At 38.6% G+C, this 72,089-nt stretch overlaps 1 protein-coding gene across 2 annotated transcripts; it reads left to right on the top strand.

Annotated features, from left to right (window-relative positions):
- The first annotated feature begins 26,851 nt into the window (after positions 1 to 26,851).
- On the top strand, positions 26,852 to 63,286 carry LNPK (lunapark, ER junction formation factor). 2 transcript variants are annotated; one of them, XM_072341616.1, is made up of 13 exons: positions 26,852 to 26,959; positions 30,312 to 30,393; positions 31,562 to 31,603; positions 32,258 to 32,445; positions 35,941 to 35,999; positions 37,602 to 37,642; positions 43,764 to 43,844; positions 43,931 to 43,982; positions 48,014 to 48,238; positions 53,935 to 54,040; positions 54,655 to 54,725; positions 55,994 to 56,164; positions 61,518 to 63,286. In XM_072341616.1, the coding sequence occupies exons 2-13, from the start codon at positions 30,367 to 30,369 to the stop codon at positions 61,703 to 61,705; spliced, it is 1,251 nt and encodes a 416-aa protein (XP_072197717.1). In that variant the 5' UTR covers positions 26,852 to 26,959; positions 30,312 to 30,366; the 3' UTR covers positions 61,706 to 63,286. The 2 variants fall into 2 exon arrangements, with proteins under 2 accessions (XP_072197717.1, XP_072197716.1); XM_072341615.1 differs by having other exon boundaries at positions 31,559 to 31,603.
- The last annotated feature ends 8,803 nt before the right edge of the window (positions 63,287 to 72,089 follow it).

Raw genomic sequence — 72,089 nt, 5'->3', positions numbered from 1 at the left:
GGCTCGGATTATTAACACATTATTAAAAACTCCGTTCGGAGCACCTTAATGAGACCTGCACTTACTAGCGATGGGAACGAATTTCACAGCGGTGAAGTGATCAGTTAAGCCGCTTCTATAGTTTCCAGACTAAGCAAAAGGCTTTTGCCTAATTGAATTCAACTTCTCTCGGCATGCAGAGGCCGAACTCTGTCCTCCAGTGTGAGGTGCCGATCAGAGTCGGTTCTGTCCGGGAAAACGGGCCATCAAGGGAATTTCATCCCGAGGTGGGAGTGCTGTTTGAGGGGTGCTGCGGTGCTCCGAGCGGGGCAGAGCCCCAGCCCCGTGCAGTCCGCGCCAGGTGCTGGGAGCCCTTTGTCGAACTCCTCTTTCGCAGCCCACCGAGCGTGTAGGAAAACGAAGCCTGTGCTTCCCCCAGTCTCCTCTTTTTACCGCCCCTGACAAAATTGCCGCGCACAGCCTGTGTTCGGAAGCCCCCGCGCAGCAGTGATCAGGCAGAGGACACAACGCATCCTCCAGACAGCTGAGGAAGGGACTGAAAAACTTCAGAGCAGAGAAACAGAAACAAATACATCATCCAGCGCAGATTTATTATGGCTCCGGTCTGTTTTGCTGAGTATGACTCAGCCAGAAGAGAGTATCGGCTCGGTTTGACGGCGAGCAAGTCTTAAAAATCACGGATCGAATCCAAGTTCCAGCAGCAGTTTCAGAAGGGTTCGGAGAGGGGGAGCGGAGCCGCACAGGGGCCGGAGCCGAGTCGTGGCCCAGGGAACAGCCCGGGCCCGGGGGCACCCTCCGGCCAAACCACTGCGGGATCCCCCGCCCCGCTGCTCAGAACTCGTTCTCCCAGGCCGGGTGTGCTCGGGGCCCAGAGCGGCCCTCCCTCGTCGTATTTCATTTTAGACACCGGGAAGACGCGTTTGGTTGTCCAACTAAATAGGACGTATCACCTCCAGTTAAATGCGTTAATTATATTACGCTGCCGATTCAGCTTTGTTTTTCATCATTTTAAAAAATCCGAACAAATCAATTACATTAGCCATATGGCTTGATCATATCAGCTAATTTCGCCCTCCCCCCCAACCCCCCTTTTTCCCCCTTAAATTATTTTTGGAAAGTAATTGTTGTTTAAACACTGACAACTTATTAGTTGAGGTGTTTAAGAAAGATCTCTCTGCTCCTGTCTTAGTTAAAAGATGATTGAAATGACAATGAATACTCACAGCAAAGCCATTAAATCATCCCTTCCTGTGATTTTCACTTTCTATGTGCTAAAAGAGTTCACAACAACAGTGGCTGTGTGCAGCCTGATTTATACTTCTGGAATGGAGGCCGAGAGACCATCAGGCTTCAATTCAATCCATTCCAGTTTGTAATGATTTGCCTAAAATGAGCCAGGTTTTGGTATGCAGCAGGTAAGTAGTCATTTTTCTTAGTTATTTTAAAGGTGTGTAGCGTTGAGAATGTACAAGTGGTTCCACTCCAGCATTTACACACTGCAAATATAAAACTTCACCCCTCAGTGATCTTAATACTTCGTCCATTAAATGTACTTACTCATTTAAATGGCAGTGTATTTAACTGCTAAACAGATGGTCTACAGTGCGCACAATTATAAAGCAAGGGTTTGTGTATGTTGCCGTATTTTAGACTCCAGATTTCCTGCTTCCCTATACATTTTTCAAAGCAGTTTGTTTTTCCATGCAAAATGCTACCACAGGTGGAGAAGCAGTCTGGAACTCATTTCTTGTGCTCCCGGACACCAGAGCACGTTCCTTCAGGCACCCTTCTTCATTTTGTGAGGAGGATTTTAACTAGTTCTGCACTTCAGGTATTTCAAGCCTTTCAAAAGCTGGTCTGAAATGCTCAGGATTATGCCCATTTAAAAAATATTTTATAGACATTTCTGGTTGTGTTTACTTTGTCAAGTAAATAATGACAAAATGTCTTGGCCCCATATCGATGTTTCCTGCCAGTGCAGAGCTCGGCCCACTTTCCTTACTGCACTTTCTGTCTTTCCCCTCATTCCCATTGCAGTGCACCCCACAGACATAAACAAAAACATCCAGTATGACTCTGTAAGGTGAGGATTTAACTCCATCTTCTTACTGGGACGCACAGTTTGGAGACAAATGAAAACTGCACAATGTACATCCCACAGGTGACACTGGGTTAATACTTATAATGTATCTAGCAATTTTATTTTCTTGTTGCTTTGCAAAACAAAATGTTGAATGTGATTTCGAGCCATTAAGATGGAAATTACTGTTTGTAGCCAACTATGACAATCTAGAATTAAATGGTGTGCCTGCCATTTTACAGAAGTTCAGTAGCAAGGCAAAAGTTGAATTACACTATTTGAGGCACCATTCATCTATCCTGTGAAACCATTCCTTCTCTTGCACAGTGGAACTGCCACAGCCTGAACCAACAGTTGAGCACCAGGTGAGAAGGCACAGCTAACCCAGGGAGCTCAGGTGCAAGCAATGTACATGATTGACCACATGGAGTGGAATCAGGATCCACCCCTCTTCATTCTCATTTAAGGGCTAGCAGGGAAAGGAGAAGCTTTTTTCTGGATTCAGATTGTGCTTCTTTTCAGCCTTTGCTGGTCATTGGAAGGGGTGAGTTTTTTTTTTTTTTCGGTTTTACTTGCTATTTCTCTGTAGGGTTTATGTCCTAACTGTCATGTCTCCTTTGTCATACCCCCTGTTTCATAAGGCATTTCCAGTATTCTTTAACTTGTTCAGAATATGGCTGGGTTTTACTGGTATCAAGCTTGCACCATGCAGTCAAGAGGCACTTGCAGAAGACCTCATATCAGCTATTTGCTTAGCAACAAAGATCAGGATTTTATCCAGTGCAGCCCTACCTAGCAGTAGGATAAGGCCCCATAAATCACCTTAAGAGTGGCAGTTCCTGAGGCCTGACTGCTTGACTCCTCAGGCAGCTTTTGAAATAGCTGTTTGCATGTAGGCTTCAAGATTAACAAATCAGCAAGTGATCCCTCCTTATATAAACAAGCAAAACATGTACTATTGCTTCAGTTTCCAAAGGCTTTCTCATTCATATTGAATATGAGGGAAAGTATCTTTTTAGGAAGAGTAGGGAGGTATTGGAATAGGCAGGAGGCAGGTGGTGTAGTTACCTCCCCTGGAGGTGTTTAAGGGAAGGCTACATGTAGCACTTAAGGACGTGATTTCGTGAGCAACACTAGTGGTGGAAGGATGATTTGCTTTCCAAACAGACATCATCAAGTTGATAGAGCTGGAGGTTGATGTGTGGAGCTCTGAAAAAGGTGTTCAAGGAAGATATGGGCTGCCACAACTCATGTAGTGTCAAAGGGTGTGCAGAGGCAGTAAACTCTTTCATGACATCAAGCAACGCCGTTTCTCATGGCTTTCTCCTTGCCTATTGTCTCTTGCACTGTTGGGGTACAGTGAATACATAGCAGATGGATGTATCTGGACTTTGGTTGAAGAGGTTGTTTTTTATATTCCACAGGTTTAGTTTCACTGCCTAAATCAGGGAAATGTGAATGCCAGGAGAAAGTGTGATAATCACTTGGAGACATTTGTAGAAAAAATCATAAAGCTTCTTTTTCCTCTAAATAAGAGGAGGAAATGTGGTCAAAGGGAGTAACTGAAATCTACGGTGTGTTCTTCACCAAGTTCAACAGGCTCACTGCATTTGTTCCAGTGCCTCCCAGGTTTACTTCTGGCTGCACTACAGCATTGATTAGTCCTCAGTCACAGCTATTCCAAATATGACCCAGAAATCATTTTATCCATTCAGATTTAAGAATTGAACAGCAGAAATTGCAGTGTATCAGAGGTGTCATTCCAGCTCTTGGGGGTCATCAAGCTCTTGGGTTTTGGGCAATTGCCTTTGGGAAGACTGTAACACTTTCAGTACTCTCATAAATTTGCCAGCTAAAATCATTTTATCAAAACAGGTAAATTCATGTTTCTGCCCATTTGTCACTTCCTGTGCATGTACAGACAGAGCCTGAGAGAGGTATTACCACTCAGTAGTTTTTTGGCTTCAGAAAAAGCACAGAGGGCAAGAGAACAGGGTTATGCTTTTTAATATACGATCTCATTATACTTCCATTTCATTATATTATCTTTACAGAGCTGCCTATCACATATTTAAAGGAGTATGAAATCAAGTATTTTGGGAATCTGTATGAGGTGAGAAAAAGCAGAGAGAGTGTAGGACAGGTGTTTGGTTTGAAGAGGTTTGATATTTATGAAGGGAAACAACATAATGTTCTATAAGGAGAGAGTGTCTTATTATTCATTATCCCTCCTGCCTTTGTTGATCTTTATGTTCTGTTTCTCACGGTAGGCTCTTAAGCCACTTAAAGGGGACTTATTCTTTCAGAGATATTGATGAGAAGGAAAAAGTAGGAACTTCATAGAACAGAAAAATTTAGGTGAGCTAGAACTGAATAAAAAAGAAGTTGTTTTTCAGACAAGCACTGAATCATGTCTAGAGCCTTATAAAGCATTATTTGGTTGACAGTGTCTCTTAAGATATCTGTTTATGAAATGCTGTTTCACTTCCAGAAATCTACTGTTTTACTCCATGAAAAATAACCCTTTTGTTCTATGATAAGTAAAAAAGCAGACTTAACAGCAGGATCTTTAATATCAAGAAATGGGCAAGATGTCAGTTTTATGCTACATCAGAAAGACAGATATATTATATATATTTCACCATTTCTCCTACCCTATTTATGATTGCTGCAATCACAAATAATGTAGCTGAGATCTCATACCTACTTGACCTGTATGCATTGCTGCTAGGGTAGCAGCACTTTGTCATATCTATTTTCTTCCTTGGTTTTTATCTAGTAGTTAACTCTGTTTTTCAGCATGACTCTGCAGTAGGCAGTGCTTTGCTTTTAATAGGTTCAGTGCTGTGCAAAGGCCGTAACTTATTTATTAACATATGACATGCTACTCATTAAAAAGCTGGAGATCACACCTTTCTGTTTGTGCATGTTACTGTTTGGGTGGCACCATTCAGATGGTAAAGTTCAGAGTGTGATGCTCTTTATTTGGGGAGAAGCACGTCATGTGCTGTAATGTGTTGCAGTGTTTTCTAATACACCATGTAAGTACTTTCTCTACCATGTCTTGAAGCTAGCCATTTGTTCAGCCAGAAATGATCCTTGTTTAACTTAAAGTTGTATTTAGCTTTCATTAAGTTAATCTCAGTTCACATATTAATTTAAAAATCATTACTTACATTTTGTGATAGGTCTGTGTAATCTGCCAGTTAGAAATTCCATGCAAGTTTTCATAGATGGTTGTAGAATCCTTGAATGCTGGATTTTCTGCTTCAACAGCTGAGTATGCCTGCAGTTCCACAACTTGTTTTGGGACAGGTCATGACTTTTTGGGAGCCAAACCTGGGGAGAAGCTGAGCTCCACCTCTTTCTCTTTCCATATTTCTATATTCCTGAGAGGTAGTCCAGTCAAAAACCTTTCCTAACATGTGGGAAATAAAGCACACAAATATTCTTTTACTCAGACTGTTGTCAGCCTATTGAAGAATAAAACGTTCTTTTTCTCTTGTAAAGCAGCATGCAAACATCAGGAAGCTTTTTCAAATTGTTGTGTTTTACTTGAATGTGTGAAAATCATTACGGATGATTCATTCTGGGTAATGTTTAATGTTTTCCCCCATCTTTGAGAAATATCAATACATTTGCTTAGTTTCTATGCTCTCACATGAGTTACTGCACATATCTTGAGGATATGGAATGTATCTTGTAGATTTGGAACATCACTACTTTTGTTCTAGAAGATACCTTGTAGCTTCTTGTTGGATGTTGTAAGGCAACAGCTGGACACAACTTGAGGGGGAGCTTTTGTAAGGTATCTATTTCATGGCTGTATCCATCGGGAAAAGTACCTTTGACCACAAGTTGAAAATGTCTCAGAGGGAAACAAGATAAATTGTTACTTCAGTTTGGTTTGATAGATTTGTGAACAGCTGCTTTCACAACCAGCCAAAGATATTCTAGAAGAACAAATATAGCAACTGTGGCAAGGTGTTGGGGAAGTAATACAGGTGAAGTTTGCTGTGGGTTTCTCATGCAATGCTAAATGGGGTGGATTTGTGCTTGTTACTCTACTAGATGTCCACTGTTTCACCTTGGATCAGGGATCAAAGCCAAGCATGTTGCCAGCAAGGGGGTGGTAGTTTGAGCTGCTGGAGGGAAACCTCATGAGTTATGTGACCCGCTGCCTGGCTGGGATGTGGGTGATGGCTGCAGAAATACTGAAGGAAAATGTAGGAAACAAACTACAAGAAGCACTATGCAGTTTAGTTATGTTTGGTTCATGTGCTGTGTTTGGGAAAGAGGTCCATTCCTTGCACACATCATAGCATGTTAATGTTCCAACTAAATAAAATGTTACTTTCTTCTAAATCAGCTGCCCTTCCTGTGTAAAGAAAACAAGGATTCACTGGAAAAACAGGTGACTGCAGTCAACTCAGGCAATGCCCAGCTCCAAACTATTCATTATAGAAAAAGTGTTTAGATCTGTACTTGGCTTGCCAACAGCATCAGCACTTGACCTACAGAAAGATCTGTCAGGGAAAACATCACCCAGGTCCATTAGCAACCCTGCGATTATAGCCTTTTAAAGGCTCATTATAACTGGTCCTGTAATGAGCTGAGACAACATGTTGCAATGTGTCTCTCACTCTGGACAATCAGAGTGACTCATTAGAGCTACATGGCATGAATGCAAACACAAACAGCATCCTCCCACTCTCAGCCTCCTTTGAGCTAGGGCCTGGAGTGCTGCCTTTTTTGCATCTTGCAAAGTCACACTCTGGTGACCTTTAAATAAACCAGGGGTGTTGCTGGTACAGCAGCACTGGGTGTGGAGCTGGAGCTATCAAAAAAAAAACTTTGGCACATATGCCACCTATTGATGGAGTGGTTATACCATGACGAGTACCCTGCTGTCCTGGGTGGGCTGCCAACTACCTGCAAGTCCAAGGAGCTCAAAACTAGCTCAAGAGTGCCTCCATTTGATTGCATTTTAGACATGTATTTGAAATTGTCTGTGATTTTTGTATTGCTGTGTTTTTCTGCTGGATGAAGTATTCTGCAGTGATCCTTCTTGTCTCCTGTGGAGTGGCATGACATAATTGAGTTGCCATCTTGTCTGACAATCTAGACAGATCAAGCCATTTAAGTCCATATCCTTTTCCAAAGATATGGAATTTCTATTAGTTCTTGATTAATTTTTGGTCATTCTTGGTGTGTGCTTCCTATGCGAATTTCAGTCTGGCTATAGAGCAGAACTGCTTGGACTGGGATGTTCGAGTGCTGATCTCATTGATGCTGTGACTGGAAATGAAATCAAGTCACTCCTTTGCCTCATTATCCCTCAGACAGAGTTGGTAGACATATATCAGTACGGAAAGAAATGCTTCAGCATTACTTAAGTGTTAGATGGAATTCATGAGCTGAGACTTGGGGGGGATAAACAAGGATTTGGGACACAACCTGGCACCAGTGCTCCTTTGAATGGTAGGCTGGTGCCTGGCCATGGTGTTGAAGAAGCTCAGTGGGATACAGCCTGGCAGTCATTTGGAGCCCAGTTTCTACATGAGGTATGGAGACGTGTTGAGATTCATTTGGTTTGTTTCCCACTTTGTGCTGTGCTTCCCATTGCTGGTCAATCCCAGAGCACACCTAGATTCATTCAGGATGAATGAACCTGGCTGACAACTTCCTGCACACCAGCTGTAAAAAGCTTTCAGCCTATGGGCCTGATCAAGAGCTGTCAGAAGTAGGAAACCCCTGTAATATATAGGATGTATCTGTCAAGTCCCAGCACTGCCAGCTTTTGTTACTTGCACATGGTGGCAGAACCCATGGCTTGTGCTAGTGGGCAGATGGGAGGAGAGGCCTCTATACTTCATTCAGAGCTTCTGTGGCTCTCCTGTCCAGCTCTCTTATTGAAAGCATTTTCTTTGCTTATTGAAGTGAGCTATTTCCTTAGCGAAACAAAGGGGTTACATTAGATCACCAGTACAGCATGCTGCTCCCTGCATGAGCCTTTATCTCCTTGGAAAAGAAACTTTGACGTCATGCCCATCCAGCCATGCAACTCAAAGTAAGCCAGAGATGGCCCAAAATCAATGCAGCTAAACCAACATGTAAATTTGTGGAGAAATGAGTATGTTGTCAGTGGTGCACGTTGTGGGGTTCTCTGATGCATGTGTTTTTAATTCCAGCTGATATTTTTCAGCTGTCCCCTGATGGTTGCTGTCTTGCTGCAAAGTTATCTGTGATACTTGCAGGTGAGAGGACAAGGCAGGAGCGTGAAAACATTTGTCATCTTTCAAATAGTTTTAACAATCAGAACTTTTATTATTTAAATGGAGGTTTAATATAAACGTCATAGTGAACTTTGCTTAAATAATGAAGCTTTTTCTTCTGACTGTTAAACCAATACTAAAGCAGGTTGAAAACTATTTTACAGTTTCTTTCACAAGGTTCACATGCTTCTAGCATACATGTTTGACTGCTTCCCTGCCCATTTCTTTTGTGTGTTATAAATTTCTCTCATTTACTGTTGGGTGATGCTGAGCACCCCAGCTGAGAATTCATGGGATTACCTGTACAGTGAATGGGAGAAATTTATGATACCCTGGAGAGATGTGTAGGGAAACCATTATAACTGTGTCTTAAAACTCCATGCATTTCTTGCTGGTGCTGTATAGCTTGGTTAGTCCTGCAAACACTGCATTCCCTGGGTTTTCTGTTGGTGTAGAGGAAGCTGAGCTCCCAGTCCTGGGCTGAGCAGGAGAGTTTATTCAGAGTTGGTTTGGAAAGGAGAGCTCTTGAAGCAGTACAAAGAAAGCCTCCAGGGCTTGGCGTGGTAAAGCTTTAATAAATAGATGCTACTGCACTGGGGGTGTTTATAGGTGTTATGAGATGGTACAGACACTTCACTTCTCTGCAGAACGTTTTTTGTAGCCTTAGATGTGGACAGACCTCAGGTATAGCTGAAAATGAATGGTAATGACAAGTATTTTGTGGATTGAAATAGCACCCTGTCCTCACTGAGGAATGTCAAACACACATTTGGTTCCAGGTTAGTGGATGGTGCAAAGCAGCCTGGTTTAGAGTTGCTGCAAGAATGTTCATCTGCAGAATTTTTTTTTTTTTTTTTCTCTTGTGGAGAGATGTCTTAGTAATATTTTGTTTCATAGTAGTGTGGGTCCTTTTATGAGAATGGAACTACTTTGAATTTATTCCAGGCTTGGTATTGCCTGATCTGTCTTAAATTTTATTGCTTAAGTTTGTTGTTCTCTTATTATGTAGAGCTTACACTGACCCTATTTCAGTATCAAACTGATCTTATCATGAGGACACAATTGTTTTTTTTCGGTTACAATGGGATAGGGCATCCTCAGTTGCTCCTTTGTTGTCTGTTTCTGATTTGCTGTAATTTCATTATTTTTATGTCTATGAAATCTGGCTGTTAGATCAAGTCCAAGTGATAATCTAGCATTCTGGCTAGAATTTGCATTTCCTGAAATTTATATTAAATGCAATTTGTCTTTAAAGAGGTGTCCAATTTATCTGTTGTCAGCTGCTCTGGGGGATGGAAACATAGCAACACTGCACTGCAGTGGACCACGTCACCCTTTTTGCTGCTGCTCCTTGCCCTAGAGACTAACTGAACTCCTCATTAGCCAGTATCTCTGAAGGATGGATAGGACTACCTTCCTGGATCAGTCAAGGCCACTGGTCACCATGCTTCACCTTGGTGTAGTCTCAGAAATGTCAAGGATACAGCCTGCTACTTAGAATTCTACTCGTAAGAATGATTTTCTCCCTTGGTGTTGAACAAGTAATTTTCCAGATTTCTGCACCAAACCTCCCTTTCCCTTTAGTAGCCTCTGAAGATGTTTTCCCACTTAAAGGTGCTAGAGATGCCCTGATGTGAGCTCATGGCTCCCAGGCTGAGGACTAGAGCATTAGATATTTGCTGCTGACCTGGCTGGGCTGCCTGTTGGGCCCAGAGAAGCTCCAGATTTGGGGATTGCCTTTCTGGCCGGAGGGATGGGGCTGTTCACTGGGGAGACACTGTTCTGAAGACACTGTGCATTGTGTAAGGCTCCTATAGCATACAATGTAACCACACAGAATAGAAGAAGTCAAAACCAAGCAGGGATGTTAAAGGATAAGAAACATCACTAGGAAATTCAGAACTTGGTATCCCATCAGGTTGCTGGGTAAATAATTTTTCCTTATGCTTTTCAGAAAGCCAGTGGCACTTTATCACACATGTGGATCTGTCTCCATGTCTCTGATGAGCTTCAGGTGTATTTATTTCTTTTATTACACTTACTATTAAATGTGTAGAACAGTGTCTCTTTCCTTCAGTGATTTTGCTGGAATTAGTAGAAAGGAGAATTCTTAAACAGTATCACTTTGTGTGATTGATCAGACAAATGTATGTGAGTTGGTAGAAAGGCATCACTTCCTAGTAAGATGTTTGCAGACTTAGATGTAGAGAAACCTCAGGTGTAGCTGAAGAACAGACTCTAGAAGGTTAGAAATTCTCGGAGCAGTGCTGTAAGCCTGATAAGGTTGTAACATCTATCCGAAAAATGGAAAACTAGAGAGAGACACTGAGTAAACAGCAGAAGACAACCAAACAACATCCAACCCCTAATCACTTAAACCCAAAGAGGGCTATGCCTCCCCCTGTTAACCATCCTAAACTTTTTTCAAATAATCCTAATGTTTGGTAGTAAGGAATGAGGTGTGTACATTGATCAGATGTATTCTGTGAAACATCTCACTGAAGATTTCATTTGTAGATCCTACTATTTTACTACTTCCTGCAAGTTCAAGGACAGAAAAATAGCTTAGTGTTTCTTAAAGACTCACATTGATACATTGGTGGCAAATATGATGAAATTGGGGTTGACATTTTTTTCTAGAAAATTGGAAAAAATATTTTGCTCTTCCCAAGGCGCTGTACTGAAAGCAGTGCTCACTGGCCTTTAGTCCTGTAACAGCTGACATTTGAAGTAGAGATACTGTCTGTCTAATTGCAACTTACATCACATGTGGTCATCTGATATCTCTTAGTAGATGCCACATGTAGTTTTCTTTGGGATAATCACATTTACCTGAACTGGACTCTAACTCAGACTTCAGGGAAAAAGTAAAGAAAGGCTACAAAGATTGATCATGTGATTTGTATGTGATAATTCTCTAAATAGAAAATTAAAGAAAGCACAGTGTTCTATGCAGACATGGGCATATCTGTCCCTAAATACACACAAGTCCATTGACTCAGAGCCAGTGTCAGCAGCATCCAGACAAGTGGTAATTTTCCTTCAGAGCAGCCCGATGATATTTTCCTGGGGGATAAGTATTCTGCTCCATCAGGACACGCCTGTGTGTGGGAAAGCTGGTAGTGAAAGAAGAGAACTTACGTGCCATATTTGCAGGAGAAGTTAAGAGACATGGACTGAAATAGCAAATGAAAACCAAGAATCTGTTTTTCACCCAGTTTTGCAGTAGAAGATTTTTTTTTTTTTTATAGTGAAATAAACCAAGATGTAAATCAGAATTAAGGATCAAGCTCTGAATGTGTTCTGTATTTAAAGAATCAAACGCAGCTCATTGATACTCAATCTTTTAGAACTGACTTTACTAGACATCTCTTTCACGGCAGACAAATGCTAGGTTTCATCTGCGGGGGCACCACTTGCTGCCCGTGCCTGTAGAATGGATACGTATGTTTGGAAAAGTATTTTACAGAACAGCAGTAGTGAGTGATTGCCTTTGCTTTCTGAACGTGTTGTCGGTTTGCTTCCTGGCTGTGTGTTTGGTGACTTTTTTGACTACCCATTGAACTTTCTGCAAACTCTGACTTCTTTTGTCTTTCAGCTGCTTATTTCTCCCTCTGAGTGCGATTTAGACACTGTTATCTCCCTATCAGTAATTCTATTTTATGGGGCTTTTTTCACTAACTGAAATTCAGTGATGTACAGCTTTGTGTGCTTTGGTACGTAGCCATTAAAGGATGGGAGATTATGCCAGGTTAAGAATTGTCTCAGAATCCATATTTCCTATCAGTTCCTTTTTCACTATAACTGTGACTGTAACTCATTCTGTGAGGGTTCTGGTGTATTTTTTAATGCCCTAATTTAGAATTAAAAAGTGAGTTTTCTATTATCTTTTTATTGCATTGCTACAATAGTGATAAAAATTAATATTCAGAGTGGTGTTGGTGTTCTGATTCCCAGCACCTCATCTTCAACCCAGCTTTGTTTTGCTGGCCTTTTCCTTTTTCCCAGTAGTGTGGCTCCTAAGTCTTCCAGCAGAAACTCCTGACCCTCCAGGTACTTTAACTTTCTTTTTCTCATAAAAACAGGACCAAAATCTCTTAAGAGATGCTCTAGCTCCATGTGTTGTTTGAGACCTCATCTCTGACAATACTTGAAACGGAAGCAGGAATGCAAGTATGGAGACTCTTCCTGAAGTACTTCCCTGAGATAATAGTTCCCTCAGAGAACATTTTGTTTAATAATGGCATTTGTAAATGGTTTGCTATACTTTTTCAGGAAATGCAGAAGGCCTAGTTTGGCTTTATTGCATAGGAGCTCAGTCTGTTGACCATAATAGGAATTCCAATTTATGGGCAAAAATACTCTTAATGACACATAGGATTTCAACATGCACATTTGCTTTTGATTAAATTCTGTAACACATTGGTACACCCATGTAGAACTGACATTTGTCTTTATGAATCTCATGTAAAATGACACTTTGAGTCACGCTTAAGGAATTTACAAGAAGAACATGACAAAACAATGTCCTTTTTGTGAATAGAGCCCATATTGTAAGCTTTTATTGCTTTACCAGTAATACATAATTAAATATGTCTACAAAGTCTGGCTTTGATCCTGGGGCTTTCTTCCCCAGGTTTAAGCTAGATACAATTCCTGTATCCATGGTACAACTACATAGTAGGTAAGGTTTATATCCAGGCTGCACTTTTAAAACCAAGTCTCTTGTGAATTCATTGTACTCCAAAAATAATCTCAAAGAACAGTTTAAAGCTACAATTACACTAAGATTTCAAGTCAAAAGGTCTAAGAAGAGATTAAGGGTAGAGCATGGCTGCAGACGGGCAGCAGCAGATGGGACACACCACAAAGAGCGCTCACTGTTGCTGTGAGGCAGCAGGTCTCATGCAGTGTGATCCCTGCAGAAAGCTGAGCTCAGCACCAGCAGAGATCTCTGCTCTACAGGCATTGGGGATGGGGCTCACCCCAGCCACTGTGCAGCAGGTTATGGAAAGGCTGGGAAGGGGGAAAAGATATGTTGGAATTCTGCAGAAATATGATGGAGGACTAATTAAAAAATCATTTGCTCATGATATCTTCTTCCTTTCCACATCAGTGCTTTGCTGAATTCTTAACAGCTGACAGTTATTTTGCTCTTAGGTTGTCCTGAGCTTTCTCTTGTCTGAGAAATAATACGGGGCAAATGAAAGCAATTTGATTGAAGGCAACTAACTTGATATTTTTCCAGTGAAATGTGGTTTAGTTTTAAGATGTGTTCAGCATCTGAGGTTCCTCCATAGAACTTCTGAAATAATGGCTGTCTGTTTGCTTTCATAACAAATGTTTTTCTCTGGTTCTTCCATGATATTATTCTCGGAGATATTTGCTTTCCAGGGCTGTTTGGTTGTTGTTCCTTGATTGAGGATTGTGTGATTAATGTGACTTAGAATGTTTTTGGTTATCTTCTTAGGAAACCTGATACACACAGTGACCGGATACGTTTTGCACTGTATACTTCTAATTCCATATTTTGCAAAGAGAAGAGAAAATAAAGGAGGGTGTAAATGCTGTCAGGGAGGATTTGCACAAGGACTGACACATGCAGAACTCCCCTCCTGGCCCATTCAGGGCTTCAGTGTCTCACAGCTGACTTGAAAGATGAACAGGCTGTGTAGGCAGGGTGGTAAATAGAAGAGGCAATGACTGTGTAAGAGAAACATTTGCATCATGTATTTGGGAACTGAGATGTTTCTGTATCATCCTAGAGCATGTTTTTAATGGATGGATGCTAGGTGGAATGAGGCAGAGGACAAGTAATTTAATAGTAGCTACTGGACACGTTGAGTGCTCACAGTGCTGAGGAGGATCTCAGGCTCATCAGAACAGCAGCCTTCTTAAAAGGAGTTGGTATCTGCCCTGCCTCTATGAAGCAAGAAACACAGGAGAGTTTGATGGGGTTAGTAACACCTCCATCTGTTGTTATAGTCAGGGCTCAGTGTTCAGTTATTTTTCATGTTCAGCACTGTTTTTTCATCTGTTTTGGAGAGACAACCTGCATCATCAGCGTCATTGGTCTGTGGCATAAATTGGAGCCTAAAATGGAGCCAAATACTAACCTTGGTGGGAATCTGATGGCAGAATAGGAAATAAGAATGAACAACTGCAAATTAATTCATGACTACAGGAAAGCACCTGAATTTCCATGCTTACAAACTTCAAATCACCTGCACATGGGTTCTAATCTTCATTTTCAGTATGTGAATAGCAGTCCTTATAGCTATGGTTTCTAACACCTCTTAGAAGACCTCATTGTCCATTGTCCCTGGTATCCAGGCTTATGCTGTTCATATGGAATTCTGTGTGTCTGCCTTTGATGAATGGCTGAAAGTGTCAACACCAAGAGTTAAGCCATCATAGTCATAAAATAGTTATTTTTCCCCCTATAGCTTTTTTTTTTTTTTTTTTTCCTATAGCTTCTAGTTGCTATAGAAGAGCAACTTACAACTAGCAGAAGTGTTGTCCTTGAATTAGGTATGTTTTTGTTTTGTTTTGCTTTTTCTTTATTCCAACTTTCCCAGTAGGTAAGCCTTGTCTTTCCTGAGTGGGAATTTTCAAGGACAGAGTAGCTAAATTCTCATGAATGTACCCCCTGCTTTGCCCCCTCAGGGCACATGTGCTTGCTGCACTGCATCTACACACCCTTAAGGAAGATATGAATGGACTTACCTTCTTCTGCCTGTGCCTGTCACTGTGGCTCCAGGCTGTGCAACTGGGATCCAGCTTCTCTCAATGTCACAAGTCCCTGTGCTGTCACCTTCTGCCCATAAAGGGAGGGAAGGGTGATCAGTTTTGCAAATCCCCCCCATTAGACTACAGTGAAACTGATGCTCAGAGTCTAAAGGCATCAATTTTAATGAGAATCTCTGTGCTATGTTTGTCTTAAAATTGTTGGCACTCATACAATTGTATCTATCTAAGCTGTGCAGATGAACTATACAACTTTATAAGAAGTTGATATAAGCCTTGTGTTACTTAGCAGCTTCATGAGGGGAAAAAGGAAGAAGGGTGGGGAGGGGGATAGGGATGGACAGAGGAAGAAACCGTTATTCTGTGTTCCAGTGTTGGTCCAGCCATGGGGGTCCCCTCTGTGAGAGTGTTCATCCTGAAGTCCTGAAGTTCTGAAGTCTCCCTGAGCTTCTCTCAGACATCTTTTTATGCCTGCTAGATTTGTGGCATTCACAATCAGCATGTTCACTGTCAACAGCTCCACAGTCAAAACTCCTCAATCGACAACCCTGAGCAGGGAATTTTGGCCAAAGCAAGGCCGCCCTGTCTCCTGAGGGGTTCCCTCCTCCAACCATATCTTCAGCCGTTAGCCTGTTGTCATGGCAATGGTTTTATCTTGCAACTGTTTGAGACAATGCCAGGCATACCACAGATAAAGTGTTTTTCGTTGGTCTGCTTCTCTCTGTTTCACAAGTTGCCAGTTACTGTGTGAACAGTGTGGGACAGAAAGGATGAGGATGTGAAAATGACTGGGGAAGAATGTGTGTAAGGAGAGAAGTTTGACCCACATTTGTTCATGATGTCATGATTAAGTATTCCAAAAAACACTGAGATGTTCACCTTCTCTCTAACGGCTTTTGTGATGATAATGTTATTTTTAATGGTTTTCCTTCCCATCTACATCAGATCTGGATACAACGTACTCTTGTACATTGTGCTCCCTCCTCACTGCATTTCTGCTTATTGCATAGTTATGTTCTTGTTTGTGCTTTACTTATTGTATTCACAGTGATGTTAAATTTATTGCATCCTCAAACCAGAGATTTCTTATTTATCACTCCTATCTATTCAACAAAGTCTCTTATATTATGGGCAAACAACTTAAATGGTTTTGACACTGCAAGGGAAGCAGAACAAGACACGTGATCATTCTATTTTTAATACAGCCTCCTTACACGGATGCTTATTTCTATATGAAGTTAATCTTGGGGTTATTTCTGTGAATCTCCTAAGCAATCTGAATTGTGTATTGCAATGCCATTCTTTATTTCGGCATGTAGTGGTTTTTTGTTTTTTTTTAAGCTTTGGTTCAGTTTTAATTATCCTGGATGCAAAAAGTCTGTTTCTTTCCTTTAATTCTTCCCATCACTATTACACTGACAAAGTTACATATCAATTTACATGACGAGTGGCAGATTTCAGATATGGTACATCTTCTGTTAGATGAACACTTTCCAGTGCCCAAAGGATGCTGTGCTGTTCTTGTGCTTTTCTTCCCCCTTAGCTCATGTGGAGAAATGCCTGTCCCCATGCTCACATTTCTCTGCAGTTTCAGTGCCATTGAGAGATGTATGTTTTCTTTATATTCTTTTGCACCAGAGCTGTGACAGGACTTTGCTCACTTAATGGGCACGAGTTTCTCACAGCTCTTGTTTCTCAGTTTTGTGTGACGGAGGTTGGATATTGGAAATTATCAGGGAATTTAGAGCTGACTTCCCATGTGTGTGCTTGTGTACATTTATTCCTATGGCTTTTAACTAAAGCTATGATTTGTCTTAGTATCTTACCATCTTATATCTTAGTGTTTTACAGCAACCATGAATATAAAATGCAGTAGACTAAAGCAATAGACTATTCCACTGAGAGATGGGCTGTGCAGATACAAGTACGGGGCTTAATAGTTGCAATATAGAAGAAGCTGCACATCAAGTCTCGTTCTTCAAAGTAAGATGAGACTACAAGCATCCAGAGTGAAATCCTAACATCAGCAGTTGAACTGTGTGCACAAAGCATGAGGTCACAGTATGCTTTCAAAAGAACATAGATTTCCATCAGACAGAGGACATTTTGACTGCATTAATAGCTGGTGCTCAAAATTAAAGAAAATTTTTGAAATACGGAGCCCAACCTTTTTTTATGTATTTCTGTAGGAGTATTGATTTTTATAAAGCTATCCCAGATAACTCGCTCTGGAATTTGTAGTTAAGCTTTGATCTGGTACTTTCTGATTGGAAAGAGAACTTCACGGTTTCATTCAAGCATGGATATTTCAAAGCCGATATTTGCAAACTCAGAAAAAAAGGCCTTTTCATTAATCCATCATTCTGGAAACAGTCACACTAACCCACAACCACATACAAATAGAAAAATCCTAATGGGACTATTTTCTTGCTAAGCTTGTAATAGTTTACATTCACCTAATGGCCCGGGGTTATAAGCAAACTGCTCAATTAGAGAATTTAGGCTGGTTGCCCACATATTTTAGAGCAAATTATCCCTTCACAGATGCAGAACCCCCTATATAAAATGCCTAAACAGTATTTCCTGTCTAAAAAAAAAAAAAAAAAAAGGCAAAAAACACTATTCCCTAAATTCCCACCTTAACCTACTAAATAGGTGCATAGCCATTTTTATGGAGAAATACTTGATTTATCTTGCATAACTCTACCTAGATCCTTTTGCTGGTGTGTTTTTAACCTTCCAAGCAGCTAAAAAAATGCTAATGCAACTTTATTTTTGGGGGGCAAGTTTTTGGGAAGTAACTTCTCACTTTCCTTATTATCGACAGTGAAACACCGAGGTCTTCTGCAGGTATTCTGGCCTTCTGAAGCTTCAGGGATAATAGACCTTCCCCTTCAACGGGCACTCTGAATTCGGAGTTATCTTTTAGCTCTTGTATTAGTACTACTTTTTGTACTGCTTCTTTTATTTAAAAGAGAGGCTGATGATTTCAACCTATAAACACCTATTAAAAGTTCCTCACCCTATTATGCTGAGCTGCTGCTCTTAATTGTATGCAGCTGAGTGGATCACTGAACTCTTCTTTCAAATGCAAAGACTTTAAAACTACAGTGATCTCAGTTATCTGCTCTTCACATCACACCCTCTTCTGGAATTAAGTGTGACTCTGTAGAGAGCCAGTATCTCCCACAAAAGGCTCTGGAAGCAGACCAGACAGTCTCCTTCACAAATGGAAATATTTTATGTCTATGCTGCAAGTGACTTGAATGTTGTGAGCATCAGTGTGGTGCCTTTTCTCCTGTCTGAAATCCAAGCTAAAGAATTAGGTTGCTTTTATCTTTTGCCTTACTGGACAGTTTTGAAGCATATGAAGACTTCTTCCCATGATTTCTGTCAAGACAGGAGCTTGAGGTAGATGTCCTCACAGAAAATTCTGCTTAAGTCAAAGATAGAATTGAGCTAAAATATGAACCTGCATGTATTATCTTTTAACTTAATAACCCAAAAGACTTTTTGTAAAGCAATAAGGCAATGAGGAAACATTTGAACACTGAAGGCCATCTTAGAGCAGCTGTGCCCACTGTAGTTGACGTGCTTAACCATTTTTGGTTCTGACTTGCCTGCTGAGATTTGCTCAGTCTGATCTTCCATAAAAGTCAGAATCTGTGGGGTTTATCCAGAGTGACACCCAACACAAGCTGTCAATTTTGAAGGTATGGGTGTTATAAAAGCAGGAGAACAGAACGTTATCCTGGTTGTGCACACAGCTCAGATACCACAGAAACAATGATAAATTAAAAAACAAAGCCCATACATTTCCTCATGACTTTGCTTGTCTGCAAAAATTGTGAAGGGAATTAGTAGGAAAAAATAGTCTACTATTGCCAAGTAATCTATGAGGTATGTGTCACAGATGCATAGGAGAAGGTAGGTGTAGAAAGAAGGTTTTTTTTTCTTTCTGTTTCTTCTCAGAATACCCACAATGTTCAGAACTCCAGTAGTGTTTTGGGAAGGCAACCAGCTAACGTATTCCATTTAGACAATGATGAAGGATTAGGATCTAAATTTGCTCAAAAAATAGAGAAGCTGCAAATTCAAGAATAAGAGTACTGAAAGATGAAAAGTGATGTCACTGCAATACAAATAGTTGAGCTCGACATGAAGAAGCAAGGAATTATTTCAGATGTAAAACAATGAATTTATAGCTAGGTGTCAGGTGTCAATGCGCATACTTTTGTAAGGAATGCTAAAGAAGGAAGTATTCAAGAAACGTTGGAAATGTCAGGAGAAATTTAAAATCAGAGGCCTGCAGGTGGATATTCCCCTAATAGGACAGTTGTGTTCTCAGGGGAGTTAGTGTCAGTTCCGTCAGTAGGGAAAGGACTCTTCCCTTTTGTTTTTCTGGTGAAGTTAAACAGACGTTGATTTTTTCAGATGTGCTGGTTAAGGAGGGTTTCTTCTATTTATATGAAATTTCCTTGTTAAAAAACAGAGTAGATTCCTTCCAAGTCTAAGAAACATATCAAAGGAATATGCTAGCATAATAGGACTTGGGATCAAACCAGAAATACTCTGTAGCAACCTGAGTAAAACCAAAATGTCCAATCTCTCTGTGTGATAGAATTTGATTAAAGTTTATTGGCTTTTTACTACAATTTCCAATTTGACAGGCCCTACTAAAGCTAAAATTGAATTTCATATACAAAGCTTATGTGGTTATGTTTGTTATTAGCATTGTCTTCCCAGGAGATATTTGGATTTTGTTTAACTAAAAAATAAACAAGTTAAATAAATGAATTGCCTGACTAAGACAGTTATATGATGTGGTCTTTTCCTTTCATTCTGGAGATTGAGAATTTTGGGATACATGTTTAGGAGTTTGTGGTTGCTTTACTTTAAATCTAATACTATGGTCTTACAATGTTTTTGTTCAACGTTCTGCTCTTTTCATATAAAGTTCTGTGTCCTGGCCAATTTATGACCAGACTTTTCCAATAAACAAGTTTGTAGGAATTCATTTATAGATTGTTAGAAATATGTGTGGTGCCTGCTCTTTTCCCAGCATTAATGTAATGATTTATTTTTACTGTTAATTTTAAATTATATTACAACAACAATAACAAAAAGGGGGGGGGGGGGAATAATTTGCATACGTCAGAAGTTACTTTCCTAAACATTCTGAAAAAAATCAGAAGATGCATATTGGTGAAGGCTAAAATAATGCCCACTGAATATGGATGAGCTCCTCCACTCTTAGATGCCTCTAAAACATTTAAAAGAGACTTGATTTCCAAAGTTTAGACACTCAGTACTTTCTAAAAATGAGATCCCTTGTAGCATTTCAGCCGAACCACTGAACCTCTCTGAAAGTTTTCTTTGGATGGTAAACTGGAAAGTAAGCAAGCAAGCCAAATGGGGAAGATTATGATCTGTAAAGATGTTTATTAGATCAGTATAATTCAGTATGTGACTGAGTAGGAGGCATATATTTGTCCTGTGGAGGTTTCCAGGACCCAATTTGCTAGCAATGAGATATTCAAGTGCAGAACAGAGACAGCACCAAACTGTTTACTACTTACATACAGGAAACAAACAAGAGACAGATGGGCCATGAATAGGACAGTATTGCTTTATTTTCCCCCAAATAATTTTTTTCCCCCGTGATCTTCTCCATGTGCAATGGTGTTAGATTTTTCATGAAAATGAAGAGGTTGTGGTGGTTTGAAGAGCAGACTCCTAAAAAAGAGAACTAGCATAGTAAGAATAAGTACGTTTTGATTGTACGTTAGATTAAGATGTTCAAGTTCAGCATCTATCTGTCTTAAAGATGATTAAATGGGTGTGTAAAATAAGACTGTTCATTGTAAAGAAGCGACTAGCAAATATAAAAAGCAATATAACAGACTTCTGTGCTATTCTACCATGAAAGAACTGACCTACTACTTAAAAAAGAAAAGACATAATAAAATAACTCAGACCCAGCAAAAATATATATTTTGCCCTAAAGCAAACCTCCTAGACTTCCCTATGTTCTATTTTCCTTATGTCCTAGTCAACTCTTTGCTTCTGAAGAGGGCTCAACTTGTTGTGCTGCCTATGTTGAAAAATGAATCAGAGTTAATTTTCTAGTATATTTTATTCTGGTTTGTTACTTAAAGAATGTAAACCTTATTTCACATTTTTTTCCCCCAGAATCCTGTCTGTACTCTACCTTTGACTTTTTACATCTTGCCCTTACTTTTCGCAGTCCTGTCCACCAGCAGATTGTGTCAGTATTTGAGCAGAACACAAAGAGCACCCAAACAACTTTAGTAGAAACAAAATTAAATACTCCAGAGTGCAAGTTTCTAATTGTGTTTTGAAAACTCAGGACGTGTTAATATAATCTAAACACTTCTGTGTCATCAAAGCAGCCTTGGAATGACCTTGAATCCTATCATTTGGAGTCACTGGAGTTATTTGGTGTTACAGGGAATATTCCTTTTTCTTTTTTCATCTTCTACATCTATCTAAAGAAATTGCTTTATATTAAGAAAACAAACATATTTGGACATTTTAATATAATTAACTCAAGCTTCATTTTGGACATTTACTGGTGTGTTATAATAAAAGAAAGTCATGTTGACTTCACTGGGAGTTTTGCCTGTGAAGTCACTGTAAAATCAGATCATATCTAGAGCTTTACACTGTGATATCTTTGGCAAAGAAGAGTAGCTGGGATACGTTCTGAAATTCGGAATGTTTTCAAATGTGCTTTTTTGAAAGTTATTTGAAAATAATGTGTGTGAAAAGACTGACAGAGGTTATATAATTAAATATGAACACAAAGCAACTGTTCTTTGTCCTTCTGCTTGCATGATACTCCTTTGTTTTCAAAGGGAACTCTAGTCATCTTTAGCTGAATTAAATCACAGATAGTTTTGCATGTGGATTTTATTATGTGAATTGTTTTATAAGCCTGCTATTTAACATGATTTAACATGAATTACGAACTGTGATTTTATTTCTTTCATAATCTTTGTAGAACTTGCCATTACTTTTACATGTCTATGTCTGGTAATACACACCTTTGAAACCATGCCAAAAATATTTATTGTCTTATTTCTGGCATTCTGGGATTGCATGGTTCTGTTTGGTTTCCAACCAGAACAAAGGCTGTTAGCAGATCCAGTACCTGGTACTTTGCTGAAAGCAATTTTATATGCAAATTTAATACTTCATTACAGTAAGCTTTTGTAACAATCGCTAGTACGTATGAAATGCCTTTAATGTAGGTAATGTTCTATCTACTACTTTCAACAGATATCAAAAGCAAAATATATGTACTAATTAGAACTTTCCTTCTCATTGCCTGTCTCCTCCAGCTTGACTAATTGGCAAGCACTAAAAGGCAGTCAGGTTGAATGGAAATGGCACGCTGTTCCTGCACTTGTTTGTGCTCCTTGCACACACACACAGCGCCCTGGAAGAGAGGCTCACTGCTGAAAGAGCAGAACATTCCCATTCACCCCTTGAGTCATATTCACTTGGTTCCAAATTCCATTATTCTTAATCAAGTAAAAATCCTCTTAAGATTAGAGGAGTTTTACTCAAATTGTTTTGTAATTCGGCCCTTATTTTGTTGGGTTAGTTCTCGCTTTGCCCAGTAGGCACAGCCATATTTGAAAGGCTATTGGATAGCATTCTTTATTTTATTTATTTTCAAGGAAATACGTGCTAATAAAATTTAAGGATGTACTTATGTGTTTATTGAAGAGGAGGAATCCCGTTGAATCAGAACCCTAATTTGTTTAAAGGAAGCAAAAATAATATAGCTGACTTAAGTGTTAGTACAGCTCAAATACTTGCAGTGAGAATAATCAGGCTTTCACTGGGAGACTGGGGAAAATTGATTTAGTATGTTTTTTTTTCCTTTTTTTTTTTTTTTTTTTTTTTTTTTTTTTAATAGAACATTGAGTTATGGTTTACACAGTCATTTTTCTACCCATAAACATATATTACTCATTATGATCTTTAAAGAGTCAGATGCTTGAAGCTATGCCCATCAGGGAAGGGTATGCACTTCTATGTGCATCATAACTGCTTTGTAAGCTCCATACGTGATTTGAGGCATGACTCAACTCAAATGCAGGCAAAACCATCTTTCTGCTTCTCATGTGTTGATTTCATACTAGGCTCCTTCTGTTTCTTTTGTGAGATTCTAGTGACAGAATAAACACACGTTTCAATGTTTTATGAGAAAGTGCTTTCCTGATTCATTGTGCCACAAAAATAATTCAGAGTTTTACTGTGTTTCCAAACACGCTGTCAGAAACGTATAGTACTCAAATTAAGATGATGGTGCTGTTCGTTGTTTTTAAACTTGATGGGAAAAATCATAATCTAGGGTGCCAACCAAGAGCTATGAAGGTGTTCTTTTTTTATATATTGTATAGAATTCTTTCAGGTGATTACTTCTTTACTTCAGAACAATGTCAAGCAAAATAATAATAGTTTCCTGAGTTAGTAAAAGTTAAAATGTTCCCATGTAGCTATGTCAAATAATTTATTTTTTTTCTGAAGTGGAATTAGATAAGACATTCACAGATTCCCATTAATTGCTATGTGTTTGTTGTTTATGAAATGCCATATGCACTCATTCTGTTCAGGATGCCCAGGAAGCAGAGTCTGAGCCCCAAACAATTTGACCCACTGCTGGCTTGATTCAGTTTGACTTCTGCCATCACAGCTGGCTTGGCATGCTCTGCTGGGGATGGCATATGAGGAACCTGCAGCAAACCAGCTCTAACAGCTTCACTCAGCCAGCCTTGTAGGGTACCTGTGCAGGTGGAAGGTGGAACTGAGTGGCCAGTGGCCAGCGTTCCTGGAAGCTCAGGCTTGCTTTAATTACTGAAGTGCCTACAGCATGTCAGGAAGCGACCTGAAGAGAAGCTGCACTGTGGAGGAAGTCCCTGTGGCGTATGGCAATGAACACAGAACTGGCTAAGAGAAACAGAGGAGCTGTGTCACAGCACTCTGCCAGCTTTGCTCAGAGCAATGAGACGTACAGTGACATGTAATTCTTAAACTCTTTCACTGACAATACAGTGAAAGTACTGGTGAGATGGCAACAGATACAGACAGTAGTCAATAGTGCTACGGATTAGTAGGATCAGCGATCTTAAAGCTAGCTGCGCACTCTTTTGCTGCAGTGACATTTCAAATTGCAAAGTAGACAATGTTTCAGTATCTAAATGAGTTAAACTAAACGGCCTCAGTCTGCTCACTCTCATTTAGGGTCTGCTTTAAGAGGATGCTGTATGTACTTTGGGAGCCTAATTAAAAACCTCAAGTAAACACAAATTGGCAAAGTTGAACTTCTAACCAATTAACATTTTCCTAAGGATGTACAGGAGCATATACTTATTTAGAAAATAAATCAGATTACTAGAGTCCATTTAATGCTGGCCTATGTGTGCTACAAGTGTTATCACTTCCCAAGGGCAAAAAACAGGGTGTGAGATGAAAACATTTAAAAGAAGCTTATTACTGATGGTTTAGTATTCTGGGAGGGGAGGGGCTAAGAGTGCTGAATACTCTCCATGATGCTGGGGAAAATTCTGGAGGTGTTCTCTGCTGCTAGAGTGGTTATACAGAATCACATCAAACACCAATCCCACTGGTAATGAAGGATTTTAAAAGGAATAGATTTAGAGTTCTAATACTCTGTGGGGGGCAGTTTTGAACCAGATTAATTAAAGTTTTAGTCTAACTGATTTGAAGTTATGGTTCTATACTCAGATTTGTTATGCTCACCAGCTACATGGGCACACTTTCTTCTTTTAGGTAGATCTGGGCTAGTTTTATCTGAAGGAAACAGGTCTCTGCATACTATCATGTAGTGTCACATAGCTGAGACACTTCTCTTGAGTGAAAGGTTCAATAATGGTGGCTATCGACACCTTTTTAAACCTACCAGTTAAATAGGTTAATGATTGCATAGCAGCAATTAGAACTTAATGGAGGAGGCCTGCTTCAAGATAGCTTTTATGATGGGGTTCAAGGACAAAGTACAGTCTGGGATGTCCCTCACAATACCAGTTCAGCCCTGAGTCAGGGCTGGTAGTTCTGATGACTTCAAAAAGTTTATGGCAATAAAAAAGGTGGTCAGGCATCTTGGAGACGTTACTGTTGGCTGTAGCATTATAAAAACAAATAAATGCAGCACAACAAAAGAAACACCACAAAACATGGTACCATCATTACCTAGGTTTATTTACATGGATACTTTGCTACACCTTGGAAAAAGACATCAATATGCTTGAAGATTTTAGCTTAAGATTTAAATCGGCTTCTCTCCAGCAACATGCCAGAGTGAGGTATGAAAACCAGTAGACTACAGCTGTGATCATCAGAAAGCAAAGAAAAAATCCCCAACAAAGATGTTCTATCAGCAGGATAGTAATAGCTACAAGGATTTAAGCAGATGTGGCTCTGGAGGACGATCTGAAGGTACCCAACCTTTTTCCTCTTGGAAAGAAGGGGTCTCATAGTGAGGAAAGCAAAGCTGGAAACAAAATGTCAAAGAGGTCGTTTACAGCTGTGACCTCTGCAGCCAGTAGAAAAGCAGTTTCTGCGCATCCATTTGCTCTGCACTGACTGCTATGGCTTTGCTTTGAAACCCATTCATTGTGAAAGCTGTTAGCTGGCTGATATTGTAACTAGCAATGTTGAGTGGTAGGATTCACTGTGAATACTGGCAGAAGCAAAAAGAACTAATTTTCTAATGTCAGAACTGAGAATGGATGCCTGGCAGATGACCAGACTCAGCAGCTCCACTACTTAAAGCACAAAGCTGATCAGTTATCTGAAAAGTAACTGGGATATCTCATTTGTCTTTCTCCTTGTTTATTTCCCATGACATCTAAGATCTGTGTACCGCAGTTGCTGGGATGGAGTCAGCTTTTGTCCCAGCAGCCTCCACGTTGCCACGTTTGGGATTTTTTGGCTACAAAAGCATCGATAACACACCAGTGTTTTGGCTATTGCTGAACAGCACTTGCACAGCTTTCTTTTTCTCTCATTCTGCCCCCTCAGTGAGAAGGCTTGGTGGGCAAGAAGGTAGGAGAGCGTACACGGGGCGGCTGACCCAAACTGGCCAAAGGGATGCTCCATACTAGAGAGAGCCACACTCAGCAATAGGGCTGGGCTAACAGGAGGTGACAGACTTTGCCTTCCATGTAGCCGTGGTGGCTGGCATCGCTCTGCTTGCGGTGAGTGACCTCCTCTGCACCGCTTCTCTCCTTCCTTCACTTCTGAGCTGTCTGTTACCCCGACCCACCAGCTTTCCTGCTCTCCGGCACCCCACTCTCTCCCTGACCCCTCTGCAGCAGTGTGCACGAGGGCTGTGCTTCCGAGCTCAGCTGATCCAAACAAGAAGAAAACACAACACAAACCCACGGGCCAACTTATGCTACGTGGTTCGATGCAGCGAGCTCAGCAGTACGGCAGTCAGCTGCACGTTTGCGGCTTAGGCACAACTTCCAGCCTCAAGTTCCCCCTTCCTTTCGCAGCTCTGCAGTCAGAGCCGTAGAGCTGCTGTGCGGCGGAGCTGAGCAGTCCGGACGTACACACAGCGACTCGATTTCCTCCGCGCCGCCCCGCCAGCCCGCAAAGCAGCCCGACCGCACGGACACACCGACCGCACGGACACACCGCCGCACGCCGGCCGCCCCCCTCCCCCGCCGCTACGCGCCCCGCGGCGGAGCGGCGCTGATTGGCTGGCCGGGTCGCGCGGGGACTGATGGGATCGCCGCCGGGGCGGCCCGGCCCCTCCTTCGGCGGGCAGCGGCGGGATGCGCGGCCCGGCACGCGGAAGGTAGGTGAGGCGGGGAGGAGCGCGGCCCGGCCCGGCTCCGCGGCGGGGACTCGCTCGCGTGAGGGGCGGGCGGGGCGGCCGGCGCTTCCCGCGGGCTGGGACTGGTAGTCGCCGGCGCGACCCCCGCCCTCCCTTCGCCCGTTGACGGTCGGCGGCCCCCGGGGCGCGCGGCGGCGCAGGCTCGGAAGAGGAACCGCTAGCGGGAGGAGCACGCGGGGCTTCCCCGTGGCAGCGGAAGCGGGGCCGGGAAGGAACCGCCGCCCAGCCAGCGCTGTCCGGCCCCGGGCTCGCTATGGTGCGCCGGGGGCTCCTGGGCCGCCGCCCCGTGCTCCGTGTCGTGGCGAGGCGTGCTGCTTTTCCGCTCGGGAGAAGCGCGGCGCCTCGGGATGCTTCCAAGCAGAAGGCAGTGCAGCCTGTCACTAACAGAAGTCAGTGTGTACTCTAACAGAGGTAGCAGGGCAGGCAGCAGCGCTTGGCAGGTGATGCTCTCGGTTTACGTTCACCTGTCTGAGGCGTTTGGAGCCGCTTCTGCTCGTTGTGGGTGTCTGAGGCCAGCGAGCTGCGTGGCAGCTTGGGCTCTGGGTGGGAGCAGAGCAAGCAGACCCGGACGCGAAGTTTGGAGGTGGCACTTCCATCCCTGGGTGTCATGGTGAGCACCTGGTGATGAGGTCTGCGCAGGAACAAATTAGTAGGCTTGCAGAATACCTGATTTAAATGGCATTCCCCTTCGGGCTGCAACGTCTATGTGTCTGTATGCAGAATCCTGACTGCAGCTTTCCGAGCCTTCCTTCCTTTCAGTATGACTTGGTTTGATGTTATTTAGTCATGAGTTTCAGCGCATTAGTTCTTAACTTTAGGGATTTTAACTTCTGGAGAGCTTTTTAATCATAAGACTTCTTTGAACTTAGCTTGAAGAAATTTGAAAGTGGTCACAATGTTCTGCATGCTTTTGGGCCCTTTCTAAGGGGAGCCCTGAGGGTACCTGGTATTGATTGGACCCTGTGTTAGCTCTGAAATGCAGTGCTGCCTGTGCTGCTAGCTGTGGGAGGCAGCCTGCCTGGCTGTGTAACTTGGTGAGGTGTTGTGAGATCATCAAACCATTTTCTCCCTCTGGATGAGTAGATTGGTGGGTGACTTCTGTAATTGTATGTGATCCATTTTCTTTCAAAAGAAAAGCCTTTTCTGCTCTGACTGTCCTTCTGTGGCATATCTGCTTTTGCCTAGTTAAGTTGGCTGTTTTTTGGGTAGAGGGGATGCTACCAGGAAACATGATTTATTTTATTTTATTTTGAGACTTTGGCAACAGAAAGCAGTAATTGTGTTTTCATGACCTTCTATGGAGTGAGGAAAAGAGCTCTTTGCTGAAGAAGTGCCTTCTGAAGGAGAAGGGGGAAGGAAAGTGTCTGAAGTGACCACACAGAAAATTCTCCATCTGGTACTAAGGATTAAGTGACTAAAATGTAAATGTGAGTTCAGTGGCCCTAATCCTCTTTGGAAAAGGGTTTTGGTAATGCTGACTCACAGGCAGCATCCATAAAGCCTGTCGCTCTCGTGGTTTGTGTAAAATTATGTGTGTGATGACACTTGTCAAACCTGTTTCCTTTCCAGTTATTTGCCAGATAGCTTGAAAGACATATGGATAGATACCACTATGAACGTGTCATTGACAGACCTCTGTGACACCAATGGCTCATGAATAATCTTTGCTCACAGGGCCCTTGAAGTTTTCTGTGTCAGAGGTTCTGCGGTTGTGACATGAATGAAAATGGCTCCAGAAGGCCTCGTGAACTTAAAACAGCTACCTGTGCTCCTAGCACCAGTGGCAGTGTAATTAAAACAAACTGGATTTGGGAACCACGTGCTAGGTTTGCAAGCTTCTTAATTGGCCAGCCAACAACATTGGCTCTGTTTTGCAATAATGACGCTATCTCAGTGTAGAAGTACTTGTGTAGAAAGTGTCTTCCCAGATCATGGGACGTTGGAAAGCTGCTGTTGTTTTACTGAGGCGAGTTACTGTATTACTGATTGTTTGGATGATTTATGCAGAAGACTGAGAAGTAACAGTGCTTTTTCTGTAGCTTACCCGCTCCGTGCCCATCTGTTCTAGCTTCAGCTTGGCTGTGCTTCAAACACAGATTTGCTTATCTTCAAGGATGGATTTTTAAAAGCATAGGGCCTGCAGTTCTGGGTTTTGAAGTCCTTGGCTCTCTTACAAGGTGAAGAGGAGGCTGCAACACAGTAGCGTTAGTGAGTAGTGTGTATCCTATGTTGTATTAATTCACTCTCACAGCGTCAGACAGCTTGGGAACAACTTTAAATTAAGGTTTCTTTATCTTTCAATGCTTGGCCAAAAGTAACTTAATAAACTAATAATCACTTACTTCTGCCTAGCTGGGCAGTGCTTTTTGTTTTGTTCTATTGTTTCAGTCCAGACAGGAGAGCAATTATGTATTCTAAGGTTCCAAGTCCATTTATTCCACCTACTTACTGATGGAAGTCTGCAACACTTCTATTTCAGGAATCTGGGCCCAGCTTCTTACATTAGCACTGTTCATGGGTTCCGGATTTGTGTAGACTGAATTACTTTTGCGTGCCTAGAATAGCTTTGAGGGCCATTTAATGTGCTGGTGACTGTCCTGAGCTGTGTTCATGGAACACGTGCTAGTGCAGTGCTTCCAAGAGCATGTGAAATCTTTGTAGCCTGCTTTGAACCTAAAACTGATCGTATAAAAGATGCATAATAATAATGCATCACACAGTGCTATATGAGAAGTTCTTGTTGATGAGTGTGAAAAGGAAGGAAATCTATGGAAGAAAGCCTCTTGCTCAGATATAGTAGGATGTTAATTGTGAATGTTGGGGGTATCAACTAATTACAAAGGATCATGAAGAGTTGAGCTTATATGAGCAGGTGAGGATTAATTGGAATTCAGTTTTATAAATTATCTTGCTTAACAATAAGTTATATGACTTTTTTTGTGAGTGTGCTGGAGGATTTTGGCTTGTTGGTGGTTATTTTATGTCTATTTTTGAGAGTCCCTCTCTGTTTAAATACTATTATGTATGTATGTAATGTATGTATGTACTGTATGTAAAAGTATGTATGTAAAGTATGTATGTAGTACATACTTTGTATGTATTAATACAAAGTATTAATAAAGCTGTCCACATTCAGGGTGATAAAGAGACCTACAAGAAGGGCCTACAGAGACTTGGTGTTATGGTAACATACAGGTAGATAACTATACAGTGATCTTATACGCTACATTGACATATTTCTATGTTAGAATATGTTATCACTCTTGTAGAATGCTGTTAGATTGGTCTTATGTGCTTAATGCTTTACTTCTAGCTGTGAAATCTTGTAGAAGATTAAGAGCTCTACCAACTTTTGTCCACTGTAGAAGATGGGTGGATTAATTTCAAGATGGAGGGTAAGTAAAATATTTTAACAATGTAATAATCTTTTGTTAGCTTGGAAGATTGGAGTTTGCGGGACATGATTCTTAATGCCTACTTGTTGACTTAAATGCTTGCTGAGAGTTCTGAAGCTTTATTTCCTTTGCAGTAGCAGACCTGGAAGGATTTGATTGAGTTACAAAATTACTGTTTTGCCTCCAAAGGGATTTGTGGTATTCTTATCATGATAGGTACTGCTGTATCTGTAACTTGAAAGATTAGTAGCTATTCTCAATCAAAGTGGGTACATTCAGACTATCATTCTCTATCTGTTTTAAAAAAAAATAATTTGATAGCTACTTCTGCAGATCTTTCTTCCTCTTTTTGTTGGCTTATGTAGAATTGAATAATATTCTGAGTTTCCAAAAGTCAAAAGCTTCACGACTACTCTTTGGGCTACTCTTTGTATTAGCAAATGTGAGTTGCTGAGTCTGGGATTACATCTTGTTTTTAGAGTAAAAAAAATAAAAATAATAATTTGAAGGTGAGAGTGTGGTTAAAATTGTCAGCCCTACTTGATGGGGGCAGAGAGGGGGGGAAGGCTTCCCAGTTCTACAGTGATTTTTTTTATATCAGCCTTAGTCTTCACATTTGTGGTCCGATGGGTTTGGGAGGGTAATCAGTACTTTCCTACTTTTCAGAAATTAGGGAAGATTCTTAGAAAGCGGATTCCAGGTTGTTCCTGATGGGGAATTTTACTGGAGATGAGAATGCTTACTTGCAGTTGCTTATGATTTATTTAGAGTATCTCTTTGTGCAGAATGCGTATTGGTAAGAAGGACTGAAGTTCTTCAGTTGAGGCTTCTTGTCTATATTTTCTTCATTTTACCTCTTCTTTCCACTCACCGCTTCACTTCTTGTTTTACTTCCTACCCACACATTTATTATTACAGTACCCATGTAGGTTGTCATCTTCTGTGGTGTAGGAGTGGAGCCTTCAATCCATAGTCTTGACAACTGTAAGACAGCGATGTGTTAGTGTCTTCTATTTGTCACTGTTAAAGTAGGAAAGATTATTAACTTAATATAAAACAGATGATATATTTATTAGTTGTCTTTTTGTCAGGGAATTGTTAATCTACACTAATCCTCAGTGCATTGCTTTAGTCAGATTAATGTCTTTGTTCTTTCCCTTGTAAGCAGGCAAAGCCTTCTACTGTAGAAGTATTAGAAAAAATTGATAAGGTATGTATTTGCCTCTTGGTGACTTGTTTTTGTTTGGAAATGTGTGTCCTGTTTGGTCTTGCTTTTATTTTAAGTAAAATCATGCTATGGAATTTTAAATCCTCAAAGCTTGATTGCTTGCTAATATGCCAAAAGCATCATTAGGTTTTCAAGATTTTAGTTCTAAGGTGATAAAATATTGAGATGAGAACATGTGAAGTGACCGGGAAGTTTCAGCAGCTTCCCATGTTAGTAGGAAAGCATTAAAGACATCGGAAATTCCGCATGTCTGGTGAAAGTTTTAGAATGCAAAATATACTTGGTTGAGTCTTCTGTGGTCCTAGAGACAGCCATTCATAAGATGGGGAGCATTTCCAGTTTGTCCCAAATGTACTAATGTGTTATATAGGGAAATGTAATATTTTTCAGTAGCTCTGCTCAGTAATATGTCACTGCCAATACAATGCAAGTGGCCCTTATCATAAGCATATTCCTGAGGTGTGTTTATGGTATGAAAGTTATTTCTGGGTAAATAAGCATATTTTTGATAAATGACGTTAACTTTTTCTATGCAGGTATCACGCTGATATGACTAGTTTTAGTAAGCCCTTAAAAGTGGCTTAATAAAAGACACAGATACATTTAATTAATAAAGTTGAACCTATTTATTTACAGGAAATAAAGACATTAGAAGAATTTAGAGAAAAAAATCAGAGACTACAGAAACTGTGGGTTGGAAGGCTACTCTTCTACTCTTCACTTCTTTATCTTGCCACCTGCTTAATTGTATATTTATGGTGTCTTCCTGATGAATGGACAGCGAGGCTTTTAATGACACTTCCATTCTTTGCATTTCCACTGATGTAAGTAAATGTTATTTATTTATTATTATTATTTTTTATTTTTTAACAGTTGTTCCTTGATATAAGGAGATGGAGAATACTTTGTGGCAGGGATTTGGGTTTGCTTTTGATGATCTTTGAGTTCTCCTAACTTGCTGAACTTTTCATTTTAAAATAAATCCAAGCAGTAAGAAAGACACTTTCTTTAAGGGATATGCTTATCAAGGGTCTGGATTTAGTATTGAATTAAGTCTTATCATCAGAAGATGTTAGCATCTAAAATTGCTTGACTTATCAAAACTATATATATATATATATATACATATATATACACCAGAGCTAGAGAGAGAGCTGTACGTGGGCAGCTGTGTATGGGAAATTGGTAATCACAGCCTGAACTGCTGATTAATCAGCTGAGGCAAGTGTCGGGTCAGCTGTGGGAGCACAGGTGAGAGTGATTTAGCTGTGCTCCTGGAACGTGTGGAGCTTGACTCCACCTCCTCTAGACCTCATTTAGGGGCTGACCACCACTAAGGCAGCATCTCTTGGAGATTGCTCCCCAGTGGACGCTGCCTCAGCATTTCCCAGCAAAGGCATCTATATTGGTGAGTTTTTCCCCTCATAAATAACCTTTTGAATATCTGTTGCCATCTTTGTATCATTCCACCTTACAAGCTGTAAGTTAACATAATATAAACAGAAGAGCACTATCTTGCTTTGTATTTCTACTGCTGTCTTGGAAAAGTAACACTACTGTATGGAAGTGATTCAAGGTATTTTGGCTGTATGGGAAATGAACCGTATAAAATTGGAAGAAAAAGTTTGAGACTGACTGGAGAAACTGAATTTTTGATGTTAGCTGAATGTTAATACTGAAGTGATGTCAGGTTAAATATATTGAGGATAAATCTTATGTAAATAGTTGTTCTTTCCCCCCTGTAAGTCTCTTGACTGTTTAAACAGAAAATACCCTAACATCTTTGAATGTGAATAGGAGAGATAATTGTCTACTTTTTCCTACACAATTGGCCATTTGTCCTCATGAGTGACTTGTTGTCCACACTTACTTTTTTCTATTTAAAACCAAAAAGTTGACTTACCACCTTTACCACCTTACCAAGGAGTGCCTTCACTTCTTCCCTCCTTGCCCCCAGCCATCAGCAAGGAGAATAGGTCTTCTGAGCAGGATTTTTAGTGAAGAGATGGCACAGTGCGTTTATCGCTTTACATCATAGAAATTTACATCATCTCAGATGAACGTGATGTCTATATTTGTACAGCACAATTGTATGGAAACCTGACTGCCAGTCCTCTAGCTCTAGACTTGAAGAGTCAAATGTATGCATTCAAGGACCTGCAAGATCGGCGTGTGGATAACACATAAAGTGTTGAAGGATACATAACGTGTTATTCTCTGTATGTTATATTGTGTTATGTGTAGTGTATTCATGTGTTGCTGTTATAGAATCCTGTGGAGAAGATAGGTGGGCAGTGCATCTTTTCTGGAAATAATTAATTTGTAAACAATTGACAGCAATATGAATTGTTTAGCTCTTGTGCGCAGTGATTTGAAAGCTTTTGTTGTTAGCAGGCAAAGCTTGCTTGTGCTACCAGTGGAAGTGTGTAGGAAAGGAAACTTCTCTTGACTGAGATAAGGAGGGCTTGTGTAGGAATGGAAAATTTACAACTGAAGGTGATGGCTTCTTGTGCTCTGGTGTGAATTTTCACTTTGGGTTTTCTGTTGTTTGTTTTCTCAGTTCTTGCTTCACTTTTTTGGAACGGTGGGATTTCTGCATAAGATCACAAGTTGAGAGCCAGGCTTGTTTCTTATCATTTGTGACAGTTCATCTGTTTTTTTTTTTTTTCCTATTAAGCTATTACACTTCAGTTTTTTTGACAGATAGGAATGGCAGACAACTGCCAGCTGGTCTTTGCTCTCAGTCAGGAGGTGCCGCCCAGCAATAGCTCTACAGGTGGTTTTTTCTTTTTTTCTTTTTTTTTTTTTTTTAATTATTATTATTATTTTTTTAATATATATATATTAAAGCTCTAATCAAACTGGAATGTGTCTGCCTTTCCCACTTGCACTCAGCCACCAGCTTGTTTCTGCCTTAGGTCATTCCCTCAGTCTTAGCAGTTACTGATAGGGTGAGCTAACTGCTAGGATTGATTTTTAAATGTGTACTGATACATCTGAAAAGTTTTGCGTTTTAGGGGGATATTCTTGAAATAGTTTTCATTTAAATAGATTCTATTTCATCTTGCCCTAATTCTCATATAAATGTTTTTCATTTTGAACTTGTTACGTTAGTATGAAAATGTCTGTTTTCCAACTTCAAAGTTTCATGAATCTTCTGCTTCATGAAATCCTACTATATGCTTTTGCTTAGGATGCAACTCTAGGTAGGGAAAGACTCTTCTATATTAAGCATAGATAAAACTAAAGTAAAGCCTGTGTACCTCGTATTCTTTCTTCATGGGAAGATAGATTTTACATTGTTAAGAGACAAAGCTGTCTGTATTCTTAAGTTATTACAGTACGTTTTTGGAAGTGGAATAGTTAAGCTTGTTTCTCATACCTTGGATATGTTACTTCTACACTGCATTTGTCTGACTTACCTAATTCATGTTTTGTTATTGCATAAAAGCAATTGAAACTGAGTAGCCATTATATAGATACAAAATATGTTTTTATGAATTACTCAAAAGTATTTTTGAAATTGATCTCCTATGCTAGTTATTATTCAGAAAATGTTTCTAGGCCTGGGGATGTTGATTTTTCTGCTTAACTGAAACATTGCTACTTTAATATAATTTTAAACAATTCTAAATAAAAAAAAAAGTCTTAAGGATTGCAGAGAGGCACTTCAAAGGTAAAACAGACATAAATCAATAATTTTATCTTGAGCACAGATAAAGCCGCTGCATTGTTTGGGCTAAGTCAGCTGAAACTGTACAGAATGTGACTGGATTCAGAGCTCTGTAAAATCAATAGGAGTCAGGACAGTTACCTTTGTTTGGGAGAGCATTTACACAATAGCTGTATCTCTTGTCTTTCATTGGTATTGAATTCCTTCTACAAACCTCCTGTGTCTTAATTTTGTGAGTTGGATGGTAGACTTCTTTTTTGGATGACTTGCTTCAGAAACTTACCTAACAATAAGCAGTGAATAGGTAGTTTTTGGCTCGTTTCATATACCTTAAGGTTTCCAAACGTTCTCATTGAGCATTTTAGCAAGCAGTGGTGTTACTGGTAGTGCTTCCTTTGTATTTCTACCTACAGTAGCATTTTTTTTAACTATTATTCCAGATGGATTTTATTAATATTGATATTGATATCTTGTTGACAATGCAGTAATTTCATTTATAACTCCCTGCTTAAATATTGTTTGAAGATTTTTTTCTTTGCATCTGCAGAATTAAATCTCTTCTGTGTGAACTGTCTGCTTTGCTAAATGGCTTCAGAAATGATTACAGTAATATTCTATTAATATAACTCTTCTTTCTGTTTTAAAGAATCTGGTTTATAAGAACACTGCTCATTTTTTTCTTTTCCAAAAGGACAGAAAGGAATAGTAAGTATATTTCTGTCTTTTTAAGTCTATGGAGCTGGATGGGAATGATGCTTGCTGTGAGAAAAGGAATATTTTGGATAATTTGGTGCTTTCAATAATAACCTCTTGATGTTAAAATGGGTAGTGTTAGCTACACTGTTGTTTCTACCACATCTCTGTAGAGAACGTTAAGGAAACTGCTTAATGTCTCACTATGCTTATGAAATTATGGCAACTTTCTCTTCTCTTTGGACGTTTTGGAAGTGTAATGAAATAAAATGAAGTAGAAAAATAAAAACAATAGGAGTAACTTCTTCAATATTTGCATTTTGCAAGTATTCTTGCAGTCCTAATCTGTTATCTTTATGTAGAAGAGGAGAGATGTTTAGCAGGTGTTAAATTTATTTTGTCAAGATGGTTTACTCCCCACCAAGTTCTCCAAAATACGCTTATGCTCACTTGTGTGTGTAAGGAGATAGGTGTGTGGCTTTTTTTTTCTTGAGAGCTAAGAAAATGTGGGTGTTACGTAACTTAAAAATGAAATTGCTGGTGTTCAGATATGTTTGTGTGTAGTTGCTAAGGTACATGCAAGTTCATTCGAATGTGAAATTCATCTGTGGCATTTGTTTTTGGTAGTTATGGGTTCCTTAAAGTTATTTCCCAGATTAAGTTTTCAAAAGTATTTAATATACCTAATAAGTATACATAAATAAGCGTGAATGTATGTGTATAAATAAAATTATATATTATGTTTAATATTCCTGTTGTTTCTCATAGCTTTGTGTGTTTTTTGGGAAACTGAAAAATGGGTAAAAACCATGATATCTTATAAGTGAACTGTTACTGTCCAGTAGTATTGAGGAAGGGGAAGAGTTTTAAACATATTTTTGTGTGTGTTAAGCTCTTCCTGCTATGAAGGATATAGTGGAAAATATCTTCTGTACTAGGTGATGTTTTGTTGCTGTGAGGTTTCATTCAGTGCCAAGCTAGAAGCTTAAACTTAAAGAGAATCCCATTGCATTTGACCTTTCCTCTTTGTTCCTTCTAGAGATAAGAGGTTAAGTGCTGCAAAGTCTCCTACATTTAGAAGTAATGTGATGTGGTTAGCCTACAAAACTTTTTGCTCTTTTGTAGTCTCAAAGTATTGGACAGGTGAAATATATTCAGATTTGAAGCTCAGAATTCATCTGGCATTTGAAAGTAGCATGTGTAAGAGGCTCACATGAAATATGGAAGCCAGTAAATCTGGTACTCAGATATATTAATACTTGGACTTCAGAAAAAAATGCTTGTAGTTTGACTGCTGAGATTAAGTGCGTTTGGTCCATTGTTGTAGCCGTTTTAATGTAGGTCAAAGCAGGGTGCTGGCTAGAATTGGTTCTCTTAATGAGGAAATGGTACATAAAATGTTTAAAATAGTTATAACTGTAAAATGGTAAGTGGGCTATAATTTATGAGCAGTTTCAGGGTTATAGATAATTTATTTTCACACTTGTTTTGCAAAGTTTACTGATGTAGGTTTTGTTGTGGTCAGTAAACACTGATCGTACAGGGTGAATTCAGTGTTCAGAGGGTGTGGAAATTCTCTTATGTGGAAACTGATGTGTAATGTTTTTCTTTTAGATGATGCGCTGGAAGATTTGAAATCTCAAAAGAAAAAAATTGTAAGTAAAACTTAAAGAAAAAATAGTTGTTGTGGTCCACTAAAATGTTTTTGTCTCTACAAGGCTATTAACGTTGCACCGTTTTCATGTGTTTTATGGTACTCCTGCCACACAGGAGTGTGCTTGTGTATGAGAATAAATTCTCTACTTGTAGTTTAAATTAAGCCTCCTGTTTTATTGTTGCTAGATTTGTTAAGTGATCTCGCAAAACATGAAAACGTGTTCTTTAACCTGCTTATTGCTGACTATTAGTTACTTTAGGATTATAAAGTAGTACATATTCTGAGTTTAAGAACATGGACTCAAACTGAATTTTTTTATAGATACTGTCATTTAATTACTTGTTTATAAGTAGCAAAAATGACTTGCATCTGGATTCACTTTTTCATCAAGTAACAGATAGTTTGTATCTCAAATGCTTCCCCTCTTATTTTCCACCCTCCTCCATCTTATTTTTATACTGTGTGTTTATTCCATTACCTTCTTTCCTCTTGAAAATGTGTCCTGTCTTGTATCAAATCCATTGGTTATCTCCAGACTCTTTTTGTGACCTGCTTGGATGAATTAACTGTATGAAAGTGGTGTATGTCAGGTCTTTGTGTGAGATGGATCAGCAATTGATCTTGAAACAAATTTTACTGGGTCTTGGCTAACATGTTCTGTTTGCGAAGTCTGTAATACTGAAAGCTTTTCATCTCTGGCTGGTCACACTATAAGGAAACCATGTGGCTTCATCTCATGTCTCTCAGGGCAAAACTTAATGAAAAACAAAAAACCTCCAACCAACAACAAAATCACAAATGCAGTCCCTACCCCAAAACATCCTTCTGAAGTTGCATTATGTGCCTCTGTTGTTTATGATTCTTTCCAAGTGTTTACCTTGTGCATTCTGGATTGTTTGTTCTAGTAGCTAAATTAACAGAAAACCCACAGCAATGCTACTAAAAAGGTGTCTGGTAAGAGTCTGAAATCATATGGCCTTCACAGGGCAAACAGAGTTTACTGATCTTCCACTGGGCTGGAAATACTTTGTAAATGTAGAAGTGGTACAGTAAACTGTAACCTGATTATGTCATCATCCTTTAGTAAGGAGGATTTGCTAATTTATATCTGCTAATCTTTATTTTAAAGAATCTATTAAATGGAAGTGTCCTTTGACTGGAGAGGTGATAAAAAGTGTTGAATATGCTTAAATTTCTCAGGACTGAAATAAATGAGTATGACAGCTGTATTTTTAATCTTATTTTATGAAAACAATAACTGAAGTTAGTTAATCTTTTCAATTTACACAGTTATTGGGTTGTTTTGAGGGGAAATTTCTGAGAAAAGTAAAGCTCAATGGAGAACAAAAAGCCTTTGGAGTCGAGTGTGAATCTCTCATTTAATTCACACAGTGATCACAGTCTTCATGTTCTTGAAGAAATAGTCATGCTGAACTTATGTGTGGGTTTCTTGGTTTCTTTTTCTAGATGAGACAAAATCAGGTGGCTGAGTCAGGGGAAAAAAATGAGGAGGTTTCTATGCATAGAATTGGTATAAATATCTTGACTTTGTGCACGCAAAATAAATGATGTTAAAAAAAGTCAAACCAACGGTAGAATTGCCAACCTGTAGTCACTGAAGACAGACTTCTGAGTAGAAATTTAGTTCAACTGTTTTTCAGTCTGAGGGCAATAAAGTTTGTGATTATCTCTTGAGCTTGTAGATGCCTGATTCCTAGCAAGGAAGCAGACTTATTAGGGCCTGTTGGATTGGTGTGGTGTTGGTATTTTTGATTCAGATGATTGTCTTTGAAGTTTTGTCATAGTTTAAAGGTATTTAATTAATCTCGAATCCTCTCATGTTGAAATGAGCTGAAAACAGATGCAGGTAATGACATAGACTAGAATTTGTATTCTAGCTAAAAACATTTAAAAATTGTGTTGAAATAATTGTGTAATGAAAAGATTTTAAAAATATTTAGATTTAGTTTTGGTTTTGTATTAATTTTCTTAGTCCCATTTGTATCAGCAAGTATCTGTAGTGAATACCGACTTTGTAGTTAAACAAAGAAATGAAACCAACCAACCAACGACCAGCATTCATGCAAAGCGATGGGAAGGGAGAAGGACAAGATCATATATATTTTTTTTCCTTTTGGATTCTAAGTAGCCAGTGTATTTGCTAATAGAATTGGTTACTGAGATATTAATATAGTGATCTTCAAACAACATTGTAGTACATAAATTATGTATTTCCTTTTTATTTGTAATGTGGATTGTTTAGGAATTGTGAGCTTGCCACAATAGCTATAGTTTTTTACCTTAATGAAGCTCAACTGCCTGACTGCTGGAGAAACTGTAAGGACAGTTGGCCTTTTGAGGAGTGTTACAGCACTTGAGCTTTTCTGGCCTGTGGTCTATCTTTCTGTTTGTGATGCTCCTTAAGTTCCAAAGGGTGCCAACAATGGAGCAAGCTCCTCACTGACCAGATGGTAAGCCCGGGTTCTTGTGCCTTGTGAGCTGCCAAATGGACCCTTCAGTTCTTGGAAGAGTTCAGTCTTTAGTAGCATGATCACATGGGTGGTAACATGGGTGAAATATCTGACAAACATGCTTCATCTTGGAATATCTATTAATATTCTCTGTTGAGACAAAGTACGCGGTGTGTATAATACTTTGCACAGGATTGAGTCTATACAGTATTGTTTCCTTAGTGGTGTAAAAGGTGCTGTGATTCTCTAAGGTACAGGGGTAAGATTTGAGTGCATTAGCTATAATTAAGGCACTACAAGATGCACCTTTTTCCATAGTTGTTCATAAGGGATACTCTGGTTGTGTTTGTGATGCTGTAACTGTTTCTTTGGCCTTAGTTCTTTGCTGGTTAATGAAGTTGTCAACCCTTAAGCCTGAATGTGTTTAGATGAGCAAGTTCAGAGGGTTAAGCAGATTAAAAGCAAGGGCACAGGACACATATTAAGCTGCTAGATGTGGGAATTAACAGAGACTTTACCTGGAGTAGCGGTCTTAAAGATGGGATAATTCTTAGCCTGAGGACAGAGTTGTTAAGATAGCATCGTAATTACTGACCATTGTGCGAGCCCAGCCATGCCTACCCAATATATGTTAGAGTACTGCAAACTCACAATAGGAAGCTCAAAGTGTGATTAAAAATTAATTCTATTGATGAATGGTCAAGGTGTGTAGGTGTGTTGCAGTGTTCGTACAAAGCAGTTACTATTGTGGCTTAAATAATTATATTTTCTGTTTTAAAGTTGCTCTTGATTGTGCTTGCAAGTCTTGTATCTACAGATTGAAATTAATCTTCAGCCTTGCACAAATGTGGAGAAATACTTCTCCATAGTGAGGTTTGATGTACCATGTAATTCAGATTAAGAACTCAAAAGGTAGTGTGGCAGTTCAGTAGCTTGCATTGCGTGAATACTTCAAATTTCCATTTGTGAAATCACGTTGACCAGATGCTTAAAATACATTACTCCTATTAGTTTTCAGTATAGGCAACTGGTATAGTTTTTTGCAGGAATTCTGTTTTGTTGTCATTTGGAAAGGAGGCCAGCCATGCAATTATCCATAGGAGAGAAGGTGGTACATGACCATGCTGCTTTATTAAGATGCGGTTAATTCTGTGAGTTAGTTTGGAAATCCACAATTAGGGTGGTATTAGTCTTTATAGAGAACTGTGATTCTGGTTACTCATTGTTTTAGCTTGATAAACTGTGATTTTTGTTTTGGTAGGAGGTGGAAAATGGTTTTGTAGGGGAAAAAATTGAATCTCAGAGAAGGTTATTATGGAGAAGAGTGGAAAGGTAGAGCAATTTGCTGTGTTTTTGATCCATTGTTCACCACTAGGTAAACCTTTTCTGGGGTTGTTTCTAAGTACTGAACAATCCAGAAGTCAGTTGTTTGATTTGCATTTGTTAATGAATTTGTGGTAGTCCACAAGCAAATTTCTTGTTCATGCAAACTTGCACTATTCCAAGCTTATACACACAAGCCATTATGTGCTTCAAGTAACTATACTAATTTGCTTAAACAGTAAGGAGAGCTTGACATCCTTACTACTTTTTTGATATTGCCAGCCAAATGTAACTGATTTCAGGATAACATATACTAGAAGTGAAACCGTGGGATTTGTGAGTGACTTAAAGGAATCTTGACAGTTTGTTTTTAGAAGTTCTCAAGAAATTTGTATAATTTTGATTGCAGATGTGAGTTCTCGTTCAGTTCCAACTTTGTGGAATTTATAAAGCTATGTGTGAACTTCAAAATAAGAAGAATAATCTGTTGAATTGTCCTGTATTTTGATAATGTGAGAATGACTGTGACATCTGAATCTTGTGATGGGGAAGTGTCGAGTGATGGTGGAGCATTCTATGTTTTTCTTTACCTGGAAGTTTTCTTGCTGAGGTTTTCTTATTGTCCTGTGTTGCTTTGCAGAAAAATGCATGCATTGTATGGTCATCTGAGTAAACTGACTTGGGGCGCTTCCTTTAGATTTGGGGACTGTATATTGACACTGATCATTTATGCTTCCCCACTTTCCCTTGCTAACATCACCCCTTTGTGTGAAGGATTGCCTCATGGTTTGCACTTTAATAAGCAATAAATTATTTATTTTCCTTATTAGACTCATAATTCTAATCTTACTGCATAGTGTGTGCTGTTTCTTTTATAAGTTAGTGGATTAACTCCAAAGTCCTGCAGAAATAAAAATTTAGGACATTTATTGATATTATTTTTACTTTCCTATTCGTTCCCTTTTTGTTTCAACAGTCCTTAATTAGCAGCTTGTTGTATTCCTTGCCTTGAACTTCTAGTAGTGTGTGTAGGAGTGAGCTGTTAAATGGGTACCGCGTATCTGTTAAATGGAGTGGAATTTATTTATCTTCTGAGGTCTATTTGTGATTCTGAGGTTTCTCTAAAGGTAAAACCAGTGCAAGGGCTGTATACACAGAAAGGCTGAGATGTTAGTTTCTCACTAGTGAAATACTTGCCTAAAAGTCATGTTAATGTGCACCATTTATTATTTTAGCAGTGATAAATGACTTCGAGGGAACATAATTTTTTGACCACTGACCTTTTCAGTTTTGCAGCTTATGCCAACAGCAAATTTAACAAACAAACAAATAAGACCGCTTTTAGCTGAATGTGGCCATTAGTCAGCATATCTGAGAGAAAAGGTCTGCCTAACATACTGTAAAATGCATTGTAATTTCTATGTATATTTGCTATTTGTCGTAACTTTAGCTATCTGTTTTAAAGTTAAGCTTCTTCTGATGTTGACTGTTAACCACTAAAATGATACTTTACTAGTGATTACTTTTTTAATTAAGCCCATGTATTAGCTATAAAACCACTTGAGTGCATTGTAAATAAAGCGCTATAATAATGAAGTGCTTTAATTACACTCCCTAAAGTATGCATAGTTCTTAATAAATTTTTTTATTTAAATTCTTAACGTGTTCCTTTTTTTTCCTTTTTTTCTGAAAAGCAGTTTGAATTGCTGTAAAGATGGAGCTGTAGCCTTTAAAGTCATTTGAGCAAATTCCATGGCTGTTCTCTAGTTAGTGAGTTTTCACAGCGTTTGCAGCAAGCTAATTGCTTCTGCTAATAAATAATCTAAAATCGATGCTGACAGCAGTTAATTGGCACAGAGACTTTATTCTGTAAAGCACTTCGCTAACGACCTTCCTTAAATTAATAGCATTAAGTGCTATGAGGAAATAAATCTAAGGAATTGCCTGTCATTTGCTTGTCATGTCTAATAACTTCCAATAATGATGGCTGATAGATTTTTGCACATTCCATTATTGAAGTTGGTGCATGTAATTATTCTCCTCATTATATGTAAACAATTAGCAATATTTGGTGTTTCCTTGCAATAAAGCTGTTAAATACAAGTGGCCTTTTAGAGTTGCTAAACTTTTGGAAACAAAATTTCATATCCATTGTGTGTACCAAATCTGCATTTATCTGAACGTGTTATGTAAGTTACATCTGAACATGGCTCATTGAGTAGAGCTTCACAATTTGAGAACTTCTGTATGTTGGTTGTAAATAGGTGTGTGTGAAGAAAAAGCTGAAAGAATTCTGTTTTGATATGTGGAACCTTTTGTTTCCAGCTTGAGGAAGTGATGGAGAAGGAAACATACAAGACTGCTAAACTAATTCTTGAAAGGTTTGATCCAGAATCAAATGCAAAGGTAAAAATCTTTGTTGATAGAGATTTAATGTAAAAGATACCATGGACCCGTACATTCAGATAATGTTATTTATAATTAATTGGCAGGAGGCTGAACTGCCATCTGCTGGAACATCTGCAACCTCAAGACCTGGACAAGGTAATCGCCCTGTAAAATGGCTGCTCTTTAGCAGAGATGCTCATCTTTCATTGCAATTTCCATTCTTGGAAGTCTCTTAGTAATAAAATTTGTAGATTGATTGACCTTTATTTAAGGTTAACAGACTGTTTATTAGGCTATGCCTGTGGACATTATTTTTTTATACAGTGGATCTGTTTGTAAATACTGATGCTCTTCTAGGCAACGTTAGCATCAACATTAAATATTGATGCATTAAAATCAAGTTCTTTTGTCACATACTTGTTTTGTTTGAATACTAAGTGGCTGTGAAATCTTATACTGTCCTCCTTGACTTTACTGTTGTGCTATGATGTCTGTGTAGTCAGACGTGTCATAATGCAACACTTAAATTACTTCTCTATGGCAGATTTCTCAAAGCTAGTGCAGAAGTGGTATTAGGTAGTAAAAATGGACTTCACTAGTTTGTTGCACAGGAATTGTACTTGGATTTTTCTTGAAGTTGAGTATAATATGCTGTACTTATACTGAAATTGCTACTGTTAATACAGTATAAAGGCCACCTGGTGCTATGTTAATGAAGACGACTTACCTACAAAAACTTGTTTTTAGTTTAAAGGGTAATTTGATGTTTTAACCAACTCAAACCCATGGGGGCTCCTGCTCAAAATAAAATGCAGAATCTGGTGTATGTGATTTTCTAAAGAAGACCCGCTGCTCTGGAGCATATATTAAAGCTCTAAACTTTTGTCTAATTCTTGGGAGAGGAATTTGAAATTAACAAGGCTGCATATCTTTCATTTTTTCACTCTTGAAATCCTGTTTTTGGTAGGTGCACAGTGCTTGTATTTGTGCTGTTTGGATTTATCTTCTGAAATAGGGGAGGTTTATTTTCTCAGTAGCCTTTTTTTTGTTTGTTTTTTTGTATGTGTAGTAATTTGTTAACTCTACTTTTATATATCAAAAGCGCTAGCTGATTGTTTTTCACACTAAATATCTGCCCAAATACAAATACACTGCACTGAACTGAACTGAACTTAGTACAACTAGATGGTACCTCATTGTGGTTATGGTATAACTTCTTGTATATAACATACAGTAGAATTAGTGATTTGACATGAATAAAATAGCTGGTAAGTTTACATGTGTACTTCCTTAGACTTCCCTTGTTTCAATTTGGAGACAAGCTGGTCAGGGAGCAGAACTTGTTATCTTAAGCATTGGATAGATAATGACCAATCAGATTGGACTTAAAGCTGTACGTGGCAGTTGGTGAAAGGTTAGTTGGTATGTGTTTAACTTGCATTTTGAAATAGAAACTCTCACATATAATAAATTAGTTCAGAGATTTTTATTATTCTGCTTCACATAATAATTTACTCTCAGAAAACCACCCAGCACCTTCATTGTGCGCTTCGCACTTTTTGAAGGTTTTGTGATTTTTTTTTTTTAAATATATTTCTTAATTGTAATTTTAAGAGATGAATTGTATTAATCTTGAGATTTGGTATTAATTTTATGTATTAAGTGCTTAGAGGGGTGGAGTTAATGAACATTCAGTACTCTGACCATTTGAAGAAAGTAGAGTACGTGGGGGGGAAAAACCAGCAGGAATATCCTGTTGTTATCTGATCACTTCAGTGCGCTGATACAGCTGGTAGCAGTGCTATGTTGTAAGTGAGATAACTGAATGACCTGAATTAAAAATAATGCAATAACAGATGGTTCCTAGTTGTGGATTGGGTGCAGGCACCAAGGATGAAGAAGTTCTTGGTTCATCTTTACCACTAAAGTGAACAAGTTTGTGAATTATGTATTGACTGGCATATCTTAAAAACAATGTACCAAAATCAAGGAGGTTTGAAGTGAAGGAGAAATAAAATACTTTTGCAAAATGTCATTCAAACCTCTTCAGCAGTTGCTATATATTGTTTGAATAGAGACAAAACGGACACTTCCTTCAATTAACTTGTGGGACTTTAATTATGGAAGCCTGAAAGTTTACAAGAGGTTCATAATTAACATGCAGTATATTATTTGTAGATGAATTATACTTTTTGGGCAGAATTTTACAAGCTGCAAACGAGTAAATGAAGAGGGTAGTTACTCTAGTGCAGGTTAATTTGAAATGCTGCTAGTAAAATCTCTCACAAAAATCTGTGTCGGTGTTCATCATTGATGAATTCTTAATTAAAATTCAATTTCTGACACAGGATAAGTTTTAAAAGTTGAAACATGTTACCAAGGAAACCTTTAAGGAACTTCTGCTACTACCTCACCAATTTACCCTGTTATCCGGATCCAGAACAGTTTAAATGGGGGGATGCAGTTTACTTAATAACACCAACTTAAAAACATACAGAATCTTCATACTCGTTGGGTGACCTAAACTGGCAGATGAAGTGTCAGTTAGTGCAGCAAAGTGCATGATAATGTAGAAGGGGAAGCTAATAATGTTTTCTGCTTGGTAGGTGACTGAGCTAGATAGATTTTTTAATAAGACTTTGGTTGCAGTCTTCTGACTGTGGATGATCTTTCCTTCCTTGTGGTGTATACTAATGCTATATATAGGTGTAGATTAGTAGGCGAGAACATAGTGCTATGAAATAGCAACATGTATGCTAGGTGTTGGCAGTTGACCAACTGAACTTTTGTTTGACCTAATGCTCCAGTGATAGCAACAGTTCCTTGGCTAGTATAAGTTCATGTTACATGCTTACCATCCCCATAGCACACAGGAAAGCTTAGTGTGGTAGTGTTTTACTTCCCAGGTACAGAGTTTGCTCCTTCAGACTTCAACATACCCATCTCCCTGCAGCCGTCCAGTTGTTAATGAGTTTACCAACTGCTTGCTAGGAACTGATGCTCTTCAGCTTGGCAAAAAGTCAGCAGTCTCACTAATCTTTGAAACTCAGGGAGATGAGTTTAAAGTCCTAGCCAGGTGTTAAATTCCTTTTTTTGCTTTTGAAGATAAGCAAGTTTAGTCAAAATATAGTGGGTGCTAGGAACTAGTTCTGGAGGCTGTTGGTTAGCTTTTGGTGCAGCCATTCTGGAGGTATAGTTTATGGATTGAGCCATCATGTGTTAGCAGTGTCTGGAGTCCTGAAGTGAGGGTTAATTTCAATTCCATTTCTTAGAGTATTTCAAATGTTCTTTGGAGGTAATAAGGTGTAGATAGTATGAGAAATAGTTAAGTGGTTGCTATTCCTGCTCACTGACCCTGCCTTGCTTTGTTAAACAAACTTGTATGTAAATGTAATGGAACTTCAAATTTTAATGACTTGATAAAATATCCAAACCATAATATATTACTGGGGAGATATTCCTATTCTTGTTAATGAGAACTTTCTCTTGGTATAAGAGGAGCTGAAGAAACATATATGACTTTTCTTAGAAGTAATAGTAACTCTGTGGTCATGGACTGAGAAAGAGGTAGAAGTACATGAATGAAGAAGTAGAGTCTTTTCCTGCTTTGTGATAATCCATGTGCTTGTTACATTTATCAAATAGAGTGAACAAAACTGTATTGTTTTGTTGTCGTTCTAGGGTTTTTATTTATGTAATCTGTAATTATCTAATCTGAAACTTTCTTAATAGCACTGGATACTTAGCCTGGATATCTTAGGCAGTGACTGAATAGTTTTCATTCCCATGGGAAATAAAATGCTTGGAAGCATGTTTAAATCATAGAGTAAAACGGAAAGCACAGGTTCCATCTGTGCTTTCTGGTTGGAACCTATCTGCTTATCTGTCCAACTTTCTGCCTTAGAATACAGAATTATAAGGTAGGCATTTGCTAATTTTCTTCTGGAATTTTTTTACCCCAAGTACACAGCTAATGATCATTACTATTAAAAACATAGCATTCTGTGCAGGCTATATTTATATGACATGCTCAGCCATTCAGGTGGCAATTCTTAGTTATGGACCTTTGTGGTTTTATTTAACTCAGTTATTTCTGGCTGATTAAAATAGCAGGTTATTGATATTAATGTATTTATTTTTTGCTTATAGTGTTAGATGTTAAAATAAGTATGTGCATATCTTGTCAGAAATTCGTCAGAGGACTGCAGCTCAAAGAAATGCTTCTACACCCACACCTGCTAATTCTAAGCAAGGCTCTCCAAAATCGCTTGTTTCGGCAACGTCGTCTCCTAATCTACAGAGGGATGCATCTCCTCTTAGTGGACCACCAGAAAGAATTGCTGTTCCACCCTTACAGTCAAACACTCTACCAAGACGGCCTGGATCCCCAGCTACTTCGGTGCCTGGAATGGGTAAACAGAATGCTTACTGTTATTTACAGTTTATATTGTTTTCTCTGGTTACCAATAAAATAGGCCATTTTCAGACAGTATGGAAATGGCATTTCATTTGGAAATTGCAGAGCAGTTATCTGATTAAGCAGGAGTTCCATATTCAATTAGCCATAACTCTTTACAGCTGGCACCTCTTGATGCTGAAACCTATTGCCTGAGCTCATTTAACTGTTATGGCTTCTTTGTTTAAACGGCAATAAAACTTTGCAGTATTCTGTAGTCAACAATATAGCATACCTTTTTATGTTCTTAGTTTAGAAGAACTCTACAGTTATATAAATCAGATATAGAGGAGAACACTTTCTGAATACATTCATGTTTCTGACTAAACCTTGCACATATTTTTTTTAACATGCATTCTGACATTTATTTAAATTTTTACTCCAGGAGGTATACCCAGGCAATCTATATTCATAGATTCTAAGTATGAACTACCAAATATGCTAGGAAAATTGTCTGTGCTGCAGCTGGATTTTTTTCTAAAATTGCATGTTTGGTACCATAGTCAAAAATTTACCAACAGGTCAAAATCTTGTAGAAATGATTGTTCCTTAAAACTTGGTTTCATATCCTGAAATTGTTTTTCCTTTTTTTTTTCTGGTTTCGTGTTGTGAAGGAATGGACTTAATCAAATTGAATGTGTGCAGTTTAGTTCAGAATAGATGCTAAAATTTGGAAGATTTTGAGAGAAGGAGATTTTGTTCTGGTCAGTGGAGGTGAAGCAGCAGGGGCCAGATCCCGGATATCCATTTGTTGCAGAATATTTGGGAAGTTGGATCTCAAGACAGTGAAGGAGATCACAATCTCAAAAATATAATCATAGAATTCTTGGAGTTGGAAGGGTCTTTAAAGGCTATCTAGCCCTACTCCATTGCAGTAGAACAGGGACACTATAGCTCAATCAGGTTGCCAAGGGCCTGATCCAACCTCACCTTTCAGCCTGTCTTCAGAGGACAGATGTTCCTTTCCACGGATTATTTTTGTGGTCCACTTCTGGATGTGCTGCAACATGTCTGTGTCTGTTCTGTACTGAGGAATCCACATCTGGATGCAGTACTCCAGGTGAGGCCTCACTAGTGCAGGGTAGAGGGGCAAGATCACCCCTCTTGACTTGTTGGCCACATTTCTTTTGATGCAGCAATTAGCACAACTGGCTTTCTGGGCTGTGAGGGCACATTGCTGTATTGTGTCCAGCTTCCCATCCATCAGTATCCTCAGGTCTTTTTTTGGCTGGGCTGTACTCAATCCTTTCTTCCCCCAGCTTGTATTTGTAGTGAGGGTTGCCTCTGCCCAGGTGTAAGACCTTGCTACTTGGATCTGTTGAACCTTATGAGGTTCATCTGGGCCCATTGCTCAAGCCTGTCTAGGTCCTTCCAGATGGCACCCCATCCATATCATAGAAAGTGACTTGGTGATTGTCAGTTAATTCACTCAAGATTCTGGGATGCATCTCATCAGGACTCATAGACTTGTGGATGTTCAGGTGCCTCAACTTGTCACGGGGATGCAATTTGCCAAGACTGTTTTCAACACCATTGTAATTCGGTGCAATGTTTGTGAGTAGTGATCCGTTTTCTGCACTTTAAGCCTTGTTGCTGCTTAGTAATTGTTTACCTTTATTATGAAACTGCTAAATTCATTTTTATCCCTGAAGTGAACTATAATGGCAGGATATTAATACTTTTTGATTATCTTGAAGTACTGTAGATTAGCTTTGCACACCAAGTAAGTGGTCATTTGGGTTCAAAATGTGTTTACTGAAACCTGCTTATTGGAAATTTTTTAATGAGTTTAAAATCACATGTTCCTTCTCAGTTAAGATGCTGGCTTTATAATAAGTATAAGCAATCTGCTAGTTTTCTTCTTGGAAAAAAGAGATGGGTACAATGAATAAGCTGGGTGAGTGTGAGCCTTTACTTGCAGGAGGAGTTTAGGGGGAAAAAAAAATAGCTTGTTCAAAAGGATAGTTGCCAAGACTGTTAATTAAAATATTTAATGTAATTTTCATGATAATGCTTTATATGCATGTGCTTTTTTTCAACTTAAGTGTGTTGTTCTGTTGCAGCAATGCTCTGTTATATACTGTGACTGTCAATGTGGAAGCCTTGTGTTCTCTTGAATTTTCCCAAACCTTTCAAGCATATAAAATCTTAGTCGTGTAGCTGTAGTGGGAAGTATGTAAATTCACTATCTGTAAGAGTAATATCATTGCCTCTAAGTTTATGCATGGCTTGCAACAAATGTGAATAGCCTTAATTATCTCTAAAGTAGAGAAGATTAATAATTCATTTTCATTATACTATATTTTGTGGAGGAGAATCAATTTAACGTGTATTACCACGGAGCTCCCATATGTTTGAAAATTAATAACCAGCAGGTAGTTGAGAGTTTGCCAAGCTTTGCAAAAATGACCAGTCTTTCTACAATGATTGCTTTTGATGTTCATATTAATTACTGGTGTCCATAACAGCATGAGAACTAAGATGGTTGGTTTGAGTTATTAGTAGGCAGGTAATTGAAGTTTTCCTTGGAGCACATTATAGTGCTAGGTAGTTTTACTAAATGTTACCTTTTTAACTACTGGAAACTTTGTTATGATATATGGGGCATATTTGGACATTAATCAGTGTTTGAATACTAACCAGATATGGGGGGGGTGGGGGGAGGAGAAGGGGGAATTGTAATGTGTAGGATACTGCCTAGTTAACATTGAAGTGAATTTATTCTGGTGACTGCTTTGAAGTTCTTTGTAGTCTTAAGTACTACTTGATTGCGGAATACGAGCATATCTTGATGCTGATTTATATCTCCTGATTTCACTTCTCTTGTTTGTGAAAATGTAAATGATTGTATTAAAAAAAAAAAAAAAAGTGTTAAGAATTCAAGTATGTGCTTATTGGAGGCATGTAAATTGCAGTATATTCTGATCAAATGTTACTGTTCACGTGTAGATCAGGACAAACCATTTAGATCTATTTTCCAGAATTGATGAGCATCATTTTTGTGCTCTTAATGACCAGATTAATCTCGTTCTCATCATAGAACTGTGAGAGGACATAACTTCAAATATTAGAAACTGTTTCACAAAGTCGGTCTCAGTCCTTTACCTTAGGAGGTGCAGATATGGTATTATTGAACTTCATGTTTACAACTGATTGTAACACATTTTGGCAGTTACTGTTTCCTTTGTTTGCATCTGTGGAGGTTAAAAGATCCAAGGTTTGAGAGAGAATTGCTGTCGGTTACATTTAATGCCGTTGAAGCAGGAAGTCCATCTTAAATCAGCTTACTAGGTGGCAAGACCTGCCCTGTTGTCTTTGCCAGTGTACCCAAAGCATTCATGTTACTTCTCTGTGGGCATTTATGAAGGAGTCTGGTGAAAGTGATATTACTGGAAGGAATGCCTTCAGCTAGGGTCTGTGCCAGGACATACATAAAACGGCTACAGGAAAGATAAATTTATCTTCAATGAAGCTTGAAGTCTTTTTTCCTCCCATAGTGTCTTTCAATTAAATGTCCTTCTGAATTAGTTCAACTAATCCAATCTGTGAAACACATTTCCAAGAAAAATACAGGAACAGAGAATCAAAAGCTGAATGTGTGGTCACTTAAAGCCCTTCTAAGCTATGTGTTTTATATAAGTGTTTTTATTGGCTATATTGAATAGTTACAATCCAGAACTCTTCCCTGAGAGAATATTAGTTGCTTTTTGGGACTTGAGAATTTTACTCATAAGGATTAAATATACTCAGTTTTTGCATGGCTTCAGTTTACCCCACGTTGATTTCTTTCTCCTTGGCATTGAGCAAAATCATAGCAACAGGATAAGTTGTCTGGAACTAATGCTGTGTGTTGACCCATAAGGTTATAGCATTGTTCAGCTGTAAGTATTTTTTCCTCTATGATGTGTTAGAGGTTTAGTTAATGAGCTGCCAAATATGATTTAAAATGCTGTAGTAGCTTTCTCAACTGCTGAATGAGCTTTCAAGTGTAGGTATTAGCCTCCTGGGTTAGTGGGTGTAGTGTGGTCTTTTGTCTCAGGTAACTATGTGAGATCCTGGAAGGAATCTCTCCTTACCATTAATGTGGATGAACTCTGGACTGAATAATCTGTAGAAACCTTCTAAAGAGTCATGTCAGGTCAGAATTCAGGAGGCAGTAGGAATAGGAAGTGTGTGTAATCTCACAACTCAGCAAAGTGTTCAAGCTGTAGGGCAGACTGCAGCTGATGTCATCTCTAAAAAGAATCTGAAGGGTTGGGACATAAAGTTAATCTTGGGTAGTATAAGTGGTCACTGAAGGATGTGTTCTCAGGTTCTGTCCTTTACAATGGGAAATCAGATGTTTTCAGTTGACAGCACTTATTTGCGCTTAACCTGATGTGGTTGCTGGCTGTTGATTGGATGCACAGTTAAGAGATTGAACTAAAACTTAACTGATCAAGAAGTTTTTCAAACTATGAAGCATTGTCTGTAGCCTGAAAGTATGACAATGTGATTTGCCAGTTCTGGGAGGTGTACATCTTGTTGCATATAATTACTGTGTATTAAAAGCAGTATTTTCTTTAAAATAGTAACTAGTAAGTAGCAGGGAAGTGGAAGGCAGTATATGTTGCCATATAATGTGATTCATGTGTTAAATTTTTGAATGTATTGTAACTTATCTAGTGTGTGTAAAATGGCTTTTGGCCAGGTGTGTCCTTGATTTGAAATGTTTGATAATTGAGTGGTCATGTCTGAATGATTTTTATTGAATTTTCTTCACTATGCCTAAATGATTCTGTATTAGGACTAGAAGTCCTTAAAGTATGGATGTAAGTGGCATAAATGGAAATTGGTAGTTTGTGATGGTCTTGGAGCAGACCAGAGGTTTTCAAACATTGTTGAAAGACAGGTGTGTGCCATTGGTGTGCTTTAATTGCTATATATGAACAGAGATGTAGGTGGTAGCAATTAATGTTGTTACTTATTTTTAAAGGAGTTCTATTATGGTAGCTGTTAGACACGTGGAATACAAACATATCTTTTACATCACTAGTGGTTTTCTGACTACTTTGACTGAGCACAGGTCAGAAAATATCCAGCTTTACAGCAAATAGAAGATTACCAAAGTATCAGATGGCTAGATATGTTTAATGTGTAGACTGAATGCACGTAGAGCGTGTTTTCAGTGAGGTTCCTGCTACCCAGTCACTGCAGAAACCAGTGGATGCTTCTTTGGTAGCATCCTTAGTTATTTTTTTTACTGTTGTAATTTATTTATTTATTTTTTTCCCTGGATTTGTTGGCATGAACTTGAAAAACTAAATGTGCAGATTTGAAAGCGTGATAAGAAAACTCAAAGAAGAGTAGTAATTTTCCTAAGAAGTCTGTGATTCTCAGCCATCATTTAAAAACTTTTGATATGTTAAGTTTTTTTTAGAAATAGTAAATTTAATGATGTGTTTAATATGTATATGTAGAGTGAGTTAACATAAGCTGAAGTAGCAGGTGAGCTTCCACCTGTTGTGGGTTGAAAAAAACTTAATGCTTTCCAAGTAAATTAAAGAACACACATTTATACTAGGTAGAATTTTAATGACACTAGCATGCATGGTTGACAGATTCGATACAATGTAGTTGAAAATCCATTTGATATAGTTCATGTCTTTCCAGGTCTTCATCCTCCAGGCCCTCCTTTAGCGAGACCTGTTCTTCCTCGAGAAAGAGGAGTTGTGGATAGAGTTATTGAATATTTGGTTGGCGATGGTCCTCAGAACAGGTAAGACATTGCTTAAGGGAGTATGAGAATACTTGAGTTAGGGAACTTTTCTTTTTTTTAAACAGTAGGGTCAAGACTAAAAGTATTGCACATTTTTTAAATGAATTGGATGCTTTTTAGTGCTCCATGAAATCTGTAGGGAAAATGGTAACCGTTTGGGATGATATCAGCCATGATACAAAAATAAAAACAAACCCTTGATTCTCAAGTAGGTGAATAAATTGTTTATTTATCATTTATTTATCTTAGTACTTCAGCTTTATTACCATTTATAAATGCTTTGCTTTCAGAACTGTCCAGACATATGAGAACAATCATATTAACCATGGTCACTAACAAAGTACAAACATTCAAATGTGATTTTGATGTTATTTACTGAAAATGCTGGTATTAAAAGTCTATTCAACTATGAGCTCCCAGTTGTAGCTGTTTCTAAACCAACTTTTAAAATTATTGTTAACTATACGGATTTAGTTGCCCTTAAGTAGTAACAATTTCACTGTGCAAATTAATTTTGAAGAGTAAATAAGATATTAGAGTCTAAAGTAAAATGCTGCTTCTGCTTCAGTGTGTTACTACTTAAAGGTGAATAATTAAGTATTAATGTTTTCTAGGTATGCGCTTATATGTCAGCAATGTTGTTCTCACAATGGTATGGCTCTGAAGGAGGAGTTTGAATATGTAGGTAAGAACTCATCTGTAGTAGACTGTAGTAGTTGGCTTGTGTTTCATAATAAACGCATGTGATGCTTCGTTTTGATTGCTGTTAAATACTCAACTGACACTGTTAAATGCCACTGCCTATGGGAACAGTTTTATGGTAGCTTGCTACTCTGTGTCTAAAGATTCACTTCAAGATTTAAAGAAGTATTTCACTGCAACCTCCAGGCCAGGGGTTGTATGCAGGAAAGTATTCAGTAGAAATAAACATCCTCCAATACATCCCTGACAAGTACTACTGACTTTGAATGGTTCTCAGAAGGGTTTTATGTTGAGAAACGACCTGACATTGAAATATTCCTCTTTTACCGGAACTTAAAACTTTACTTTGGTAAGAAGATCTTGGGGAGATATCGGAAAAGGAGTGGGAACAAGCCCTGGGAGGCTATATGTGAATTTATAGCAGACAATAACTTAAGACAGACACAGCCCATTATTGAACACAGATGTTTTATTTTGCCTCCTTTCTACCACGAGTGTAAGCCTGATGTTTGAAAAATGAGAGAATGCTCGATAACTCTATTTAATCTTGTTTCACTAAAGTTTTGAGAAAATATACAGCACTGTAAAAGATTAGATGAAAGTTTCCTTTGAGTCTGAATATATTTAGTCTGTATGTCATCCCAGCTCAAGTGTGTTCGCAGCTCTAGTGTGCAAGAGATGACCATTTCCCCCCACTCATGTCTTTGTGAAAATATGTGTTTAGCTGTTCTGTGGTATACGGAACTTCAGAAGAAAATTGCCTTTTCTTAATTAAGCATCACTGGAACTGAATGCTCCTCTAAGAGCAGATAGTGAGGGAATGCGTTAGAGTCCACAGCATCCCTTTACTTGAAAGACGGGCACAGTGGCATCTTAAGAAAAAAGTAATGTGCTGGTTTAGGTCTTTTGCAGGAAAGAATAGAACAGCATGTGACAACAACTCCTGGTACTGAATTTTCAGTACATATTTTACAATTATGGGCAAAAATACCCCTGCAGAAGTGCAGCAGAGCTGAAAGCAAACAGGTATTTAATAAGTAAATGTGTGCTGAAGGGGGAAAAAAACCACAACAAACACCAAAAAACAAAGCTAAATAGAACACTTTGTATAAATTTGATGGGAATAAGCTTTGGTGTTGATAGTCATTTAATTCTCCTTATAATATTTTGGACAGTCAAGGTATTGTGCAGGAGTAAGGTGAGATATGAAATCAGTTAGTGAGGCTATTTACTGGACGTGCTTTTATGCAGCATTTAGGTGTGCCTACTGCTTTTTCCTGAATCCTGCAAGAAAAACGAGACCTCGGGCTCCACGGCTACCAGATTTCAATTTTGAAAAAAAGCAGCTTTCAGAATTGCAATCAGAAACACAGCATCCAGAACCAAGAGAGGGAGAACCGCAGGGGAATCAGCAGGCAGAAGGTGCGTGTTAATCTCATCAAGTCTGCTCCTATTTAGTGCCCAATGAAATGGCAGTTTCCCCATGCATGCTGGTATTGAATGTGCCATCTTTTATTGATATGTAATGTCTATATGTTTGTTTTTACTGTGCATTAGGATTTCTGACTGGCTGTTTTTTTTCTATAGAAGTAGCTTTGTAGTAGATACAGTCTATAATTTTTTCCAATCTTTTCGTCCCTGCTTCTAGCTTAACTTGATGCTGTTGCTTTTGGTCCCAAACTCCAAGGTTTCTTGATATAATGCAGTATGCCCAGCGGAAATGATGTTACAGCAAAACTACTTATACCACTGTTACTGATAAACACATGGAAAATAGCATTGTAATTAAGTTAAGGAGCGAATACATCTCGAAGTGGTTAACTTCAACTGTGTTTAGCAGGTCATTTGATTAAGTTGTGTTGGAATTTCTGCCTTTGTTCCTTTTGTTGTTTTCCCCAGGGCAGGAAAATCTAGTAAAAACCGCCTTGTTTAGAATTAGGGAGTTCAAAGACAAATTGTCAATTTTAATTTAACGTAGTTCCTTTTGAGACGTTTTATAGTCTGCAGATACAGTAGGCATCTGGTGTACAGCCAACAGGAAGATGCAGTGTTTTAAAAGACTTAGGAAATTATAATTTTGAACCCAAGACTCTCCAGTTGGCTACATTCTTGTGTATTTACTGGCATTTTGCCTTAGTTCAAATGATAGTGGAGTATACTGGAAAAAGTTATCTAAGATGTTGCAGGCCTGATGTTCAGTCTGGAAGCTCATCATCTGCAGTAGACTGTCAGATTGTGAAGCAATACTTGTTTACTCTTTAACACTGAGTACAAAATGGCATCAGCCTTACCTTCTGGCATGGGAATGCTGATTAAGATTGGTAGGGAAGGCTTATCTAGCTGTAGCCATCTCTGTGGGTGTGGTTTCATGAAAGGTGCATTGCAGGGAAAACTTGCTTGGCTACTTTTCCTGTCAAAGCAGTGCTTTTAACTGGGCAGCTTGCCTCAGCTAGTTTTAGTGTAGTTCCCTAACCAGTAGTTGGCTTGCCTGAAAGGATAATATCTGGTTTGTGTGTATTGTGGAGCAACGAAAAGGAGGGAAGAAATCTCTTTTGACATAGATTGAAAAGTTCCGCATACAAGTATTCATTAAGACAGCATATTTTATTTCTCTCCCCTTGTGTTTGCCAGTATGCCACAGGTTACAGTCTGTCTTAAGTATGTAAATATAGCTGTTGCTAACAGTTCTATTCACATAACTGAAGAGACGGAGAACTATGGTAGAATGATAACAGAGATAGGTGTACTTAACTACTTAAGTGTACTTTTATGATAAAAGTATCGAAACAAGAACTAAATCAGATGTGTGAAGGTAGACCATGCAAATTTTACCATTGACCTCTAATTATCTGATCTATTCAGCTAATAGTGGATGGACTGATAAATTCATGACTACTTTTAAAAGCAGAAGATCGTTGTAGAAAACACTACAACAGACACACTGTTTGTTAATGGGGTCTTCAGAACTCAGGTTTTCTTCTGCAGGAATCAAATGGGGAAGCCCCTGCAGACTGATGTTTAACTCTTGGAGATATGTGCCTTGAGGGCATCTGAGTAACGTTCAGCTGCAGCCTTTTAGAGGTTTTGAGAGAGGGCGTGCTAATTAAGCTAGTATTATCTTTGAAGTAATGTTTATCACACTATACTTTTAATGGGTCTGAGCTGCTGAGTCAGTTTATAGATGTTGTAAAAAAAAAAAAAGATAAAAAGAAAAAAAGAAAGCTTTAAGAATTAGTGCGAGTTTTTCATTAGGCAGCTGAGATGTGGGGGTGATAATTCTGTGAAATACTGCTTTTTCTCAAAGTAGGTTTTTCAGAAAAAAACAGCTTTTTTTAAAATTTGATTTACCCTTAACACTGAAAATTACTTTTTTTCTGGTTGTGGTCTTTGTATTTTGCTGTGCTTCTTTAACTTAAAACAACAAAAACCAACTAATATTAAACCACTGTGGGGGTCATTCCCTACTTATCTTTTCCTGTTAAGTACATGCTGAAAATTTTGGGGGGATACATAAAAGATAAGAACTTGGTCTGTTGACTTTTGTTTCTATGTTGTTTAAATACCTGGTCTTCCTGAATATTTCATCTACAAGGTATGAACTATTCTGTTTTGATAATTAGCAAGCAGCCAGGAATAGAGTATATGTTAATATTTAACATAACTAATATCTGAGGAATGTCTTGCTGATGTAATATATGCTACCCTGTCTGTCGCTGCACGTTAACTGCCTGTGCCCTGCCACAAAGTAATCTCTTATGAATGAGAAAATATCATTTTCAGTAAATCACTTTTTCCATCAGAACCCTAATTTGAAGCATAACTCTGCTTACTGACAGTTGGGCTTTATTAATAAATGAGCATCTTCCTTGATTGTAATTTTAAGTTGTGAAGGTATAGCTCTGGGGAAGGCTTTTGTTCACTGTGGTAATATAAATGCTGTCATAGCAAGAATAGAATATCTTCACTTAGAGGTAAACAAGCATTAACGTCAAGAAACCAAACTCACCACACTATTGACAATGCTGGGATATCCAACTCTTAGATGTAATTTGTTTAAACCAAAGCTATATAGCTTGAAGAAACTGCAAGCTAATGAGATGCGGAAGTGCTATAAATATTTTTTTACCAGTCAGCTGCTTTACTAATGAATAGAGCATGAGGCTCAATCTTTTTTCTGCTGTGTGCTTGCACAGTGACAAGCACGCTACATGCTACTCCAATGGATAAGAGATCTGAGGAATGGTTGTGTGGACTGCTACTGGCACTGAACCTTGGATTTTGTAATCCTCTGGAAATATGAAGTCATCAGCTGTCAGTCTGATGCAAATTACTGGCACAAACATTATGCTTTGTTATTCAACAGCGTAACTTGGGAGATTTTAGTACCAGAATGAAACAAAATACTTCTGTTCTTAAGAAAAGAATATATATATATATATATATATATTTTTCCCCTGACAAAGGCAGGTCTCTTCTGAACACAGGAGTATTCTTGTTTGGGTCTTTTATGAGGGGAGGAAAATACACCATGAATTACTTCCATCTTTGTGATTAATTCTGCCTTCCCCGTGTTAGGTACTTCTGCTCCGTTCTTGGTGTAGCTTTATTGTTTAGCGACATTTCAAATGTTGAATTTACAGCTTGACAGAATGAGTATTTTTGTGGTGAATGTTTGGTGCTGATGTTCGTCAGATACCTTTGAACTTTAGATCTCAGGTTTGCATGGAGTTCCATGGCTGTCTGAATATTTTAGGATTATTTAATGCTTTTGACATATGGCAACCATTAGTAAGTTTGAAAGGATTTCTATTTATGGGGCAGATGGAGAAACTTGGTTTGCACTTCAGCAGAAGTGCTCACAGTGATACTGTCTTCAAAAAATGATTCTGTTCTGAGCATATGCTTATGAGTTCTACTAAAAGTAGAGCTTAGCTTTGGGCAAGTGTTTCAGATGGAGCAGAAACATTAGGAATAGAACTGGCAGGAGGACAACAATAAGGAGTAAGTTGGTCAGAATGGTCCGTTTCCTGTGTTTTTTTTAAATAATGGAGTGGACAAATTCTGTTTGAGATTTGGCTTCTTTATTAAATATACTGTGTTTTCACAGGACAGTGTGAATATGGTCTATCTTTGTAAGCTGGTTTGTCACTTAACATGTGAATTTCTGCCTGCTGTTTTTTTTTCTGCAATCCCACTAACATGGCTGGAGTTCTGTGATTTCTAAGCAGACCTGGCTCTGCTTACCTGGAGCTCAGTGGCATGTTCACAGTTCCTTTAGTTTAAAAATTACATTGTTTTTGTCTGTAACATGAGTATTCAAATCTTCTACTTGATCTAGTAGTGATGCAGTATTGTGATTATCACTGGTTATACAGTGAAATAACCTCTAAAAAGAGGGTTAGATGAACTCGTTCTGTGTGAAGTACACATGCTTGGTAAGCATTTAAGCAGAAATGTTAAGAAAATGGGAACTACTGTAGCCAAAATTGGGGCTTTTAAAGTTGCAGCTCTTAAACTTGCCTTAAACCATCACAGAGCTGTTTGCTGTTAGTTGTGTGTAGCTGCATTCTTCAGTTAAATCTGGGATTCATGGTTAAACATCAAGAAAGCTACCTTTCTTTTGTCATCTTTAAGTTTACTTAGGGATCTTTCTCTTAGCTATTGTTCCTTCAGTAATTTAAACCACTCAGTATGAAGTTCAAATTCTACAAATCAGTGCATTTAAAATGGAATCACCATGTATATTTAATAAAGATTTATCATGTTTATAAGTGGAGTTAGCAGTACCATTTACTTTGACTGCCATGGCTTCCTGTCTAAAGAACCTACTCTCTAGTTCCTTAACTTCATCAGACCTTTTGTTACTGTGCTAATTTTCCAGGTAAGGTTTTCTTTTTTAAGGTGAGAGTTTCAGCAGCTTCACGAAGTTTCTTTAAAATGAAGTAAAGGGAAAAGTCATGTTTTCTTTAGGGAAAGTGCCTCTGTTTTTTGGTAGATTAAAAAAAGGGCAGTTCTGCAGAATGCTGAGCGTTGTTCTGTTAAGGGCTGCAGGAATGGGTGGACAAGTAATGGTCGATCTATACTACAGAAGAATTGAGGGCATGGAGTTCTTTTCCTCCCATCCTATACTTTCTCTGTCACTCAAGCTTCCAACAGCTGCAGTAAAGATCTAATGTAACTTAAGTGTGGAGGGGCTGGAGCAAGAAAAGGCATAAGCTCATTCATAGTATTTGAGACTGAAGAAAAAAAGCAGAGGCGAGGCAAGTAGCAAAATCAAGAGTATTCAGATTTTTATTGGCAGTTTTCAGATGTTGAACTATATTGTTCTGTTTTTTCCCAATATACTAATTACCTGTCTCCTTATGCTTAAAGTAGTTTCCACTAAGTAGAATATTTTAGAATGTATTTGTATGGAGGTTCAACTTGAAAAAGCCATACAGTTTGTATCAGTTTGTATTGCTTCCATTACCAAGGATAAAGAAACCGAACTACCATGTCTGCTTCTAACAATGCATCGAGTTAAATGAATAAGCCTAGAAAGTTTCTGTTGAGTATGAATGATACAAATAATATGTAGTATTTTCAGCGGGGTCTGAAGTCTATTCCATAGCAGTTTCTTGTTTCTTTATAGGTTTTTACCTTCGGCAGTTGAGAACTTTATGTAATGACTAGTTGAAACCTGTATATGATTGCAAAATATTTTCTTATGCACTTCAGAAATATAAGCTGTATACTGTTTCTGAAAATAGTTATTGGATTTCTTTTCTTTCCACAGAATCTGTAGAAGTGGCTCAGCTCATTGAGACAGATGAGAAAGCACCAAGTGCTGAGCAGTTGAGTGATAGTCTTGTTGAAGACACTGAAAAAGAAGAAGCAGAAAATGTTTCAACATCTCAAGAATCTATTTCAGATTCTGCTATTTCAACTGAACAAAGCGAGGAATCTTTAGCGAAAGCAGAATAAAGTACTTCAAGTGCCTTCTGTAGCTAGTTTTTAGCTTTGTTCATGCCTGTTACTATTCAGGTGAGCTTTTTTAAATGGTACAACTTAAAAATCTCGCTTGAGCTTAAACTGCCTCAACTGCCACAGTATGTCAAAGCTTTGTGTAAAAGTGGTTATTGTAAATTAAGCATGTCTTTAAGTTAACTCACAGAATGTATAGTTGGTTGAAGTCTAACAGTCATAGACATTGTTCACTTTACATATTTGAAAAATTAAACTTTTAAGTTTTATTAAAGGTGACCCGTAACTTGGCATCTCTTTAGCTGTTGATAAACTACTGGCCCAGAGCTGATCTAGTAAGTTTGGTCTAGTGAACTTAGATACCTTTTAATGTTTCCCTACTGAAGTAAATTGAGTACATCTTAAATACAGATGTTTACAAACAGAAGTGTCATCGGACATTTGACTTAAGGGTATGGAAAGTGTCATTACAGTAGTGTTGATGTTATTCATAGTTTAACTTTTTGACAGAATTCAGTTAAATGACACTCAAAAATGGCATCTCCTTTGGTATTTGCATTGCAAATGAACCAGAGGCAAAAAAAAAACAACAAACAGATCTGTTTTGTGTTTACATAAAATATAGAAAGTCTCTGCACTTGATTGTACTTGAAAATGAAGCACTATTTATACCTGTAAAATAATGACAAGACATAAGTGAATCTTGTGCCTTTGTGTATTTTGTTAAAGGAAAATAAAGATATCTAGCAGCAAACTTGCTTTGTGGTTCCTAGAACATTGTATCCGTTCAGTTGTTCCCAGTAACTGCTTCAGAGGGTTTAGAAAAGTCATTAAAGATCACAGAATAAGAGTGGCTTGTGTTGGAAGGGAATTAAAGATCTAGTTTCAACCCATTTTTTTGTTGAGAAAGATCTATTTTTAACTTTGTAATTTTTCAAGGGTTTAAAGTTATGGTACATGAGATTAATTTGCAAGTCAATTCAGGCTTAGGGATATATGTATATATGATACTAATATGACTCTAGGCTTTCCTCAATTTACAGTAAGCATTTACACATTATTCATGCCAAGTATGTGTGCTCCAGTCCTGACACACTTGAGAGGAAAGGATTTTGTTTCTGCAGCAGGTGCTTCTTGACTTCCAGTTACTGCAATAGAGGTGGTAGTTTAAAAAGAAAAGAAAAAAAGCCTGTTCAAGAATTGGATCAAACTGCATGTCAAGGAAACAAAGCTTATGTTTTGAGTCATATCTCCTTGACCCCCAAAAAACTTGAAGTGTAGTATTATGTAAAGCAAAATTTGGAGTTTTGCATGTTGCTAGTGATTTTTAATCCAGTTGCAGACTGACTCAAAAGATGAGAGTTGAAGAAAGCGAGGGAAGATAAATGCAACGATTCCAGGCTTGGTTGTATTCTGACTTTCTAGTAGGTACTTGAATCTCATTTTATTTCAGAAATACTTGAAAGCCTGGTCCTATGAATGTCTTACTTAATTGTGGGAGATGTTATAGAATTCCCCTTTCTTCCTGTGGCTAGATGGAGAGCAAAACCTTGAAGTGGTTTAATAAACAATTGGGAAGCTTATTGATGTTGGGTTTTCCTTGCTTCTGAAATCTTGTGAGTAATTTCTGGGCTCTCCTTTTACTCAAATAGTGTGTGTGAGCGTGTGTAGAAACTGCTGTGAAAGACAAATAAGTGTAGTTCAAAACAAAGTGAGTCAGCTGGTGAATTTTAAAGACATCACAGAACACTGAAGTGAGGAAATGCTGCTTCATATTGTAGTGCTTACTTTAAAGAATAATACGATTGGTTACCCTTAGATATTTTGACAGAAGTAGATCGTTTAGTGGAATGAATCCTAGTATGAAGGTGGTTTGTCTCAAGAAAGCCGTTCAGTTTACACCCAAGAAAAGTGGAAGCTGACAAGGAAAAGCAAAGAAAGATGGTACGGAAGCTGCCTTCATTTACAGGCAGGTTTAGATACTATCAAAAACATGTCACTAGGAGTGCATATGCTTGCCTTGAAGTCAGGATCAAGAAGGTTGTACCACTTGTGGTGCTGGAGCAAATCCAATGGGAAGACTTAAAGGACAGAACCATGAGGTGACACCAGCAGATGCAGGATGGAAGAGGGGAGTATTTTTGTCTGATGGGAAAGGCCCTGAGACACAGAAGGTAAGACTTTGAGAATACTTCTGTTTTCAGGAATGGTATCAGAGTACTGTGTGACAGTATATATCTTACAAGGTAAGGTTACTATCTTACGTTAGAAACATTGTCTTTGCAATTAGCAAAATATATATATATATATATATCAGATATACTTGCTTGTTTTAGATTTAATCCCAAAATTATTGGGTAATGTTAACTTGGTAGAGTAAGACCTTTTAGCTGCTACTGGAGGCAAACATTATGAAGTTGCTTTTTTCTTTCTTTTTTTTTTTTTTAAACAGAAACATAGGAATTCTGTTTTTACTCTTGAATCGGACAGTGATGACTTTTTGTAACAAATAACCAACCTTCTGAAGTTTGGGAGAAAAATGTTTCTCCCTCATGTGGTTCTGCCTTGTCGTCTTAGCAACATTCACATGCTTGTGGGGATGGGTGAATAGGGTAAAGGAAGCTGCTCGTTATTCAATAGTTAAAATATACTGACAACTGTACACAGAACAACAATTAGCAGCACGGTGCTAGGCCTGCACAGAAGCAGCACTCAAGCATGTTTGTGGTCTTTAGGTGGAGTTGGCAGTTTTCAAGTTTGTGGAGAATGATGAAGGTGAGGAATTACAACCAGCACTTCCCATAATTGTCCCTGCTGGGCTGACTGGCACAGGACTTTGACTTCCAGGTCTTGTTGCATAATAATGCATCACAACAGTTGCTAACTTCCATCAGAAATGTTCCATGCTTGAGATTGTCTGCTCGACCAACTGCTTAGAGCTCTGAAGTCTGGTTCTTCAGGGGAAAAAGATGGCATTCCAATTAGGCTGGAACTATGTGACAGGTGGTCTTTATTGGCAGTTGTTTATGCAACAAAAAAGAATGAATTGTAATAGTTTTTAACAATGAAAATTGCTGCCCTCTATCATTTAAAAATAAATAAATACATTGGGTTGTCTCTTAAGATCAGGAGTCTTGAGGAATTTCACTTCTCTCCCCCATTGCTTTTGATTTGTGAACCTCTCTAGGGTCCTGTCAGGTCACATTCAATCTTTCCTCTGCAAGAATAAGACCTACAGAGGTGTATGATGGGCAGGATAGAGAGAGAGGTTTTAAAATGAAACATATTGATTATACAATAATTTGCTCCCAAACCATAAGGTTTTGAGATTAAAGCAAACACTCTTAAGATTGTTGATAGATTATCTAACCTGGCAACAGTGCAAAATCTAAAGCACTGAATCATAATATGGCCCTTTCAAGGTTGCATAAAATCAATTTGATCATGACTTAATTTTTACACAGTAGGGAGGATCCTGATGAATTCTTGTAATATGGGTTATTTCTTACCATAGTCACCGTGGGAACAAACATGCTCGGGTGCTACTTCTGTGCAGGTCTAGCACCGTGCTGCTAATTGTTCTGTGCACAGTTACTGATATTTTTCCAAAAGGATTTTGTAGGCCTTTTCCACTCTGAAGTCATGTTCTCTTTCTGTTGTGTGAGAAGAATTATATGCAAAAGCAAGATTGTAACTGCTGGAGAGAAATACATGCAGCAAAAATTCCTAAGTAATCGGATATGGGAGAAAACAGTGGGTACAAATATTGGAGATCTGACAATTTAGAATATTCAATTTGTGAATTCAAATTCAACTCCAGATTTGTTACTTCTATTGAAATAATAATTCTTTCTCTTGCTTTCTGTTTTACTGTCTAAATGAAAAAAGAAATGCTGCATCTGTTGAATGCTCAAGCAACAAAGACCTTCCAGCTCTCCTAAAGTGGTCTGCTTTGTAATTCCTTGCATTGCTCCAAGGAGTTCTGCCTAGTTGAAGAGGCTTAATTTTGAATTGCTTTGCACACAACATTTTACAAAAACACCAAGAAAACGGTTTTGAAGAGAAGTGTTTTACAGTGTTTTAGAGGAAATGTGAAGGTTAATATTTCTCAGGGAATATTTGCACTCGTATCCTATGTATTTTGTCAATCAGGCTTTGTTTAAACAGGAGATCCTGTGTATTTATGATTTTTCTGTTACTGTAATGGCCTTGTTGTTGCAAAGGTTCTGTGTGCCTGTGTGATTTGTAGTATAAGTTGTGTCTTTATTCAGGAGTATCCTAACAAAAGGATATAGGAGAATCCTAGCAGTGGTCTCAGTGAACAGTTGCATCACATGCAGCTGAACCCCCATTAAAAGCAATAGTGAAGTGAGTTCTTAGGGTCTGATAGACTTTGTGTAATGTTTCCTATTGGACAGCATTTATTGTTCTTAGATTTTATGTTTGTAAGTGAGAAGATACTTAAACTTTTGTCCTCTCTTTTGAAACCTGATACTTTCCCAATTAGACATTCTTTGAAATATGAAATTATTTAGATTGCTCTGAAAATAATACCTTCTATTTATTCCCATAAAAATTACTACAGATACAAAGAGAACAATAACACTATTTGTTAAAGCAAACCATGAGCTACAAAATCCTGTATTTTTTTTTCAACTCAATCACCACCATAATCTATATATTTTCATCAGTGATGTACAAGGGCCTGCATGCTGCACTTGTAAAAATGTGCCAGTGGAGGTGACCTGCTATTACACCACTCAATGTCTCGGTGAATGAAACACACCACTCAGTGTCTCTGTGTGCTCACACCCAATGGTTGGTCTCCATCAACATATTCCACAAGCATCAGTGAATGACAGTGGGTGCAAAGTCTTCTGCATGGAGGAATTTGATTCCACACCTTTGCCTCTGTATGCACTTCTATGCCAGAGGCCATGTTTTCAGACTGCCCCTTCTGCTGTCTGTCAAAGGGCAACAAAATGGAATGGAATATGGGTGGGAATGTTCAACCTCTATTGCCATACCACCAACATCCACCTCTGCTTTCATGGGCCAATACAATAAAATAGGAGGCATTACTTTCAGAGCAGCCCTGGTGTGTAGATAGTTGCTAAAAGCTATATTGCCTTTGCTGTTTATGTAGTTTATTAAGGGATTAAAAAAGAACAAACTTGATACCCACCTGATTCAGTTTATGATGGTGGCTGGAGCCAGGGGCAGGTTGCTCTGTGTAGGAGTGACGTGTGCTTTTAGGGCAATGATAGTTGTTAGTGGTTCATTCCATGCTGACTGTACTCAATCAACCTGGGTTTAATGTTATGTTATATGAGACCCTTGTGTGTCACACACAAAAAAAGGATGACAGTGTCACTGCTTCTTTAGTGCAACCGTACCCTCACAGCTGGAGGGATGTAGGTAGAGAGGTTGTTCGGGGTTAAGTTCTGATGAGACCCGCTTATCTATCTGTGCTGCCAACAGCTGTGAGAGTTTCTGGCTGGTGGCATCCAGTGCCAGCTACCCTCTGAGGTCAGGCTGCAGTGTGCCAGGTGTGCTGTGAAGGAGCTGATAGCACCTTGGTATAAAAAATTGTGTGGCAACTTCAGGGGGGACTGTGGAGTTGTGAAGATGCTGACTTGTCTATGCTTCCAAAGACATTTTGGGGTGGGTAGTGCAGGTTTTATCGTATCTAAATGGTGATTTATGTCCTTATTCTTGCATTATTGTCTGCAAGGTACTGCCCTGTGTCACGGGGCTGTATTACCTAATCTTTTCAGACTGTTTCATTTTCATTAGTACAGCTGCTTTAGCTTGTGATCAGTGTACTGCCTCTCATTGATAATCCGAGGGAGTATTAGCTGCACAGAACTGACACCTAACCCTGTCAGTCTGCCTGATTGACCCCTCAGCTTCTGAAACATGGGTTCATTTTTTTTTAAAAACCTGAGCTAGCCCTACATTCATTTTCACGCACATTGTGGGCAGTTTAAAGGTTGGTCAGAATTGAATATTGCTCTTTCAAATTTGATAATGTATGAGTACAGAACTGTGACCTTTGATACATAGTAATACATCAACATGACATGAGCAGTAAGTGCAGCAATTACCTTTACTACACTTGAGATTGTGCTTTAGTTCTCATCTTGTAAGCAATTATTTCAGGGAAAAAAAGGGATGCTTCTAAGTTAAATATATTTTGCAAATAGTGTAAATGGGGAAATTAATCTTTGGATGCATTTTGACTTACAGGTGGATGTTTTCAAATGAATCTTGGCTTTTAAATTAACACTGGTTCAGTTGCTGTTTCATAGTGCTTTTTCCTGAGAGACTACCTTAACCCTTTTTGTTGTGCTCTGGTGTGATCTGTCTCTTCCAGTCACGTTTTGTTGAAGGCTGAGTGAGCTTCTTCAGCTCTGCTTCCTCTGTTTCCTGAGCATAAACAAGCTTTCTTCCTCACCTGTTGTTATAAATTATTTGCATAATGGCAGTGCCAACCTGGCAGACCCGGTGAAAACCTGAATCAGTGCTCCTTCATAAAGAGCCAAAAGCCTTTGGAAATCTGAGGAAGGGAGAGCTGATAGCAGTTGTGGTTTCTGCTCTGTAGGCTAAAAATCAGAATTAAGTTACATGTTATTCTGAGCAAGCAGCTGAATAACCATTGCGTGGTGACTTTGCATCAGTACTGTCTGTCATGAGCAAAACTCGAAGGAATAACTTCAAGCAGAACTCCTTGTTCTGTAAGATCTGCTTCCTCAGCAGCCGGATGCTGAGCTTTGTAGCTTTGCTGGAGTTGTGTGCTGAACTTTCTCTTCTGTGAAGATTGTAATTTGTAATTCAGGAGCTGGGAATGGTTCTGCTCTATACTGAAGTTGCTAGAAAAATTTCCTGGAGGAGGAGCAACCTTTCTGACAGCAGTTAGAAAACTTGACTCTGTAGGGTCGCTCATCCTCTAAGCGGAACAGCAAAACACATGCTTTGGGTTGTTATGTGAACTGGTCCTAATCAAGGCCTTGATCATGCAACTGTTCTGCAAAGCCCCCTTTTTGGCTGGGTTTGTTTCCACAGAGAGCTCCTGGCCATGGCACAGGTGGGAGGCTGTCTGCAAGCAATTGTGGCAACCCCTGTATGTATTGCGATCTGTTTAGTCTTGTTTGTTCACGTTGAATTTATTACTTCTAGTAACAACGAAGGCATCTCCTATTCTTCTCTATAAACAATATTGCATAATAGTAATCCTTTTTTAATTGTTACTATTTTTTAAGGAACTGACAGCACTGGTATTCCCCAATGGCGGAGTCCCACTCAGAATCTGGAAAATATTCCTTTTCATATTTTAGAGAAGGGAGTGGATATGATATGTTTCCATTGTTCTTATTCTAACAATGAGTGGAAGTATTCCGTTTATTTTTTAAGCTAGGATTTTTGTTTTTTATCAGCTATTCAGTTTTGTGTAGCCGGGGCCCTTTTAATGGCAGGGAATGACAGCACGGTTTTGGAATATATTTTCTTCTCAAGGCTTATTTTAGACTTATGGATTTGCAATCATGAAAACTTCCAGGAAGGAGCCTGTTAGATTGCTGACCAAATGGTGAGCAGTTGGTATGTAGGGACACTTAATGGATACTACTCAACTATGTGCAACTTATTGAGGATAGCCCTGGTACGCTATAATAAGGCATTATGCTCATCTAGTCATGGAAGCCTGATCTATTTGGTTTCAAAACCTCAGATGCTTTAAGAACTTTCAGAAGATGCATTGTAAGTAAGCGTGGTGATTCTGGGGGATGGAATATTGTTAGCCATTGTGAGCGGTAGTGAAGGAGCCTCAGGATGTGATAGATGCAATTTTGTTGGATTTTCTTTATTTTTTTTTTCCAAGGCCAATTTAATTTTGATTTATTTGCCTCATTAACCCAAGGATTCAGAAAATTGAATGCCACCTGAGTGAGGTATTATTAACGCTAGTGAAATATCTTCAAAATTGCTCCATGCTTATAAATTGGTCTTTTGAAAGCATTTTAAAGGCATAATGATGCTGTTGTGAAAGTGTACGGCATCATTTAAAAATTGCAAAACGCTTATTTGATTCTGGAAATCAGACTCGGTCACCTGATTTAAATGTATACTGATCTATTATTTATGCCTTAAAAATAGAGCTGATAAAAAACATAAGTGTTCTTGATATTATATTTTGTCATATCTAGCTAGAAAGATTGAAACCCAGAGAAACAATTTTCTGAAGAAATGAAATAGTATGCCCTCCTGAACCCCTGGGGAAAATAGCCTCTCTGTTTGCTCAGACTACGAAGCAGTAAAATCATATAAGTAAAACAGACAGCCCATGTCACATTCCTATTTGTGCGGTTTGGAATGATGCTTTAAAAACATTTTCTAGTTATTTTTGATAAATAAATGGTGCAAATAACATCTGCAAGCCAACCCTGCTGATGTAAGATTTTTCAAATCAGGTTTGTTTGTCAGTGTAAGTCAGAAAATTGCCTTGCAAAACTAAAGTTGTATAACTCCCCCAGAATATGCATAACAAATGTACACGAATGCCTTGCTCTCCTCTTACCTTCCCACAAAGATGGTAACAGTGATCCTCTATCATCTTTGCATTTGGTCTTGGAAGGTAGATTGGTAAAGTATCAAAAAGCTCAGTTGCTAAACACAGATGTGTGTGTATATGTTAAATATCTGAATGCTGAAATTGTTGCTGAGATGTCCAGCAGTCCTTTTGGAGTGGCTTGTGCTGATTCTGGCCTTGAAATTTCCTCTTGAACCAGTAATACCCTGGAGGAAAATGAGTGTAGGGGTGGTCAGAGTCTTCCACAGGTGATGGACTGGGAGGAACGAAGGGAGCAGTGTGTGTTGCAAAAGTGTGTGTTGTTTTCTGGCTGTTGCTCTCTGCAGGTTGTGCCAAAAGCTGTTATACTGAGGGAGAATGGGAAGTATTCAAAGCCTGGTGGCTTCTGCAAGTGCACTCATCAGTGAGTGATCCATGGCTCCATTTTGATTTCCTTCACGGAGGTAAAAGCTGAGATGGAAAAAAATTCCCTGGAAGCAAGATTTAAGTCTGACATCCCAACTCTACAGATGTCCTACTGCCTAGGACTGGCTGAGTAAGCATGTGTCCAGACATCACCCAAAATGTGGCTCATTCAAGGGAGTGGGATTTCAGCTGCTTTCAAGGGATGTACGTCACCAAGGCAGAATGGTCAGGTTTTATTTCCTGCCTTATATTTGAGATTTCTACTGTCCACAGAATTGCTTAAAAATATAACTTCAGTAATTGTTTTGGTAAGGATTCTCAGTCAAAGGACCACTGAATTCTGATATATCTGCAGAGTGCGAGAGGCATGTGTTTATTTAATAGAGACCAGAAAAGAAGTTTTTGGTAGACCTTTACAAATACAATGGTTTAATAAACTTCACTATTTGAGTTTATACAAAACTGGAGTATTTTATTTTGATACCTGAACAAAACCCAAACCCTTAAGGGGGCGATTTAGTGTAACTGCATTTTTATTGTGTGAATCTCTCTTCATTGAACGAGAAAGGTCCCAGGCAGGGAGTCATTGTCAGGGTCAGGGGTTGAATTCTAGGAAAGTTATTTTCGTGTTATGGTTATATATGTTCACTGCTGTATATAACAGCAGTGTTGATAACAGAGAATGTGACACTTCAAATCTGTGCAGATATTTCTGTGCAGCAAATACAAGAAGAGTTGAACACGGTAATAGTAGATCCTGAAAATTCCAGCATTATTTATCTACCCGAGATTGATTTGGGGCTTCTCTTTGGCAAAAGACTCAAATGTTCCAATACAACATGCATCTACCCATAATTTTTCATTTCTTAATGACAAGGACATTATGTATGGCCATGAAAGGATATTGCCATGATTTCATTGAACCTCGTTTTATTGCACCATTTATTTGCTTGGAAATCTTGTTTTTAATGTGTTTGTCTAAATAATTATGAATTCAATTATTTGTTCATACTTTATGATAAGACACTTGATGGTTTTTACAGTGCCTGGTTGACAAGCTCTTGGTGGCAGGTAGGTCATTTCACTGAGAACTCTCTCAGGGCAGGGTGAGGACTTGTGTACACTGCTTACCCTTGCTTCCTTCTCTTAGGTTATTATTTAATAGTGTTGCATCCTCTATCCGTCCAGAAGATCTTGGAGGGAAAAGACAATTTTCATCTGTTTCATTGTGTTCGGAAGCGTCCTAGGACAGCAGGTAGGTTTTCTTTAAAATTATTGCTATTACCCGTTGGACTCCCAAGGAGCATCTCTAGAAGACTAAACTGAGTGAATGTTTTTGTTGAATGAAAAAACACTGGGGGTAGGGGGCAGAAGAACAGGAAGAATTAACAG

The sequence above is a fragment of the Excalfactoria chinensis genome, chromosome 7, assembly GCF_039878825.1.
Source record: "Excalfactoria chinensis isolate bCotChi1 chromosome 7, bCotChi1.hap2, whole genome shotgun sequence".
In the NCBI taxonomy this organism is placed as follows: domain Eukaryota; kingdom Metazoa; phylum Chordata; class Aves; order Galliformes; family Phasianidae; genus Excalfactoria; species Excalfactoria chinensis.
The sequence above is the reverse complement of the archived record's forward strand: the minus strand, read 5'-3'. Positions and strand labels throughout refer to the sequence as shown.

Excerpts from the sequence above, each read along its gene's own strand:
- LNPK (XM_072341615.1), top strand. The coding sequence starts at position 30,367 with ATGGGTGGATTAATTTCAAGATGGAGG. Across the intron at positions 31,604-32,257 it reads TATTAGAAAAAATTGATAAG|GAAATAAAGACATTAGAAGA; the intron begins GTATGTATTTGC and ends ATTTATTTACAG. Across the intron at positions 54,041-54,654 it reads GGCGATGGTCCTCAGAACAG|GTATGCGCTTATATGTCAGC; the intron begins GTAAGACATTGC and ends AATGTTTTCTAG.